This window comes from Humulus lupulus, chromosome 5, assembly GCF_963169125.1.
Source record: "Humulus lupulus chromosome 5, drHumLupu1.1, whole genome shotgun sequence".
Classification (NCBI taxonomy): domain Eukaryota; kingdom Viridiplantae; phylum Streptophyta; class Magnoliopsida; order Rosales; family Cannabaceae; genus Humulus; species Humulus lupulus.
The window spans coordinates 198,812,422-198,883,949 of NC_084797.1; the positions used below are offsets into that span (position 1 = coordinate 198,812,422).

At 35.0% G+C, this 71,528-nt stretch overlaps 6 protein-coding genes across 14 annotated transcripts; 2 read left to right on the forward strand and 4 right to left on the reverse strand.

Moving 5' to 3' along the window:
- The first annotated feature begins 9,586 nt into the window (after positions 1–9,586).
- Positions 9,587–12,371, forward strand: LOC133778026 (beta-amylase 3, chloroplastic-like). Its single transcript, XM_062217827.1, has 4 exons — positions 9,587–10,156; positions 10,473–10,683; positions 11,074–11,184; positions 11,292–12,371. Exons 1-4 carry the CDS (start codon positions 9,630–9,632, stop codon positions 12,084–12,086), a joined length of 1,644 nt encoding a protein of 547 aa, XP_062073811.1. The 5' UTR covers positions 9,587–9,629; the 3' UTR covers positions 12,087–12,371.
- Positions 12,372–12,464: 93 nt separating this feature from the next.
- Positions 12,465–14,503, forward strand: LOC133778027 (uncharacterized). Of its 4 annotated transcripts, none has more exons than XM_062217830.1 (3): positions 12,465–13,295; positions 13,424–13,600; positions 13,935–14,503. In XM_062217830.1, the coding sequence occupies exons 2-3, from the start codon at positions 13,450–13,452 to the stop codon at positions 14,138–14,140; spliced, it is 357 nt and encodes a 118-aa protein (XP_062073814.1). In that variant the 5' UTR covers positions 12,465–13,295; positions 13,424–13,449; the 3' UTR covers positions 14,141–14,503. The 4 variants fall into 4 exon arrangements, with proteins under 4 accessions (XP_062073814.1, XP_062073815.1, XP_062073813.1 ...); XM_062217831.1 differs by having other exon boundaries at positions 13,430–13,600; XM_062217829.1 differs by having other exon boundaries at positions 13,419–13,600; positions 13,935–14,502.
- Positions 14,504–14,676: 173 nt separating this feature from the next.
- Positions 14,677–18,378, reverse strand: LOC133778028 (uncharacterized). 3 transcript variants are annotated; one of them, XM_062217833.1, is made up of 4 exons: positions 18,148–18,378; positions 17,843–18,013; positions 15,148–17,229; positions 14,677–15,061 (listed from the first exon to the last, which is right to left on the reverse strand). In XM_062217833.1, the coding sequence occupies exons 3-4, from the start codon at positions 16,588–16,590 to the stop codon at positions 14,945–14,947; spliced, it is 1,560 nt and encodes a 519-aa protein (XP_062073817.1). In that variant the 5' UTR covers positions 16,591–17,229; positions 17,843–18,013; positions 18,148–18,378; the 3' UTR covers positions 14,677–14,944. The 3 variants fall into 3 exon arrangements, with proteins under 3 accessions (XP_062073817.1, XP_062073816.1, XP_062073818.1); XM_062217832.1 differs by having other exon boundaries at positions 17,843–18,019; XM_062217834.1 differs by having other exon boundaries at positions 15,148–15,336; positions 15,574–17,229; positions 17,843–18,378.
- Positions 18,379–18,530: 152 nt separating this feature from the next.
- On the reverse strand, positions 18,531–20,444 carry LOC133778030 (uncharacterized). Of its 4 annotated transcripts, none has more exons than XM_062217837.1 (3): positions 20,275–20,444; positions 20,086–20,201; positions 18,531–18,927 (listed from the first exon to the last, which is right to left on the reverse strand). In XM_062217837.1, the coding sequence occupies exons 1-2, from the start codon at positions 20,340–20,342 to the stop codon at positions 20,093–20,095; spliced, it is 177 nt and encodes a 58-aa protein (XP_062073821.1). In that variant the 5' UTR covers positions 20,343–20,444; the 3' UTR covers positions 18,531–18,927; positions 20,086–20,092. The 4 variants fall into 4 exon arrangements, with proteins under 4 accessions (XP_062073821.1, XP_062073820.1, XP_062073819.1 ...); XM_062217836.1 differs by having other exon boundaries at positions 18,531–18,859; positions 20,275–20,443; XM_062217835.1 differs by having other exon boundaries at positions 18,531–18,843; positions 20,275–20,429.
- A 1,609-nt stretch (positions 20,445–22,053) lies between these two features.
- Positions 22,054–30,593, reverse strand: LOC133779841 (uncharacterized). The gene is made up of 3 exons (XM_062219744.1): positions 29,635–30,593; positions 29,051–29,556; positions 22,054–22,069 (listed from the first exon to the last, which is right to left on the reverse strand). The coding sequence occupies exons 1-3, from the start codon at positions 30,085–30,087 to the stop codon at positions 22,054–22,056; spliced, it is 975 nt and encodes a 324-aa protein (XP_062075728.1). The 5' UTR covers positions 30,088–30,593.
- A 10,667-nt stretch (positions 30,594–41,260) lies between these two features.
- LOC133778031 (phosphoribosylaminoimidazole-succinocarboxamide synthase, chloroplastic) lies at positions 41,261–45,519 on the reverse strand. Its single transcript, XM_062217840.1, has 12 exons — positions 45,140–45,519; positions 44,812–44,913; positions 44,404–44,533; positions 44,084–44,176; positions 43,923–44,011; positions 43,493–43,573; positions 42,693–42,782; positions 42,502–42,591; positions 42,266–42,316; positions 42,134–42,180; positions 41,682–41,739; positions 41,261–41,609 (listed from the first exon to the last, which is right to left on the reverse strand). Exons 1-12 carry the CDS (start codon positions 45,458–45,460, stop codon positions 41,550–41,552), a joined length of 1,212 nt encoding a protein of 403 aa, XP_062073824.1. The 5' UTR covers positions 45,461–45,519; the 3' UTR covers positions 41,261–41,549.
- Between the last annotated feature and the right edge of the window lie 26,009 nt (positions 45,520–71,528).

Consider the following 71,528-nt stretch of genomic DNA (forward strand, 5'->3'; position numbering starts at 1 on the left):
AAACCACACTCCCGGGACCAATCCCTCACTCTCGGGACTCTCAAACTACTCAAAAGGGGCAAAGGAACCAACCCCCGAGCCTTAGAAACCATCTCGAGCCCTAAAAATAACTTTCCCTGAAACTGACCTAGCACCTAGGCGCTGCCCACCAGCGCTGGGGCGCTGCCCCAGAAACAGAGAGGGCTGCTCTCTGCCCTACATAGCGCTGGGGCACTAGGACTGGCGCTGGGGCGCCAGCTTCAGACCAGCAGCTACACTAATTTTCCCTCCTTGCGATTCCTCTTGAAACCAACCTTCCAAACCAATCCCAAACCTTACCAAAACATCCAATTCAACCCCTAAACCTCATCTACATCACCCCCTCACCAAAACCCAATCAAACATACACAAAAACTCCCCTTGATTCTAACTTTCCACATCAAAATCCATAGGCTGAAAACTAAAAGAAAAACAGAGTAACACCTGAAATTCATGGACAATTCCTTACCTCCAACTGGTTTTGAATCCTCCTTAGTAGATGAACTAAGTCTACAACCTCCAAGCTTTGATTTCCTAGCTTGCTACTTCAATTTGGGACCAAAAACTTCAAAGGAAGATAGGGAGAAGATGATGTACAGGAAGGAGAAGCTTGCTCTGTTTTTGTTCTATATCCTTCTACAGCCAACTTAAAACATATATAACCCAAGCCAAATGACCTTAATGCCCCTAGGTCATTTAAAGCTTCTAAAGTCTCCCCAAGGGTAAAATCGTCATCCTTCACCTATTTCGTTAATCATAATTAATGCTCTCCAACTCCTGCTATTCTCAAAATTCTCAAACACCAATAATTCATATCCCATTACCCTTATACTCCCGGCAATGTTCTAATCATTTAATCATCCTGAGATTCACCCCGAGCCTCGAACTTAATCCTGTTATGACTAAACTGCTACTTAATATTCAAAGATCGTCTCATGCCGAATAGCTCGAACAAATCCACATTATAATGTGGCCTCAACAATATATCATCGACATGAATACAAGTATACAATTACGCTCTCAACGGGCCAAATTACCAACATACCCTTTTCATTAAATGTGGACCCACATGCATGCATTTAACATCATATCATAATATAATTCAGATAAACATGCATATATTCGATTAATGGAATAATTAAACAAGTATGGCCCTCCCGGCCTACTAATCCCGCCATTAAACCATATCGGAGAGTTCGGGGCATTACAGTGAGCCTCTTGTTGAGATCATCCACCTTCTCATACATACCTCCTTAGATGCCCTTTTCGGATAAGGAACTCGATCTCGTCCTTGAGCTGGTTACATTCATTGGTGTCATGGCCATAGTAGTTGTGGAAACGACAAAACTTGGGCGTGTCCCTTTTGGATATATCTTTTCTAATCGGTGCTGGCCATCGAAAGGAAACACTGGTATGACTGGCTTGATATACTTCAGCTTAGCTATCAATCAGAGCAGTGTAATTGGTGAACCTTGGCTCGCATCTATTTTGCTTGGGGCGTTTGTTATCAGATGTTGCCGACTCGTTGTTCACCCTTTTCCCCCCATTTTTTCCATTATTTTTGTCATTTTCGTTGGGTTTAATAGACCCATTTTCGCCTTTGGTGGGGTCTTCCTTCTTGCCCTAGTCGTCCACAGGAGATTTCCCTTCATTAGCAATAGCCTCTTCAAGCTTGATATACTTGTCTGCTCGATCCAGGAATTCTTGAGTGCTATTGACTCCATTCTTTTGTAAGCTACTCCAGAGGGGAGAATGGCACCGAAATCCAGCCGTAAGCGCCACTATCTTTCCCTCAACTCCAACAGATTTGGCCCGAGCAGCGGCTCGCATGAATCGTTGTATATACCCCTTTAGAGTTTCTCCTTCCTTCTGTCGAATCTCGACCAGCTGATTGGCCTCTGTTGGGTATATTTGACCAGCATAGAACTGCTCGTAAAACTCCTTTACGAACATTTCCCAGGAAATTATGCTGGTTGGAGTGAACTTGAAATACCACTCCTGAGCAGATTCGAATAACGTGGCAGGAAAAATCCTACATCGAGCATCATCTGACACCTTTTGGATGTCCATCTGTATCTCAAAGTTGTTAACATAAGATACATGATCTTCTCCTCTTGTAAAGTTGGGTAAAATTGGCATCTTAAATTTGCTCGAAGTTTCTGCCATAGCAATTCTATGAATGAATGGGGTGCCCTTCCTCCGATCAAATTCTATATAGGATGCCCTGTTCCCAACTAGTTGCTGCACAACCTAATTCAAGGCATATATTTGGGCCTGAACAGCATTTGGTATTGCTGGTGTGACCGGGGCTGAGGGGAAGTACTCATCATGTCTTTCCCTTCAGTTATTGAGTACATCCCTCAGGTCTCCATCCCTTCTCCTTTGCTCGCTTGCACCTAGTCGATCAAAGACATTGGTCTGTTTAGGCTACCCCCCAGCGTTTTGGCTTACAGGTCTGTTCTCCATTGGCAGAGGATTTTGTCGTTCGCCTCTTTTTTCCTGCTATCGACCAGCATTCCTCCTGCCAGAATCCGCCTCATTATAATCGTGCCCATCTCTAAATTGTGACCTATGAGGCTGCGACCTGCTGTTCGCATTGTTTCCCTCTTTCCTTGCTGGCACGTCCCGATAGACAGGGGGAGGCCTACGTTGGTCGGTAGGTCCTCTGACGTTACTATGTCATGGGGGACCTCTAATCGCATAGCCTGAATCCGCTTGTCTCCTACTTCCTGAGGGATGTTGTCCCCTGCTAGGAGGGTTTTGCTCCTCAACTGCCTGACGTCTAGGGCTTCTGGGATGCTGCTCGGCCCTATTCTGCCTTTTCTGCTGGAATTTATCTCGACCAGCGCGAGAGGGTGGTCGTTGCTCAGGATCTTGGACTGGCCTCCCTTGTTGAGCAGTAGGAGGTTGCTCTGGTCTTTGGGGATTCCTTGGTTGTGGTGGATTATGATGATACTAGGGATGCTCTGAATGTAGATTTTTCTGAGGGTGAGTGTTGGGTGGTTGATTCGGTTGGGAGGCAGGTGCAGGTTGTCCTCGTGCCAATTGAATGGCTACCTCTAAGGCTGTAGTGGCATCCTTCTATCGACGGTCCATGTTAGCTTACCGCTCATTCAGTTCTTGGCGCTGCTGGTCAATCTCCCTTTGCCGCAACACCATTGTCTCAGCTACATTCTCTTGATTAGCTCTCAGATTGGCTAATTCTTCTTACAATACAATCAAAGTTGACCGCAATGTTTCAGCATCCATCTCCTCCTCTTCCAACTCCACCTGTGGCTCATCCTTTTCTACATCTTATGGAGGAGGTTGATTTGGCATATTCCCAGAAGTTTGCCCCGCTTTCCTGGTTGTCTTTTCCATTTGATCTTCTTGAAGATCTTGAGTTCAGCTCTCAATGAAAACACCAAAATATTGACCCTCGATTTGGTCAACGACACGGAGTCAATAAAAATGATAGAAATAAGATCAATTGAACTCAGAAGATAAACGACACCAAAGTTTATAGTGGTTCGGCCCCAGATATTGGTAATAACCTACTTCCATTTAATGTTATTATTGATATCTAATGGAACCTGCGATCAACAAACAAGGGTTTACTGAGTTTCACAAGCTCCGAAAAGGTAACACAGGTCCTCTTTCAAAGAGTCCCTTGAGTCCTATTTATAGGCTCAAGAATCTACTTGTGGGCCGACGGGGCCCAATACACCTTGATTTATACATATTTAAAATATAACAGAAAACATAATCTTTACATAAAAATAGGATAAAATATCTTAGAAATATATTATAACTGTATTTGAAATATGACTTTGTTACCACGACCAGACCTGGTCGTACATGCTAGCACAGCCTCTACCGTATGGTTGAGCATTCTTCTTAAATCCATCGAGCAACTTCTCTCCTGGTCGTTGGTCGACCTGATTGTAGTCACTGAGTAGACACATATATCCCACGTGTACACGAATCTTGCCACATTAGCAATAACTATTTTTTTAGGGTAAACAGTTTCTAATTTTATTAAACCAATATTTGGTTACAAAGTTTCTAAACAATATAAAAGAATTTGGTTCTTTTATTCAAAAATATTGTGTTTAGAAAAAGCTATGAAACATCCATGTCATGCTTTCATTTGTTTTTCTTTTTCTTTAGGACTGGTTCATTTTTGCAAGTTTGTCGGCTGTGTCCTTTTTGTTTGCACCTTCCACATTTATTTTGTGGTTTTGTTTTTTATTCTAGTGCATATTTTTATCTTTGTGTCTTTGGGTGCCCTGCTGGTCTCTTTTGTTTTGGTGGTAGAACAATGATTTCCTTCATCTCATAGGTATATCCCAGGAATTTGCATCACTTAATGGTAGTATGGTATCTTCATATGTTGCTATAAAAGTTTCTTTTGTGTAGTAGTATGAGCAGTAGTCATAGGAAGACAAATGCATTTTGGTTAATGCAGCCATCGCATGGGAGCAAGGGATTTCATCATATTGAAATTTTTGGCATGTGCATATTCGTTTCTCCAAGTCTACTATGTAAGAATTTGTCATATCATGTACTGTGAATATAAGTAGGTTAGTTGTTTCAACTTGTATTAATTGGTACATAAATAGGTTTTAGGGCATTACTATAAAAAAGAAACCATAATTTATAATATTCAAAGTAACTAAAAGGTTTACTACGGCGCGTCAGAGTGTATATTTTGGTGTCATTGTACCAAACCAAATTAAGGTTACCTTATACTTTAAGCTCAGTTTTCTTTGTGTCCATAACATTTCTTTTGGAATGGTTGCTAAATTTTGTGAATGTGTCTAATGCTCTATTCTTGTTGTCCCAATACCATTTTTGCACCAAAGAGTGATGACATTCTAGTAAGGTAGTGATTGGTAATTCTCTTATCTCTTTGAGTGTTGCATTCACAGATTCCGCGATGTTAGATGTCATTGTCAAGTATCGCTTGTTTTTGTTGTACAACCTTGTCCATTTTCTACACCAACTTCATTGAACAAGGTCTTATATTTTTCATCAATGTTGTCCAAGTCCGTCGTGTATTTGTCAAAATCAGTGGTATTATAAGCCATTGAAGCACCATTAAATGCATTTTTGATGGCTTCTTCTTTCTTGTTGAATTTTATTTTAATATTTTTCAACAAGTGGTAGCAACATACCCCATGCATTAGGTCTGAAGTAATGCATTGACCTTATCTTTCACCATAGGATTCTTTTATTTTGTGGAAGAATCAATGCCACGATTCATCATTTTCAAAGTTTACAACAACAAATGCAAGAGGGAATATATGTCTATTGGCATTTTGGGCACTAGCAATTAGTAATGTTCCTCTATGTGAGTTTTTTAAGAAAGTTCCACAGTGACAAGTATTGGAGTACAACGTTGCCAACCTTTGATTGAAGCCCCTGCAGCGAAGAAAAGATACTTGAACCTTTTGTCTTCATCTGTGACAAGGTCCGCTACTGTTCCTGTTATAAAAATAAGCAAAGAGTGTAATATTATGTAGTTATTTAGCTAAAAATTGCTGTAAGAAATTTATAGTAGTTTTAAGTAAGTAATATCTGGGTTGCATTTTTTCATCATGTATAAAATTGCTGGTATTTCATTGTATGAATCTTGTGGGCAGCGTCTAACATTCTCTCTAGCTCTCCAAGTTTTTTTATAAGAAATTGAGACACTGTATTCATCTACCATGTCATCAACAATTTCATTGGGTGTATAGTTTCTTTTTGGGTTTATAAATTTTGTTTTTATGACATTCCCAACTAGGTTGCTTGTAGCTTGAGGATGATCTCCAAAAGTAATGTCTAATGAGCATGTATGTGTATTCTTTATTTTTCTAATCCTGAACATTTCTGTTTTGTCATGTTTTGATGCCAAAAAGCTTCATTTGCAATTGTCATCCTTACAAGCTAGTTTGTAATCAAGTGATGATGATCTTTTTACCTTGAAAGGTTGATTTTTTTTTTTTACTGAGTAAAGGCTAACGACAGTTTTTAGTGTTTCTTTGTTGCTGAAAACTTGTCCAACAGCTATCACATCAACTTTAGGATTAGAAATGACTTTTGTTTTATTTTCCCAGCTTGTAGCAACTGCTTCTTCAGTTTGTTCAAGTATGAAATCTGCTATGGATTGTACATATTCTATCCAGATAGGAAACTTTTCAGTCATTTCCATGTCTGAATCAATGCATCCATCATGGGAAGAGTTGTTGCCAATGCAATGCAATGTAATGGGTGTGTGTCTTCAATTGTAGCTGCTTCATTTTCTACAAAATTTACCATTAGAGGGTAAGTAGTCTCATCATCATGTTTCTTTCTGATTTGTCGTAGAATTTGCATCCATTATCGTATTTGATCTTCATATGTTGGATTCCTTCTTTAATTTTAAATTGGACATCAATGTCGAAATTGCTCCTATTCAAATCCAAATCAACACAAATTGTTTACACAAGATCTTCATAGGAACAAATTCTTGGTATTAATATTTCGACCACTTCATAATCTGTGTAGTAGCTCTTGTCTATCCATTTTCCATTGTAAAAAAATTATTACTGTTCGTGGATCCATATCCTGTTACAAATAGGAAACCATATCAGAAGTTTTTTTTTAGTTAGTGTTGTTCATATTGTACCAATCAGTTGCCTAACTAAGCTGAGTGTATATTTTAGATTTATAATGCATCAAAAGATACTAGTTGGTTTCCTGTATGTTTTTAATTATCTGTGTAGTTTGTTGTCTAACTAATTTGTTGTTGGTTTTTAATTGTATTAAAGGAACCAAATAAGTACAACTTGTTTTCAAAACTTTACTATATTCTATCAATTTTATGAATTCATTATATGGCTATGTAATTTAAAGTAATCAAATAATAAAGTAACCAAACAGTAAATTTTAAATTTGGATATATAATTTAGAATTGTTTTGAAACTTTTTTTTTCGTAAAGGTTGAAAAATCAAGATTCATTAACAACAGCAATCAACTCAATTTTTTATATTCGAATTGGTTTCCTATATTTGTAGCGTAATGGTTTAATTGTATTAAAGGAACCAAAATAATACAACTTGTCTTAAAAAAATTACTAAATTGTAAAATTTAAAGTAACTAAATAGTAAAGCAACCTAACAGTTAAGTTTAAATTTGGATATAAACTTTAGAATTGTTTTGAAACTTATTTTACATAAAGGTTGAAAATTCAAGATTATTTTTTATAAACCATTTAGTTTCTTATATAAGTAGATTTTTATTTTAAGTATGCTAATGCAACCGAACGGTACAGTTTGTATTCTAAAATTTACTAAATTGTCTCCTTTTATGATTTGGTTAAACTAAGGAAACAATAAACAACTAAAACATTAATTTTTGAATTTGGATTTAAACTTCATGATTCGTTGATAAGGTTTGTCAGTAGTTTATTGAAATTAGATTGTATTGTCAAATACTTTGATCAGAAATGAGTTTATACACCATATTTATGATTTGCTAGAGAGATTTAATTTTAAAAATACATGGTTTGTAGTTGATTGGATTGATGTTGCTACGATCTGAATTTTTGTAGTTTCAGATTTCTTGCCGGAATAAATGGTTGTGATCGCCTGAATATATAGTATTCAAATATCTGGAAATGTTTTTTGCAATTATAATCTGGAGCTCGCGTGAATTAATGGAATGATATCTTGATTAGATCGAAAACATTTTTTTGATGGAGAATGTGGAGGTTGTTATGTGGTTTAGATCGAGAATGTTTTGTGTTTCAATGAAATTTCTTTGTTGATTGCCTGTATATTTGGGGACGATTTTGGTAGCTTTCCAATTTCAGAAGATAAGTTGGAATCACGCGCCAAATTGTGTCCCTGCTTTACTGAGATTAGATAGCAGTTTCTATTTCCAGTTTTCGGTATAAAAGTTTGGAATCCAGTATAGATATACTGATGTATCACGGCATTATTGTAATATTAATATCTAACTGTATATATGTAATTAATTATAATATTACGTATATTGTTAAAAAAAATCCCTTTATTTTATGGTCACATAGCTTGTGTGGTAAAAGCCGAGTAGATAAATAGTGTTGAAATAAAATAACAGCTTCGGAGGCCAATGAGAAGGATATATATGAATGACACAAGAGTGTAGACACTCATAAACCTATAGATTAAGTAAAACTACTTTAAAAGCTTCAATTGTTTTGTAAGCAGCAAGATGAGTTGTTTTAGATGATCTTTTGCTAATGAAATTACTATAATCATCATTTTTAGCCCGTGCTTTTAAGTGTACAGATTTATCACTTTATATATAAACAAATTTTATTAGTAAAATTGGAAAATAAATATCTAGTCTAGTCTACGTGGCTGCCATGTGTGTATTGTTTTTTAATTCACGTGACTAACCATTCTACTTCACGTGGCATGTGTACGACTAGTCTAGATCACTGCTATTCAGTTTTGTCAACCAAAACCAATAATATATATATTAAAAAAAAATTGAATGATTTTACCATCCACATAAATAAATGAATGAATAAAAATAAAAGAGCATGACGTCTCAAGGAGAACCAAGCTGCTTCTGTGGGGTTTGGTATTCATATGGAATGGTGGCAAAACAAAATCCACCCACTAATTATCACACCCCAAAATATTCAATATATATTTCTATATTGAGATATAGAAAGATTACACTACTTGGAAAAAGGGTTTATAAATTTTCATAAATTATTATTAGGCCCCCATAACATGGCAAGACAATCCAAAATATCAGAACGTATAAGAACATACATCAAAACGTGTACATATCGCAAAGATATTTCTTACATATACCAATCAAAAGTATATAAACTTTTAAATCAAAGATATTATTTTATATACCAAACCAATAAACATTTAAATATATATAATATATATTTTTATGACAAGGACAGGAATACCGACTTAAGAAATTGAAAAATATATTTCAAATTTTTTTAATAAAGCTTCCATGCCAAAAAAAATAATAAATAAATAAATTAAGAAGATCTAAAAAGATCAATAAAATTTAGCTGTTTATTTTTCCTTCAAAAGAATAGAGGTGAATAATAAGTTTTCGAAAATTCTCCTCATTAATATTACTTTTATTAGACTCTGCTGCTCATCGTTGTAACAATATAGTAACAACTTTTATCTATGTTGAATGTTCCTTATGATTCAGATTTAACTATGACTATGAGATGTTAGTTTCTTTTAGAGCAAACTGTATTTTTATAAAAATAATAATAATAAATTTGAAAGAAAGAATATGGACATGCTGTATATTAACAGTGTATTAAAACTTATTCGTAAATAAACATAATACAATAACGTATAAAACAAACATATTGAATAGAATTAAATAAACCATGCATTTAAATTTGAAGTTTAAAATAAGAAGAAAGAAGGGTAAAAAGGCCAAAACGCGTGGAGACAGTGACACATTGAAAATGAAAATGTGAGCTGACCAGTTTTGATTGTTTGCACTTTTTCTCGTTTTTTTTAAACTAGAGCCCACACAACTATTTTTTTTCTATAAATAAAACCACACAAACACCTTACAATCCAATCCCACTTCTCTTTTCTTCTCTCCAAACTTGAAAAAAAAAAGTATGGCTTTAACACTACGTTCATCAACTTCTTTTCTTAATCTTAAGGAGACCATAGGCTTGAGAACACCGGAAGAGTTGTTTTCAGGCTCGGTTTGCTTTGCTCAAATCAAGCCGATGTGTCGTGTTAGAGCAAAGAATTCAATCCAAGCGGCTCATCAAATCTCTCATGAAACTGTCTTCACAAGTGAGAAAAGAGTAGAGAAGCTCCATGCATTTTCTGCTCCTCATGCTACCCAAAACGACACAAGAGTGCCTGTTTTTGTTATGCTTCCATTGGATACAGTGGGTCATGGTGGGCACATGAACAAGGCAAGAGCCATGAATGCTAGTCTCAAGGCCATGAAGAGTGCAGGAGTTGAAGGAATCATGGTTGATGCTTGGTGGGGCTTGGTGGAGAAAGATGGACCTCTTCAGTACAACTGGGAAGGCTATGCTGAGATTGTTCAGATGGCTCAAAAGCATGGCTTGAAGCTTCAAGTTGTTATGTCGTTCCATCAGTGCGGAGGAAATGTTGGAGACTCATGCAGGTAATAATCATTTACCCCAATCACTCTTGGGTCCTCAAACTTTACCTATTTTGTAAACCTTGTATTTAAAATGAGTAGTTGTCAATATGACATTTTCAGTCCATTCATTTTAAAGGGTCTTCAAAAAATTTTGATCAATATTGATTAGACAACAGCCAATTAGATTAAACAAGCAAAAGAGTCAAATGGATACTTTTTGTGTGAATGAACCAGAAAGAGTTAGTCTAGTGTTAATAGAATATATAGTTGATTTGATTAAGCATGTAGTCCTAGATATGGATTTTGTGTTGAACCATTTTGGTGTTGTAATTTTCAGTATTCCTCTACCTCCATGGGTGCTTGAAGAGATCAGCAAGAACCCGGATATTGTTTACACAGACAGGTCAGGAAGGAGAAACCCAGAGTACATATCCTTAGGCTGTGATGCAATGCCTATTCTCAGAGGAAGAACCCCAATCCAGGTCTACTCAGATTTCATGAGGAGTTTCCGTGACAGATTCAGTGATTATTTGGGCGAAGTTATTGTGGTAAGAACCTTCTCAAGCCATGCCAACAACTGTTTGACTCCATTTATAGAGATATTTTCAACAAAATAGTAACCCAAAAAAAAAAAAGCATTATCAAGCATTAGATTTCTTTTGGTGGAGTAAAGTGTAAACACTTTGAGGATCACAATCAAACATTGCTAGGAGACAAAACAAAAGAAAATATAGGATATGAGGAAAAGCTTTCCAAATAAATTACTAATTAACTTGTTCTTTCACACTCAATTACCAAATTTTGTTATGATTTGGGTCACACCCAGGACAAGTCATAGGAGTAATATTGGTCAATTCATTTTTAAACCCCACAACAAACAAAGAAATTGTTTCTCTCAAGCTTCATAAAGCTAATCTTGGAATTTTATTTATTTACAGGAAGTTCAAGTAGGAATGGGTCCTTGTGGGGAGCTCAGATATCCATCTTATCCAGAAAGCAATGGTACTTGGAGGTTTCCTGGAATAGGAGAATTCCAATGCTATGACAAGGTATTTTTCATTAAACTAATAGTTATTTCCTTTAATCATAATGTCATAACCTCATAGTATGTGATGCATTTATTCTCAATTCTAAACACGCTTTTCATGTCATTCAGTATATGAGAGCTTCCTTGCAAGCATCAGCATCGGCTATTGGGAAGATGGACTGGGGAAAAAGTGGACCACATGATTCTGCCAAGTACAGCCAGTTCCCTGAAGAATCTGAGTTTTTCAGGAGAGATGGAACTTGGAACACCGGTTACGGCCAGTTCTTTCTTGAATGGTACTCCAAAAAACTGTTGGTTCATGGTGATGATATCCTGGCCGCCGCGCAAGGAGTATTCCGAGGAACTGGAGCAAAACTATCTGGGAAAATAGCAGGGATCCACTGGCATTACAATACAAGATCTCACGCAGCTGAATTGACTGCAGGATACTACAACACCAGACATCAGGATGGTTACCTTCCAATAGCACAGATGTTTGGTAGACACGATGCTGTGTTTAACTTCACCTGCATGGAAATGAAAGATGGAGAACAACCTGGACATGCAAATTGCTCACCAGAAGGCTTAGTACGACAAGTAAAAAGGGCTACTAAATTAGCAAGAGTTGAACTTGCAGGTGAGAATGCATTGGAAAGGTATGATCCCAGTGCATTTGGACAAGTTGTGGACACAAGCAGGTCAGATTCAGGTAATGCCTTATGCGCATTTACATATCTTAGAATGAACAAGAGATTATTTGAACCAGAGAACTGGAGGAACTTGGTGAACTTTGTAAGGAACATGTCTGAAGGTGGTCGGAACAAAAGAATTTGTGAGGAGTTTGACTTTACTGGAAGTGAGCTTTATGTCGGGTATGTCAAAGCCAACAGTGTCAACAAAGCAAAAGAGGCTGCTCTTGTGTAGATTATGTACATGTGTTGGCTCATATTCATGTATAATAGAGTGCATCGGTTAGTGTATTATATATAATAGAGAAGCAAAAAGCATGAGGTACAGGGCAGAAATAGTTGGGTATGAGATACAGAGCAGAAATTCGAAATTGTATCTACATTTATTTTTACAATAATGGACAGCTTGTGTTCATTCGAAATTTCAAACCAGTAGCTCAGGAAATTTCTTGGGATTCCTAGAAGCAATGCTGTTGTAATAAATAACATTTTATCTTGTCAATATATATTTATTTTTTCATTTGATAGAACACTCTGACATACAACTATACAAGTCCATGCGCTATGTCAAGTTCAGACAAAAATAGGAGCTTGTTTTAACCATTATAAGTTCTTATTTTATTCTCTATTTTAAGGCCATTCCTCGTAATTAAGCCCAACATAACATCACATTTTGCATATTCCCCTCAGCTCAACACATATCTTGTCTCTCTCGTGATGATTTATAATGACATCCTTTGAAAATCAGTAAAACATATATTATCATATTCATGTTGCATGTTTGAGCAATTAGTGACCAGAATAAAAGATGGAATGTTTCTCATGTCAAAAGGTTAGTATTAAAATAGAAAAATTCCCTCCCATATGAACATGCTCATCTAATAGATGATTTTCTAGAAAGGGAACAAAAGAATTATACATCAAATCATCTATGTTGAGCATATTAGCAGAAAGTGGTACATAATCGATGAGCAAACAAAGACCAAGATCAATTCATAAAAGCGGAACCAAATAAAGCTTCAAGAAAAGTCTACTTATGTGTAAATTTTAGGGTAAATTGCGGCTAAACTACCTAATTTTTTGGGTTTGTTATAATTAAATACCCATTCTATTTTTTTAATGGCTAAACTACCCAAATATAATGGAACAATATTCCGTCAATACCCAGCTGTTAAACCCGTTAACTTGACTATGGGGTTATCTAATATGCATACACGTGGGTAGGATGTCAAAACTTATTCTAATATTTTTTTTAAATAAAGTTAATTAAACAGAAAAAGAAATAAAATAGATAATAGAGAGAGAAGTGGAGAAGTCGACAAATGCTAAAACTTTACCCAGATTTAGACTTCTCCCAAAATTAAATCCACATTTTGACTTCTCAAGCAAGTTTTTGAATCAACTAATATAGATCCAATTACAAGTGGTGAGGCTTCTGAGTATGGTAAGTATACTATTCCTTATTCTTCTTATTTTGCTTGTTTGGAAGTATGTGTTTTTTTTTACTGAAAGAAATGTGTTTCTTGATAAAGATGAGAGTGAGTTGATTGGGTTTGATGCTTACTAGGTCAGTTTTAGGTGGAAGCAATGAAGGTAGAATGGGTTTTGGAGCTGCTGGTACTTCACAAGATCATCATGATGATGGTGGTGGCCAGAGCCGAAGGATTGATTGTGAAAATGGTCTCATTTTGGGGGCCCAGAGAAATGATTATGGGTCTGTTGTTGGCTTTAACTTGATCCCTCCATCTGGTACGGCTGTGTGTTTGCTTGTTTGTTCATTTTATTTGTGGTTACATATCTTGAACTTTGTATAATACATTCTAAATTCAAGAAAGGAAAAGACTTTCTGTTTATTGGAAGCATTTAATATATATATATAGTGTACTTTGTCTAATCAATGGCGCTTTGCTTGTTATGTAATAAAATATTGTAAAAAAATGTGGAATAGACTAGGCTTTTGACATAATATAAATAGTTTTACCAAAGATAATATTTATTCAATCAACTTGTACTTACCAATACTTTGATTTGTTGAACTAGTTTTACTTTTCTCACTATGTATATCATTTATTGTTGCAAGCAGACCCAGTGAATATTGGTGAGCGTGAAAGTGATCTTGAATATATGTATGACCAAGTGAATATTGACCACATACACCAGGACAAGAATTTGCACATGGAAAGAGGATTGCATTTGGAAACTGAAGATGAAGTTACTCATTATTGGATAATGAGAAATAGGAAAACTATGAATTTATTATTGATGTTGTTGCAGTGTTTATTTGGCTGAAAATCAAATTGTTAGGAAGGAATTTTTTTGTAGACTTGAGAGAATTGGTTGAAAACTTGTAGACTTCTTGTCTTTTTTTGTTTTTGTTTTTGTAATCTTGGTGACAATTATGGTGTTTAATCTTGTTTTTGTAAACTTGTAGAAATGGTTAATGAATTTAAAAATTCTCTATGTTTTACAAATCAACTTAAGCAGAGCCTGTTTCAATATTTAATTGAATGGTCAATATTTTGCTTCAACAATAATACTTATAATGTCATGTTAAGTATGTTTTTTGTTTGTTTGTTAATGAATGATTAAGGTGTGTGGGTCAAATAGAGTCCAATACTTTATATATAAATATATATATATATGGACACCACCAGACACAAAGCATCACCCATCCTCCCCACCAAAAACATTGAATGACTCTCTCAATTAGATGTTGGAAGCAGTCATAAGAATCAATTCCTAAAATCTATACTAGTGAATGGTTCAATCGATTGGTGGACTTCTTATGCATTATAGCGAACTTGAATTTAAAAATGACTTCAATATAAACTTAAAATTGTAGATTTGTAGATTCATCATTCAACATAAAAGACAAAATATGTTATGGCCTATACAAAAGAGATGTATGTTATGGCCTATACAAAAGAGATAGATTTATCTGGCCTATACAAAAGATTTATCTAGCCTCTACAAAAGAGATAGATTTATGTTATGGCAAAAGATAGATTTTTTTGCCCTGTACAAAAGATATAGATATTTTGGCCTATACAAAATAGATGTTTCTTGCCATTCTTCAAAAGACATAATTTTGGCCTATAAATACTGGCCATTAGCTCTTGCTTTCTGCCTATTTTCCCTTTCCCTTCTTTTAACTGACTCTGGCTTGGGATTCTTCTTCTTCGGACGCCCCGGTTTCTTGTATGTCAAGTGCTAAAATTATAGAAAATTCAGCAATCATAACAATGCAACAAATTAAATCAACTTCTCAACAGAAACTCAATTAAAAAAAATGTTACCTCAGTAGCAACTTTTGCATTTTTACAAGTTGGCATTGTATGCCCAGGCTGCTTGCAATTGCTACATGTGTTCGCCTTTCCAAATCTCCTTGCTTTAGTGGCACCGGGGGGTGGTTCATCCACCTCTCTTCTCCTAGATTTTTTGGGTCTTCCTGGCATTGAAGTTTCTGGGGGTGGTAATATAGGATTCTGAGTAGTCATAGACCATTTATCAGGACTTGACATTGGTTGAATTGCTCCTGAATAGGTTGCTTCAAATGCAACCTTCTTGTAGAAATCATCTATGAAATTCATGACATCTAGGTTGCTAAACCAAATACATGCTAGTGCATGACCACAAGGTATGCCATTCAATTGGAAACTCCTACATGCGCAAGTTCGCTTGTACAAATCTACAACAAAGACTTCAATGTTCATGAAATTTACCTCAAATGTAGTTAAGGTGGACATGGTTGGGAGACAATGCCTTGCCACTTTTTTGTTCTTCTCAATAATGTCCAAGATCCTCTTGCCAACCGGATGCACCCACTTTTTAACACTTTCCCTCTTGGTACAAAATCTGCGCATGAGCCAATACCTTATTTTCTCCAACAAGATTATAATAGTCTTGTCCCTAGCGCCTATTATTGCTGCATTGAAGCTCTCACAGAGATTATTGCAAAGCATATCACACTTCACATGCTCCTTGAAGTGGGACTTAGTCCACTCTGTAGGTGCCTTATTGGACAACCAAGTGTATGCAGGCTCGCTGATTTGTTTGAAGTCATACATTCTCCTTCGCCATTCTTCTTTGGTGGTGGCCCTTGCTGCTGCCCACAACATTTGCTTAAGTAGCAAACCAGGGTAATCTTTCTTGAAGTTGGCATGTAAATGCCTAACACAAAATCTAATTTCAGCACCTTCAAATAACTTCTCCAAAGCTTTTTCAAGGCCTTTTTGCCTGTCACTTAGCATACAAAAGCTTTGTGGATTCTGGATCTGTAAATCCTCTTTCACTAATTCAAGGAACCAAGTCCAACTTGATTTGTTCTCCTTCTCCACTACAGCATAAGCAATTGGGAACATTGCATTGACTGCATCAATTCCAATTGCTGCTAACAACATGCCCTTGCAATAGCCTTTAAGAAAGCAACCATCTACACCAATCAATGGCCTACATCCTCTGTTGAATCCTTCTTTGCATGCCTGTAGACAAATATAAACTCTTTCAAAGTATCGCTTGTCCCCTTCTATCCTAGTTTTCAGTATAGCAGTAGAACCAGGGTTAGTTGCTCGAATCTGGTTACAGTAATCTTCTAGAATTGCATATTGCTCCTTCACAGACCCTTCAAGAATTTCTGTAGCAACTTTCTTTGCTCTGTAGAATGCATCACTGGTTGTATTTGCATATTTACCCTTCGAAGTCATCTCTTTAAAACATTTGAAACTCATGCTGGAATTCATACGAAATTGCTCTAAAAAAATGATTCCCTAACCATGTGGAATCCACAAGCCTGTTGTTGAAAACAATGCCACATTCATGTCGATCAACTAGAGTGTTAACTCTAAAACTCTTGTTGTCCACACCTTTTTGTTGTCTTGCATATAACACCCATGGACAACCTTTGCCTCTATACTTTGCTCGAACTCTTAACTGATCATTCATGACATACACAAACTCCCTATCATTGCTAATAAAGTACTCTTTTAGAGCATGTCTGAGTTGCTCAACAGTGGCAAATTCCATCCCCAAACAGAATTTGAATGTGATGAATTCTACAGTCCTTGGATTGTACTCTTTCTTGCTCCTCTTTCGGTCACACTCATCCTCATCACTACATAAACTATTGACATCACTATCAGATATGTAAGCATCTTCATTCTCGTCAACCCCTTGGATGCATAACGAAGTGACATATGCCCACCATCTACTTGGATCTTGTGGCATATCCATTTGTCTCTCTTCTTGTACATATGGTGCATACTCATCTTCTTCAAAAATGAACCCATCTTCTATATTAGCCAAGAGTAAAATCTCTTGAAAAGCATGGGACTCTTCTTCAACTTCGACTCGAGCAGAAGGGTCATGGACTTCATTGACCACTACAGAAAAAGTCAAAACAAAAGTTCTTAAAATAAAGCAAAACCTTTAACAAAAATTACTCATAACCTCCATGTGTACCCACTGACCAAAAAAGAATTCCCAATCACGTGAACCACATTCCACCAATAAATCATACCAAATATCATAACTTTATTACCTACCACACAAGTCCTAAATAATATAATATATACAAGAAAAGACAACATTTAATAAGAAGATGTGACCAAAACAAGGTTATAGCAAGAAGCAATAATGACCAACTCTTGATAAACTCATTCTTGTCTTTATGTATTGTATTTTATTATCTACTTTGTACAAAAGATATAGATATACTCTCTCTAGTATCTAGATTTGCAATTTAACAATCTGGGTCTGCTTGCAACAATAAATGATATACATAGTGAGAAAAGTAAAACTAGTTCAACAAATCAAAGTATTGGTAAGTACAAGTTGATTGAATAAATATTATCTTTGGTAAAATTATTTATATTCTGTCAAATGCTTCCAATAAACATAAAGTCTTTTCCTTTCTTGAATTTAGAATGTATTATACAAAGTTCAAGATATGTAACCACAAATGAAATGAACAAACAAGCAAACACACAGCCGTACCAGATGGAGGGATCAAGTTAAAGCCAACAACAGACCCAAAATCATTTCTCTGGGCCCCCAAAATGAGACCATTTTCACAATCAATCCTTCGGCTCTGGCCACCACCATCATCGTGATGATCTTGTGAAGTACCAGCAACTCCAAAACCCATTCTACCTTCATTGCTTCCACCTAAAACTGACCCAGTAAGCATCAAACCCAATCAACTCACTCTCATCTTTATCAAGAAACACATTTCTTTCAGTAAAAAAAAACACATACTTCCAAACAAGCAAAATAAGAAGAATAAGGAATAGTATACTTACCATACTCAGAAGCCTCACGACTTGCAATTGGATCTATATTAGTTGATTCAAAAACTTGCAGTTCTATTGAGAAGTCAAAATGTGTATTTAATTTTGGGAGAAGTCTAAATCTGGGTAAAGTTTTAGCATTTGTCGACTTCTCCACTTCTCTCTCTATTATCTATTTTATTTCTTTTTCTGTTTAATTAACTTTATTTTAAAAAAATATTAGAATAAGTTTTGACATCCTACCCACGTGTATGCATTTTAGATAACCCCATAGTCAAGTTAACGGGCTTAACAACTGGGTATTGACGGAATATTGTTCCACTATATTTGGGTAGTTTAGCCATTAAAAAAATAGAATGGGTATTTAACTGTAACAAACCCAAAAGAATGAGGAGTTTAGCCGCAATTTACCCTAAATTTTATAGATATATTGAGGATGCACATATCGTGTTTGTAACATTTCTTGCTCAAATTATGTCATACAAACAAATCTCTTGATAAAAGATGTTTATCTCAAATTGGGGTAAGCACTGCAAGAACATAAAAAGTACAGAAGCACATCCACCAGCAAGCACGCTGTTAGAAGACAGGGGCTGTTCTCAACAAAAATCTGAAGCTACTTTCCACTTGATTGAATCTCATAATTCATGAATGAAAGATGTTTGAAGTTGAATCCCATATGATGCCCGCAGCCTCAAATCCAAGCGCCTGAGTATGCCATAATCTTTAGTGGAGGAAAATCCATATTTGAGGCAAACATGAAGATTTAGGAGGAGAACTAACAAGAATAATCTTCAGCAACAATTGTGTAGATTTAAACAATATATCAGGTACATAAACAGCCCATAACATGATATAGTACAAAAACAAAAAGAACCCATCAAGATCCATTTTCATTGCAAAATGGGAATACATGACTAGCTGTGTTCTATAACAAAAACTGAGGAGCTAAAAGAAAATTAAGCATGGAGCAGTATTCAGGTACGAAAATGTACAGCATTCCCTCTTTGGTGGCAAGAAAATTTTAACTGTAGGAGTGTTGAGAAACAACAAACAATAGAACTAGATAAAACAGTAGAACAAAATGCACAAGAATTTACTTGGTTCAGCTCAATTAAGAGCCTACATCCAAGGGTCCGAACAGCCACAATAATGGCTTACTTTATTGATCAATAGAGTATTACAATACAGAGATCTTTACACCAATGAGACTTGTCTCAATTTACTCTTCTAAATCTCTCTGTTACAAAACTCTCTCACAAAGTGTTTAAGTGTCTAAAACTCTCTCAGTACCCAAGCCCCTTTACAAAGGCAATATATATATAGGCATAAGACTCCAACTAACTTAACTAAAGATGACAGGTAAGATGCCACATAAGTCAGTCCTCTTAAGTGGCTGAATCATAGTCAACAGGGAGCAACTGAAATATTCATACAGATAAAATTATGGAATCAACCCAAAAAAATGACCAAATAAGACATGTTTGAGCATGTGAGTACATGGAAATCTATGTTCCATAACTATAAATGAGTAGAAAATTACTCATGAAAGAGTTGTTGACAGATACAAACATATGTATCATTCCCATTAAGTGGCAAAAAAAAACTTCAAAAGCCAATACACTAAGAACTTAGAGAAGCAACTAGATTATCCATAATGTAGCTGTTAAATTTGGTCTGTGGGCATAACCCAGAAGGGTTATTTTTCAGATGCAACTAGTAGCTTTCAGAATTTTTAAAAACTCAAGACCCAAAATGAAACATATAGTCAAAAATAACTAAGCTCCATAACCTCTCTCTCCCTCACACTTTGAACTAATTCAAAATCCCTAAAATACAAATTTCAGAAACTAGAACTCAATTGGGTCAAAACATTTAGTGAACAGCGAAAGCTAGTACAATTCTGAATCAATAAAAGGGAAGCGATCAAGCGAGAGAGTTTGTTCTTACGTTGGAATCAAGAATGTGGCGGAGGAGGATTTTGGTCTTGGTCTCCACGGCGAAGATTTTCAATCACATCGCCGAGCTCTTTTCGAGCAGATTCTCTTCCGAACATGAATCCATACCTGAGAAAGCTCGAGGTTATACTGTGACCCTAATACCTAAGTGGTGAAAAAAAGCTAGAGAGAAGATAAGTACCAGAGGGAAACGGCAGAGAAAACTCCGGCAGTGAGGACCGTCTGAACTAGAGTGAAGCTCTTCTCCATTTTCTCAGTTTGTCAATTCTAAACACACAAGTGAAGGTTATTAGTCTTTCCCAGTTAGTCGTTTCATTAAAAAAAACATAATAATTTGCTAGATAGATAGAACAAATGTCTAAAAATTTTATTGAGATAAGATAAAAAAAGAATGAAAGAGTTACTTGAAGTGTGAAAATGAAGCTAAAAATAACAAATTACAGTGCATAAGAAAGCTCCCACATCTAAAACTTCTTAATCAAAATTAAGAAGTTCATCTATAACAAATTAAGCAAAAAAAAAAATATGAGGTTAGATTAATCTACATCTCAAAACTCTATTATGAGATTAGAAAGTGGTAGAGTAAAGTCGCACCACATCTCACAAATTCAGCAAACTTGCTAGTGTTTTGTTTATTTTACTGCAAATAACCAGAATATTTATGAGCAAATCGAAATCAAATCAACAATGAACAGAAACACAATAAATAATAAAGGGGAATTTGAGAAATGATGCATTAAATGGTTCTTATAACAAAATTATTATAACAAAATTATTATAGCCAGTCTATTCATGTTATATTGGTCCTATTGTTTCTTTTAGTTCTCAAAATATCCCTGTCATTTATTTCCTACAATCTCTTTGTTCTCTCGGTCTCTCTCTATTCTCTCTCTCACTTTCTTAGTCCCAAAGGAAAAAAACCCTCAAACCCAATTTAATTTGTCAGAACCCAAGCAAATTGGAGAAGTATTGTCTTCCACAACCACGACCAAGCATCTGTGGCTCGGATATTGTCGGAGTTGACAATCGGAGAAGGCAAAGGAGAAGAACATCGAGCAAACAGGAGGAAACAATCCCAAAGAAAGTGAAGGTGAGAGATTTCCTTTTTTAATTTGCAATACGTGCATGTGCCTGGGTTTTTTTGTTAATTTTTGTTCATAGGATAGATTGGGGCTGGGGAATGAAGAAATCTGGGTTTTTTTTCTCGAGATTTTTATGCACCTTGATAGAAATCGATAGAACTCGATAATATACGTTAGATTATGGATTTGATTGTGCCTCGATAGGCCTCGATGGGACTCGATGATATTTTAGGCATATAGCTGATTTTAACATCTACCTCGATAGGACTCGATAGAACTCGATGATATTAGACTTATAACTGATTTTAGCATCTGCCTCGATAGGAATCGATAGGACTCGATAGAACTCGATGATATTAGACTTATGGCTGATTTTAGCATCTACTTCGATAGGACTCGATAGAACTCGATGATATTAGACTTATGGTTGATTTTAGCATCTACCTCGATAGAACTCAATAAAATTCGATGATATTAGACTTATGGCTGATTTTAGCATCTACCTCAATAGAACTCGATGATATTAGACTTATAGCTGATTTTAGCATCTACCTCGATAGGACTCGATGATATTAGGCATATGACTGATTTTAGCACCTGTCTCGATAGGACTCGATAGTTACCAGATTGTTTAACATTTTTTTTTACATTTTTTAACTTTTTTTTTTTGTTTTTTTTTCAAATGCAATATCATCGAGTCATATCGAGTCCTATCGAGGCAGATGCCAAATCAGTCATATGTCAAATATCATCGAGTCCTATTGAGACAGATGTCAAAATTCAGCCATAAGTCTAATATCATCAAGTCCTATCGAGGCAGATGCTAAAATCAACCATAAGTCTAATATCATCGAGTCCTATCGAGGTAGATGCTAAAATCAGCTCTGATCTATCCTATGAACAAAAATCAACAAAAAATCAGGCACATACACATATTGCAAATTAAAAAGGAAATCTCTCACCTTCACTTTCTTTGGGGTTCTCCTTTGCCTTCTCCGATCGTCAACTCCGACAATGTCCGAGCCACAGATGCTTGGTCGTGGTCGTGGAAGACAATGCTTCTCCAATTTGCTTGGGTTCTGACGGATTAAATTGGGTTTGGGGTTTTTTTTCTTTCGGGACTAAGAAAGTGAGAGAGAGAATAGAGAGAGATCGAGAGAACAGAGAGACTGTGGGAAACAGATGTCAGGGGTATTTTGGGAACTAAGGGAAACAATAGGACCAATATGACATGAATAGAGTGGCTAGAATAATTTTGTTATAGGACCCCATTTAATGCATCATTTATCAAATTTCCCATAATAAAAAAAGATAACAATTTTATCAAAGATAATCTGTCACAACATATTATAAAAAATAATAATAATTTAAATTAAAAATAAAAATAGTTTTTGTTTTGCCTAAAGAAAACTAATAGATAATTACCATGATTAACTTAAGACAATAAAATTATTTTATAGATTAATAAATAACGATTAAAATACACAATGTTTTCAAATTACCGCTTACTTTTAAATTTAGATATAAAAGTATAACATTTTGAAAATATTTATTATATTTACCACAAAAAAAATTATATATAAAAGTACAACATTTTTAAAATATTAAGTTACTCCAGTTTATACATATATAACAAATTTTATTACGCCCACTTTATTGTTAATTTAATATAGTTTATTTAATTTAAAAGTTTGTAACTTTTATTTTTAAACGTAAATGGAAGTGGTTATTAAAATTACATGTCTTGAGTAAATTAAAAAAAAAATGCTTTTCATTCTGTTTTTTACTCATTTATATTAAGACTTATTCTATTTCTTTCCTATTTTCTATTTTCTTCAAAGTACTCATTTATGCAAAGTACTCATTTACTATTTTCTTCTCTTCACTAGCAAATCCAATGATACTAGAAAACAGGAAAATGGTGTACTTTGCACACAAAAATCAACCCAATGCAATGACGTATTCCTCCTCGTGGGACACTATACCAATGACATATATTTTCTTTTTCTTTCTAATTTTTAAATTAATATTGGGAAATTTGAATTTTAATGTAATAAGTGACACTACATTTAAAAAATATATTATCACTATATAACTCTCGTTTTTGTGCTACTAATGACGTTACTACCCAAAATACCCCTGGCATAATTTTCCCTCTCTTTTTTTCATAGTTTTCACTATTTATCTCTTATATTTTCCCTCTCTATCTCTCAAACTCTCGTACACATAAAAAAAGCTAGCCACCATTAATTTGCATTTCGGATCTAGGGGCAAGTTGTGAGTCCTTTCAAGTCAAGAAACTTCATTTTGGATTTCGGATTTAGGGAAAAAATTGTATGGGTAAGTATATATTTGTTATATGTAGTGAGGAAACTTGTCTGGTTACATTACTTGTCTTATTTCAAACAGATTTGTGTATGCCTTCATGTTTTATTGCAATTTTTCACTGTCGGAATGAATTTTGGATACTTCGTGCGTTTTTTTTCTGGATTTTTTTCCTGCCTCGATGAGTTTCGATGAAACTCGATAGGTCTCGATGTGTTGCATGCATGCTGGCTCGATGGTCCTCGATGGACCTCGACGTGCCTCGATAGTGTTAGGATGTTAATACATCGATGGTCCTCGATTGTACTCAATAAAACTCGATAGGTGTATAAGAGTTTAATTGGATTTAATAACTCGATTGTACTCGATAAAACTCGATAGGTGTATAAGAGTTTAATTGGATTGTTTGTCTCGATAGTCCTCGATTGTACTCGATAAAACTCGATAGGTGTATAAGAATTTTATTGGATTGTTTGCCTCGATAGTCCTCGACTGTACTCGATAAAACTCGATATGTGTGACCTCGATAGGACTCGACATATATCGATAGAAATCGATATTTTCTGTTTTATGTTGTAGTTTAACTTTTTGACCTTTTTTTTTTGTTTTTTTGTTGCAGATTCAACTGTTTCCATATTTGTTGCATTCAATGATGTTTGGGAACTCGAAAATAGGGATTGGATTTTCAGAGATGCTGAAAATCAAGTTCTGCCCGTGGAGAAGGGTGTGACATATGAGCAACTACTTGACATTCTGTACGATGAGCTTGAAGTGGATAAATGTGTGCATGACTTGAAAATTGAGGTCCCGTACACATGCCTATCACAATCCGTCAAACCTACCGTTATAAAAAATGATAGGCATGTGCGTGCATTCATTGGGTTAGCATTGAAATCTGTAGAGAAGTGTAATGACCCACTAATCTAGACTCTTGGACCATTATCGCACTATACATACAAATTCTTACTAAAACATACATTTGCGAAAATACCATAATTTATTATAAACTTGTAGAAACAAAGGTTACTTTCATAAAATTAAGTAGGATATGGGTACCCATTGTCTTTAAAACAAAAATAACTTAAAGTGAAAAGAGTTACATAGAAAATGCGGAAAATACATCTAAAACAAAAAAAAAAAGTAAAATTAGACTACATCCTCGAATCGAATAATGCTCGGCCCCTTGACTCCATTCACCATCGATACACATCCTCTAAGCATCACGAATCTTACCGCCTCTTAAACTATTTTCCTGCACATAAGAAAAAAAGGAATGAGCCTAATGCCCAGCAAGGAAAATCTAACACATAGTCATAAACATAAATTTCATAATAAACGTAAAGACATATCATAACACTTAATACATACACTTATTATAATGGCCATTATTACTTGGGGTCCCATAGACTAAACAAGCTTATGCCCATGAGATTAATGGGGTCCTACTAGCTAAGTAGGCATATACCCATAATCTTTTTGGGGTCTCGTTAGTCAAATAGGGCATAAGCCCAAGCCTACAAACATACACATTCATAACATATTCATAACATATCATATAACATAACATAACACATAAGATAACATGAGCAATGAACATATAGATTCTATCATATTTTCCTTACCAAAGTTACCGGGATATGTGGACTGAGTTGGGACTTTTTGGAACACTCCTAATAACCATTAAAAAGAGTGAGTCTAAAGAAGAAAAGAGATGAAATGAAAGGGATGGAAAGACTAAACCATTGAAAGTTATACTTACCAAAACTTATGTGCTCAAGAGCTTAGATTTCCTAACCAAAATAAAATGGGGTTAGGAGACTGAGTAGAAGATTATGAGAAAGAAAATAACATAATACAGAAATGAACTAGAGTTTTGGTTACCTCAAAGACTTGAAAGACCAATCTACACCTCAACCGAAATACTATAGAACCTCACTTCCCAAAGTGTTTGATAAGCTTATGATGTTTAAGCTTATGATTTTCCCAAACTAGGTGTTTACACTCTCACACTCACTTAACACTAGCAGCTTCTAAACTTAGAGCAAAAGGTGAATAATGGCTAGGTACTAGGTCTTATTTATAGAGTTTGGGAATGAAAGTATCTTGATTTTACTTGAATAAAAATAATGGCTTTTTAGGTGAAAATCATTTGAATAATCGTTCAGCAGAGGCTGAAGACTCGTTCAAAAGATGCTGGACTTATGGAGGAGTTTGAATGGCTGAAAGGAAAAGAATTCAAAAGTGTTTGAATTTATGCTGGAGGAGGTGATATATCGCCCCCTGTAGGCGATATATCGCCTGGGCCAGTATGCCCGAGGCGACCGTGCATCGTCTCGTGTTTTCCGTATCTACGTGCTGCGATATATCGCCCCCTATAGCTGCGATATATCGGCACACGCTGAATATTTAAACACGAAATTACACATTTTTAGCTAAGTTTGAATGGAGTAAACAGCCTTGACTAAGCCTTCAACGTATTCAAAGCTGCTGACTGACCCTATATCATTCAAACTTTACCCTTATTTAATTTAATCCTCAAAAATACTTAATCCTTAATTACCATTCATAACATGTGCTTAAAATCCTATTGGTTGATATCTAAACCTTATAGTATAATAAACATAATCCTTAATATCAGTCACTTTAATCAAACCTTAGGTTATACTTAATATTCTTAAACTATAGGTTAAACTTAGAAATTCTATAAGTACTACTATGAGTGTCCAAATAATTCCCGGTCTGAACCAAAAATCCACAGTAACAAAGATAATACTATACATACTATAATACTACTAAATAATTAGCTAAGTAAAGTTCTTGGACTCTACAAGAAGCTCATTCCTCTATGTGTGACATTGATTAAGAATGGAGGTGTAAGAAATGCATCGGCTTCTGTCAGCGTTAATAAAGAAGTTCGGTTTGAAGAGAACGTTTCTCCTCCATGTCATGGTTTCAAAGGAACTCAAGGTGACGTTGGAACATGTGTTCCCGAGACAAATCTAGATGTCATAGCCCATGATGATATCCCGGTTAGAGATCCGTCATATGTGCATGACACGGCGAAGTACGATCCCTATGGCTACGAACCTTATGTCAACGACGATCCTGTTGCTAATGCAACAGATCTTGGTGGGCCAGATGTTAGGGCAGATTTTCCAACACAGAGTTCAGATGTTATGGTAGATGAGGAGCGCAGAATAGAAGACCGGCAAACACCTGGGACCAGCAGTAGTCGTCCAGGTCCAAGTAGAACCGATGATAGTTTTAGATGGAGTTCTCCATTGGACTTAGGTGAAGATCGTAGAACATGGAGTGCTCCCATGTTCACCAAAGAGGATATAGAGGCCTCACATCAACATCATTCCTCAACCAGCAAAGCTTCAGGAGAATTGCATCTTGGGAAGTTCTTTCAGAACAAGCTTGAATTGAAAACCAAAGCATCCATATTTGTGATGAAGAATAATTTTGAGTTTATGGTGAAGAAATCTGGGACTGATGTGTGGTACATTACCTGCAAGGATCCTGATTGTGGTTGGAGACTGAGGGGTAAGAAAAAAATGCGATCTGCAATGTTCGAGATTACTGTATACAACGAAGTACACACTTGTTCACAAGAAATAAGAGATAAGGACCACCGTCAAGCATCATCGTGGGTTGTTGGGCACCTAATCAAGAGGAAATTTGCTACCGATGGTACTCGGTACATGGCAAACAACATAAGGAAGGACATGAAGCACCATTTTGGGGTCGAAATGAGCTATGAGAAGGCGTGGAGATGCAGAGAAAAGGCTCTTATGTATGTCACAGGGACACCTAAGGAATCATACTCCAAGTTACCTGGATACCTGTGTTAGTTGGAGCATAAGAACCCAGGTACAATTACTGATTTTGTAGCAGAAGATGGTCGTTTCTTGTATTGCTTCTTTTCCCTCGGTGTTTCTAGGTGTGGTTTCCAGTACTGTCGTCCTGTAATTTGTGTGGATGGCACATTCTTGAAGAATAAGTATGGTGGCCACATGCTCTGTGCTGTTGCGTTGGATGCAAACAACCAGTTGTTTCCAATTGCGTTTGCATTGGTGGACAGTGAGAACCATAACTCTTGGACTTATTTCATGAGAAAATTGAAGGAAGCCATAGGGGATGTTGAGAACCTTGCTTTTGTATCGGACAGGCATAAAAGCATTAATCATGCTTTGGAGCTTGTGTTCCCAGATGTGTATCACGGTGCATGTTACCATCATATATGTATGAATGTTGTGGCAAAATTCAAAATTGACCATGTGCAAGACATCATGGGGTGTGCAGCGTACGCATTTCGAAGAACGGAATTTCACAAGTTCTTTGACAAGATTAAGGTAATTGATCCGCCCATTGCTCAATATCTAGAGGGAATTGGCTTTGAAAGGTGGAGTAGTGCTTATTTTCCTGGTAACCGATACAATATCATGACGAGTAACTACGCATAAAGCTTTAACAATAAGACCAAGGAGGCAAGGAGCTTTTCAGTCGCCACTTTTCTTGAATTCATAAGATTCACTCTTCAGTCTTGGTTTGCAGATAGACGTGAAAGAGCTGCAAAAGCAACAACTGTGTTATCACCTGAGATGGAAAAGGATTTGAAGCAAATAGGTGATAAAACAATTTTTTTAGATGTCCAAGTCCTTGGTCATCATGAATTTCTTGTGGTCGATGGTAATGGTGATGGTGAGGTGAACTTGGCCACAAAATCATGCTCTTGTGGCATGTTCCAAACCATTGGGATACCCTATGTACATGCTTTTGCTGCAGTCAGAAAAAGAAGCATAAACATTTACTCATTGTGTTCCCCTTACTATAGAATCAAGGCATTGAAGGACACTTATTAATATACTATTTACCCTGTTGGGAATGAGGATGAATGGGTAATCCCTGATCACATTAGAGATACGGTTGTTGGCGTCCCCGTTGAGAGAACCCCTGTAGGAAGGCCCAGAAAACAGAAAGTGGGTAGGCGAAAGACAAATCGCTATGCTTCACGCGGGGAAAAGATTGTCAAGCCACGTAAGTGTAGCAAATGTGGTGGTAGTGGGCACAATAGGAAGTCATGTAAGGCTAGGATTTAAAATATTGTGTTATGTAATTATTTAATTGATTTTGCTGCATTTATTATATGGAATACTTCTTCTAATACTTTGTTGGTTTGGATGTCGAGGCAGACACATTATGTGAATTTAGTACTTTTTTATTTAATAACTTTTTCAAAAAATATTGTTTGATAAAAAATAATATACAAAACTAACTATATGCTATACTATAGAAGATGTGTAAGACAAAAATGAGCATCACGGGGCCAAATTCTGATAGAACAGGTCCACACACCACTTGGTCCTGAAATGCTGGATGTTCTCATCGATAACAGTATCGAGTGATAGCCTGGCAACCAGATGCTCGATATGTTTGATGGCAAACATACCACAATCCACACTGCATATAATCGATTTTGTGTCAATAGAAGATAAAAATAACTTTAATTTTCAGATTTCAAAATACACTAATTAAATAGGGGAATACCTTGTCTTAGTCTGCGGACACTCCTCTGGAGGAATACGACAATAAGAAAATGGCTTTGCATTCTGCTCAGGATATACCTGGAGGTCCTCATGGTCGTCAAACATGCCAGAACACCATAACAACAAAGGCAACAATAAGCACCAAGGCTTGATCGCTTCCTCCATCAGAGTGGGACTGAGCACGCTATGGTTGGAATCATAAATGTTGATGCACCACGTTGGAATGGAGACTTCAATGGCGATCCAATGTGCGGTTTTCTCGACGTGCAAGGCAAAATATACTTCACTCACATTTTGCCATGATATAAGGAATTGATTATCATCGCCCTTCAACATTCTCAGCACATCGTCGTCCCATGTATACTTAGTGTCAGTCTCTCTGAAATGATTCCAACGACCTAGGCACACCTGGGGGAAGGTGGTGTTCATGATCGCAGCATCCTGCCGAAATGCAGCATGGTAAAAGTGGCATCGGCGGCGTAGCATGTGCAAAGCGACATCAATATGCTAAAAAAACATAAAAATTAGTTAGTACCATCAATATATTTTAAGATTGAATTGGAAGCATGAATGTAATTTACATACCGAATCCCAAAGCCAAGTTTGGACTGTGTGCAACTGTAAGAACCATGCCACACTGTGCGTCCCAGTATACACGTTCCGGTCTCTCTTATTGTCGATCTTCCCGATGATCCACTTATGGAAGCTCTTCTCCTGCTGTGGGTCACACTTCCTCAGTGGTTCAGCAACTAGCCCCTGTTTATCTAGTTTGATCTTCTTTGTTGGGTCGGTGAAGTCATCAAAACACTTGGGCCTGCATTTCTTCCTGACAACTTCAAGGCCAGCTGCCTCCTCGGGCTGCAGTACTCGCACACTGGGACTATCAGCATCACTGGCGGCTACAGATGTCTGGGCTTGTGGAGTGGAGGGTTGATCACCGCGCTCGTAGTCTGCAGGCAAGATATCAGACTCTGTATCTGATTTTACGTCGGTGGATCGACCTGAGACCAGTGAAAGCAGCTGCGCCAACTTAGCCATGATCGTGTTCTGATTCTGTAGTAAGGTTGCCTAGCCCTCCTCAACCCTCTTGAGCCTCTACATCAATTGCTCATAATCAGGCTGGGCAACCTGACTAGATGAAGCTGCACAGGCCTGTGAAGTGCCCTCCTCAACCCTCGGGACATCCTCATAAAAAATGGAGGCTTCCTTTGCAACTTTTTCTAGCTTCTCTGCCTCCTTCTCAAGTACCACTACTTCATCCACTACAGTCCCAGCCTCCCCCACAGTTGATTCCAACTCAGGGAATAACCTGGAATCAACTTCTGGGAGGCTATTGTAGTAGACTACCTCACCGGGACGTGGCTTCAGCATGAAAAATACCACTAACTGCATGGTTGAATAACATGTGTCAGAAAAACTTTAATAAAATAAATCATTAATCAATTAATTTGTGACATTTAACAAGATAAAATGGAACTTACTCGACGATTGGCGAATATAGGAACCAACAGAGCTGTCGAAATAGTGATATCAGTCTTCGTAGCCCAGCTAAGCACCTAGGAATCTGATTCCCATTGTTCTCACCGAACTTACTCCCGAGAGAAGGCATGGCCTCAAAAGCCCAGTAAAGAAGCACGGGTGCATAGCAATTGAAACTATACTTCGCCTCCTTTTGTTTTTTGCTTGACCCCTCTTTCTTCTTCTCCTCGTAGTGTTTCAATTGCTTCTTCATGTCCTTTTGAACTCCTTTGCTAACCTTCTTAAATGACAACTTCCCCCAAGGATACTTGAAAAAGTAATCAATATCCTCAACCATCCTCAGGGAATCTCCCCATATCGTTGTTGTCTTCTCTGGGGCATTCAGTACCCCCTCTATCAAATAGCACAAACCCAACTTAAATGCATCTTCTGGGTTTGTGGAGGCCTTCAATGCATCTTCCAACTGACCAAAACTAACCTTCGAATCACCATTAAAATATTCCTGGATGATCCGATCACTTGAAAGATGCTCTTTCAATTCATTTGGGGACTGTGATTTCCCAAAATTTAGCCCGGTAACTAGGGCAAACTCTGCAATACCAAATCTACACAGACTGTTGCCCAGGTAGAACTAACCCTCTTCAGGCTTCTTACTTTCTACCTTATGCAACATTAGCTGATGCAGCAGAACCCCAGAAAAACTAAATGGCTTCGCCTTAAAGAACTGTCCCAACGGGCATGCCTGTGCCCTTTCAATAAGACCATGCCTCTTAAACTGCTCTATAAGGGTATCCAAGTAGGCACTACCCCTATAAGTGACACGGCCAGGAAAGTGTTTCTCCAATGGCACAATAAGGTCAGGCATCTGGAAAAAAAAACAAAAAAAATGTTAAAAATGTAAAACAATCTGGTAAGGCAGTTACTATCGAGGCCTATCGAGTCCCATCGAGGCAGAAACTATCGAGTTCTATCGAGTCTTATCAATGCCTATCAAGGTGGGTTCCAAAAATCACAAAGAATAATATCATCGGGTTACTATCAAGGCTTATCGAGGTAAGGCCAAAAAACCAAAGTCTAGTAATATCGATTCCTATCGAGGCCTATCGATTCCTATCGAGATATGTCCTAAAAAATCCCAGAGTCTTGTATCATCGAGTCCTATCGAGGCCTATCGAGGTGGGTCCCAAAAATCCCAAAGCCGTGTATCATCGAGTCCTATCGATTCCTATCGAGGTTGGTCCTAAAAATCCCAAAGCCGTGTATCATCGAGTCCTATCGATTCCTATCGAGGTAGGTTCTAAAAATTCCCAAAGCCTTGTATCATCGAGTCCTATCGATTCCTATCGAGGCCTATCGAGGCACAGTCTAATCCAGTCCCTATCCTATACTATCGAGTCCTATCGATTCCTATCGATTTCTATCGAGTTGCATGACACATATCGAAAAAAACTCAGATTTCTTCATTCCCAGCCCCGATCTATCCTATGAACAAAAATCAACAAAAAAAACTAGGCACATACACATATTGCAGATTAAAAACGAAATCCTTCACCTTCGCTTTCTTTGAGGTTGTTTCCTAAAGATTTGGTTGGCTTGCTCGACGTTTTCTCCTTCCCTTTCTCCGATCGTCAAGTTCGACCCTTTGGGAGCCCTTGTTCGTGGAAGACAATGAAGGTTGGGTTCTACGGATTCAATCGAGGCCTATCGATTTCAAAGTTTGCTTGGTTCATGTATTTTGGGAGAGAATACGGAGAGTTTGAGAAAATTATGCCAGGGGTATTTTGGGTAGTAACGTCATTAGTAGCACCAAAACGAGAGTCTTATAGGGATAGGGTATTTTTCAAATGTAGTGTCACTTATTGCATTAAAACTCAAATTTCCCTTAATATTTTTATAACTTTTTGTATATATTATTTGTGGTATAAATTTAGGGGGAATTCTCCTATAGGGGCTTCACTTTTAAGCCCTACCGGTAGGGCTTTCAGTGTTTACAATCCGTGAACAGTTTTCGGCACGATTTTTTTTATGAAAGTGTATATTGTAGCTATTTAGAGCATCCTGCAAATTTTCATAAAATTCTGAATGGTTTACAGTACCGAAAACTAGGTTCAAACATGTTGTTGCACGCATGACTAATTTTTTTTATGCGCGTGGAAAACAACATGTTTGAACATAGCTTTCGGTACTGTAAACTATTCGAAATTTTCTAAAAATTTGTAGGATGCTCTAAATAGCTACAATATACATGGTCATAAAAAAAATTCGCGCCGAAAACTATTCACGGGTCGAGAAACACTGAGAGCCCTACCGGTAGGGCTTAAAGTGAAGCCCCTATAGAAGAATTGTCCATAAATTTAGTTGGTAAAATAATAAAGAATATATATTTTTAGAGTTGCTATAACCTCTCACATGGCCAAAATGTTACTCTTATGATGATATACACACATAATACCAATTTAAATAGGGAAATTTTATCACAACTTAGTGAAATTTTCTAATATCACAGCATAAGTTACTATCCCAAATACATGACAATTTCAAATTTTTAGACAAAAATACTCTTAACATTTAAACAGTCATTTTCTCTCTCAGTCTGAACTATCTCTCTCTCTCTCTAAAGTCTCTCATTGCATCACTCTCTAACTCTCTCTCTCTCATTCTAATCTTGTAGATCTTGAAAAAATACCAAAACTAAAAAAAAAATCTTAAACGGACATTTGATTGAAAAAAATATGAACTTCTAAAATTTTCGTCAAATTTCAATGCAGAGCATCGAAAATGCATCAAAAAAGCATCGTTTTGCCCAAAAATCAAATTTTCTTGCATTGTAAAAGCATCGAAACACTCTCAATTTTGCATCGAAAAAACGTCAATTTTGCATAAAAAAAAGTATTGATTTTGCATAAAAAAAACATCAATTTTGCATCAAAAAATCATCGTTTTGGCAAAAAAAAACAAGTTTTCATGATTACATCGCAAAAGCATCAAAACACTATCGAAATTGCATTGAAAAAGTATCATTTTGGCCAAAAATCAAGTTTCATGATTGTATCGCAAGAGCATCGATTTTGCATCGAAAAAGCATCGTTTTGGCCAAAAAACAAGTTTTCAATTTTCATGATTGCGCATCGAAAAAACGTCAATTTTGCATCAAAAAAGCATTGATTTTGCATTAAAAAAACATCGATTTTACATCGAAAAATCATCGTTTTGGCAAAAAAAAAAAAAAGTTTTCATGATTGCATCGCAAAAACATCAAAACACCATCGAAATTGCATCGAAAAAGTATGGCCAAAAATCAAGTTTCATGATTGTATCGCAAAAGCATCGATTTTGCATCGAAAAAACATCGTTTTGCCCAAAAAAACAAGTTTTCATGATTGCAATGTAAGAGCATCGAAACATCATTGATTTTGCATCGAAAAAGCATTGTTTTGCCCAAAAAACAAGTGTTCATGGTTGCATCGCAAGAGCGTCGAAACACCATCGATTTTGCATCGAAAAAAGTATCCTTTTGGCCAAAATCAAGTTTCATGATTGCACTGCAAGAGCGTTGAAATTGCATCAAAAAGTCATCGTTTTGGCCAAAATTCAAGTTTTCATGATTGCATCACAAGAGCATCGAAACATCATCGATTTTGCATCGATGGTGTTTCGATGCTCTTGCGATGCAATCATGAAAACTTAGTTTTTTTTTTGCCAAAAAGATGCTTTTTCGATGTAAAATCGATGCTCTTGCGATGCAATCATAAAACTTGATTTTTAACCAAAACGATACTTTTTCGATGTAAAATCGATTCAATTTCGATTGCAAAATCGATGGTGTTTCGATGCTCTTGCGATGTAATCATAAAAACTTGTTTTTTTTTTTGCCGAAACAATATTTTTTCGATACAATCATGAAAACTTGATTTTTAGCCCAAACGACATTTTTTCGCTTATCTTTTTGGGGGTTTTTTTTTTCTAAAAAAATGTGGTGTGGAATAATGATCTTAGGATACTATTAAGTTTCTTTTATGAATTTTTACGTGTTATAACTGAAATGTTTCTTATACGAGTCCATGACTATACTATGCCAGTTCTAGTTGTCATTTTCTGATTTCATGATTTGCCCTCTTTTACTTGTATCATCTCCCACTAGTTCTCATATAATTGACTCTATTTAGCAGAAGAATAGCAATCTTCTTACATGGTTGATTAATCAAGGTACATATAATTTCTCTCTTTTTCAGAATGACGAAAATTCTTGAGTGGAAACATGAAGAAAGACGTGACAAGAAAAAATGAATGTTCAAGAACCTGCTGGCAAGTGACAACTTTGCACTATTAACTGTTGTTTTTAGAAAAAAATCTCATCTTATTTTTGAGAAATAAATGATAAAACCCCTACAATGACAACCTTGAACTTTGCCTTCAGTCAATTCATATAGTGCTAGCAATCCATACGCATGGACCACCCCTTTGATGATTAGAATTGTAGAATAATTACCACTTATGAAACTGACTCCAAATCATCAGTAGCTACAGATGTTAAAGTCAGCCATATGAACAAGCAAGAAGATCTAACAAGTCCACTTTATTGAGATATTCTTTCCTTTGATTGTAGTGAGAGTCAAAAGTGCCAACATTTAATAGCTATAGTAAACCATGTTAGACTTTTATTTGGGCTTACATTATTTATTTTGATGTTTTTGATCCCTTGTTTATGGGCGCATTTATAGTAATCTAGTTGAGACAGAAGTGTGTGCTTTCTAGTTAACTGAAGCATTTGATGAGGAGACTCATTCCAACTAGGTTAATATAAGCTAAGTCTCATCCCCAACTTTATATATATGAATAGTCTCATAGCTATTCTGTAATCTGATAATCTGCTTAAGAAATAGAGGTCCTAGAAAGGAAAGCGTAGTTGGTTAGTATTGCACTAACAATTCACGTTTTCATAGGTATGTTTACTATATTTTTTAATTGTTTATTGTGTTCTAAGTTGTATGCAAAATTATTGATAAGATATTGTATGAATATCTAACATGTAGTATCAGATTGCCAATTGTATACGATTTAGAACCTATATTTTTTGTTTAACCTAAATTGAGATTAATCATTGATAAATCCTAAATAATATTCGTTATTATTTTATGTCGAAATTTTTATAGTTAGATCCTAAAATATTAGGGCTTTGTTTATCTCAAAATTATCTTTTTGTTCATATATTATATAATTAATTTCGTTACATATTGATGAAGAATTTTGTATTTGAAATTTTAGGATTTTTTCATAAATTCTCAATTTAATGGTTATTTTTCCAAATTCAATTATTGTATGTATTTATTATTGTTTGTAGAAAAAATACCATGCTTTAATTTTGTAAAGATTCGACCATTTACACATTATTTTACCCGAATATTTGATACATTTTTTTCACATATAATCTCTTAGATTTACACTTAATTTCTTGTTTTTGCTCGAAATAAACCCCATAAATCTATTGCTCATGATCCGTGGATGAAAACCCCTCATTAAATGCTAAAAAAACATTTTTCTGGCCAGAATGTCGTCGGACCCGACCAAGTCACAAACCGGGTCGCACAACTCATTTCACAGAAGCTGGAGGTTGAAGACAACCTTTTCCGACGACGCCCACTTGCGGCAGGCAGCGTGTGGGGTGCGTGCGGCATCTCCCGATGTCGTTTTTTGACGTTTCTTTTTTCCAATATTAATAGAATTTAGTTTATGAATTTTTTGTGATTTTTCTTTAATTTTTTAAAATGTTAAAATAATTATTATAGAATTAATCTCATTTACGTTGTCATAAAACATTAATAAATGATTTAAAATATTTTTTCCACAATTTTGAATCTCAAAAAATAATTTTAGTATTTGTTCGATCATTTGAACATACTCACTATTTGGAACAACATTTGTTTTTCATATACTCTCCACTCAAACAAAATATTTTAATTTTCATAAAAAAAATCCTACATTCTTTGTTGTTCTAAAGTGTCAAACTTGATTATTTGATGACTAAATAATGTGTTATAGTGGGACACATTGTTTTGATCATTCATAAATTTAATGAGCGATATTTTTTTATTTTTTTGGGAATTTGGTTGAAAATATTATAATTATTATCATCAAAGTAATTTAATTATATTTTTCAATGATTGTTTTATTGCCAAATTTCATCAGTTTAAAGAAAATATTTTCCTTGGATAATTGATATGTACAATTACTTACCCAAAGGAGATAATTATATATATTAATTAATGTTTCATGAAGTGTATTGATTATAATGCATGTTTAAAATTATTTGCCCAAAGGTAATATTTTTTATGTGTATTTTGTTTGGTTTGAATTAATATATATGCTTTGAGAATTTATTTGCCCAAAGGATAAATTTTTAATTTATATATATTTTTTCTATTTAACTTCATGGAAATAGATCATGTGTGTTATATTCTCACCCCAAAGGAGAGTTTGTGATGACCATCTTGACTCTATTTATAAATTTTCTTAATATGCTCATAGTTTAATCAAGTTTTGTCATTTTTCTTTTATATTGTAGTTTCTTTTTATGTGAACAACAATGTTTCATTTCAAATTCTGACCGAGTCCAACTACAAGAAGTGGAAACAAGATGTAGATTTTAGTTTTGAAATCATGGACTTGAACCTATGCATGCGTGAAGATCAACCGGTTGCTGTTACTGATGCGAGCACTACTTCCTAGAGAACTCTCCATGCATAATGGGAAAAGTCAAATCGTCTGAGTCTAATAACTATGAAAAGATCAATTCCTGAACATCTTTTGAGTGGTCTACATGAGACAACTAATGTCAAAGAGTTTTTAACTAATGTGGGAAAATTGTATGACACTAGTGAGAATGCTGAAACTGGATCTCTTATGGATGATATTCAAACCATCAAGTATGATGAAACTAAAGTAAGAGACTTCATTCTGAAAATTGTCAATGTTCAGTCAAAGCTAAAAGATCATAAGATTCCACTACCTGATTCCTATATTATTCATCATGCTCTCAATGCTTTTCCTGCATCTTTCAGTCTCATTAAGACAGCCTACAACACTTATAATTAAACATGGAGCATAAATGACATAATTTTGAAATGTGTTGCTGAGGAAAACAAGCTGAACATTAGAAGAATGAGTCAGCTCATTATGTTTCTCACCTCAAGCCAAATAAAGGAAAATGGAGATTCAAAAATCAAAGGAAAAACACTTCTAAGAACACTGATAATAAAAATGAGCATAACAATGGACAGAAAAGGAGAATGCTCGATCGCTAATGTTAAGTGTTTCTTCTGTGATAAAATGGGTCATAGAAGAACTGATTGTCACAAATTTAAGATTTGGCTAGAAAAGAAGAAATAACAATCTGGTACTCGTTTAGCTTGTGTTTGTTTTGAATCTAATCTAATTGATGTTCCTATTGATTCTTGGTGGTTGGATAGTGGTGCCACAATTCATGTTACTACTACCTTGCAGGAGCTAAGGGATCTCAGGAAACCAAATAAGAGGGAGTCAAAACTTAAAGTAAGAAACGATGTTGGAGTTGAAGTTTGTTACGTTGGCACCTTTATTCTTGAATTATAGACCAGTTTTAAGCTTGTTTTGAACAATACTTTTTATGTTCCTACTTTTAAGAGAAATTTAGTTTCAATTCCGCTTTTGGATAAACAAAGATATTCGTTTCTTTTTGCAAAATATAAAGTTGACATTATGTTTGACTCCAAAGTTATTGGAAATTGTTTTTATTCTGATGGTCTCTACAAATTATCTTTGGCTCCTTTGGTTTCTTCTTTTAATATTGAGAATACTATGGCTAAGAGAACTCGTATCAAGGAACATTCTTTACTCTTGTGACACAAACGGTTATTTCATATTTCCAAAGAACGAGTTGATAGATTGATTAAAGGCCTCTTGATGTTTCTGATTTGGACAATTGTGTTGATTGTGCTCGAGGGAAGTTAATCAAAACTCGTAAGAAAAGTGCCACTCGTAGTCAGAATCTATTAGATATTATACACGCCGATATCAGTGGGCCTTATTCTATACTCTTTGTAGGAAGAAATATTTTATCATTTTTATTAATGACTTTTCTCGATGTGGTTTTACTTATTTAATTAAAGAAAAATCAGATGCTCTTGATAAATTCAAAGTATTTCGGACTGAGGTTGAGAAACAATTTGGAAAAGTTATCAAGATTGTGTGTTCGAATCATGGAGGTGAGTATTATGGCAAGTACACTGAGACTGGACAAAATATGGGGTCTTTTGCTAAGTACTTACAGGATGGTGGTATAATTGCATAATACACTATGCCTGGTACTCCTGAACAAAATGAAGTTGCTGAAAGACGACATCGTACTCTTATGGATATGACCGAAAGTATGATGAGTAGATCTAATATGCCAGAGTTCTTATGGGGTGAAGCTATTTTGATAGCTACTTATATCCTGAATCGAGTTCCAAGTAGATCTATACCCAAAACTCCTTTTGAGTTATGGACTGGTAGAAAGTCTAGTTTGAACCATTTTCGTGTATGGGGTTGTCCAGCTGAAGTGAAGATTTATGATCCTACTTGAAAAAGTTAGACCCCAGAACAGTTCGCTATTTTGTTCATTAGTTATCCAGATCATTCAAAAGGTTATAGATTTTACTGTCCTACTCGCGGCACTAGAATTGTTGAATCTCAGACTGCCAAATTTCTGAAATTTAATATTGTTGAGAAAGTTTCTACTCCATCTCTTGAAATAGGGGAGTCATCTGGTGAAATTTTCATTCCTTTATCTTTTTCAAGAGATGATATAATACAAATAGATGATGCTCATAATGATCCTATTCCTACTCTTGTTGTTGATGCTCCCATTATGGAGGAGGCTCCTATCTTTGAAGAAGTTCCAGCTGCTGAAGACGTCATTCAAGATGGCGTTCAACAACAAACAGCAATTCCAGAAATAATTCCTCGAAAAAGATCTCCGAGGGCAAAGGGGTCAGCAATTTCTAATGATTTTTAAGTTTATCTTGGAGAAGGAGGATATTATATTGGTCATGTTGTTGATCCTGTGACTTATAGCAAAGCTCTTAAAGTGAGCAATCTTCTAAATGGATGGAAGCCATGAAAGATGAAATTGAATCCATGGAGAATAATGATGTATGGGAATTGGTTGAGTTACTTGTTGGTTTTAAATCAATAGAATGTAAATGGATTTTCAAAACCAAAAAGGATAATAAGGGTAAAATTGAAAAATACAAAGCACGTCTAGTGGCAAAGGGCTTTACTCAAAGAGAAGGTATTGATTACACTAAAACCTTCTCACCTGTTTCTACAAAAGATTCGTTCAAGATTATTATAGTCTTAGTTGCACATTTTGATTTAGAGTTGCATCAAATGGATGTAAAGACTGATTTTCTGAATGCAGAGTTGGATGAGCAAGTCTACATGTCTCAACCTGAAGGTTTCAAGGAAAGTGGAAGGGAGAACTTGGTCTGCAAATTGAAAAGGTCTATTTACGGTCTCTAACAAGCATATCGTCAATGGTACTTGAAGTTTGATAAAGTTGTGACATCATTTGGTTTCATAGAGAACACGTTTAATCAATGCATTTATATGAAGATCAGTGGGAGTCGTTATATTTTTCTTGTTCTTTATATGGATGACATTTTACTAGCGAGTAGTGACTTGGGACTACTAAATGAGACCAAACTTTTCCTATCTACAAATTTTGATATGAAAGATCTTGGAGAATCATCTTTTGTTTTGGGGATTGAGATTCATCGTGCCAGGAAATGAAAAGTTCTTGGTTTATCTCAAGAAGCTTATATCCATCGGGTGCTGAAAAATGTTTAACATGAATCTATGTAAACTCGATCTGTCTCTATTCTGAAAGGGGACAAATTTAGTAATCAACAATGTCCTAAGAACAACTTAGAGAGAGAAGAAATGTCAAACGTCCCTTATGCAAGTGTGGTAGGGAGTTTGATGTATGCTTAAGTTTGCACTAGACCTGATATTGCTTTTGTGGTAAATGTTCTTGGACGATATTTGTCTGATCCCGGACGTGATCTTTGGGTTCCTGCAAAGAAAGTTTTGAGATATTTATAGTGAACCAAGAATTTCATGCTTGTTTATAAGCAAGTTGAGAATCTCCAAGTTATTGGTTATTCATATTCTGATTTTAGTGGTACTGTGGATGATTTAAAGTCAACTTCTGGATACATTTTCACTTTGGCTGGCGCAGCTATTTCTTGGAAAAGTGTAAAACAGACTTTGATTACTTCATCTACTATGTATGTTGAGTTTGTAGCTTGCTATGGGGCTTCCTTGCAAGCTGTGTGGCTAAAGAATCTGATTACAGAGATACGAGCAATTGACTCTATTTCCTTACCTATGCTGATCTATTGTGATAATAGTGTTGTTGTTTTCTTTGCCAAGAATAATAAGATCAGTGGTGCTTCAAAGCATATGAAGATTATGTATCTTACTCTCAGGACCTAGTTAAGAAATGAGATATTATTATATAGAATTGCAAGACAGAATTGATGTGAGCTTTCTAATTAACTGAAGCATTTGATGAGGAGGTACAGGCTAACTAAGTTAATATAAGCTAAGTCCCCTCCCTAACTCTATATATATAAATAGTCTCATCGCTATTCTGTAATCTGATAATCTGCTTAAGAAATAGATGTCCTAGGGAGGAAGGCTTAGTTGGTTAGTATTGCACCAACAATTCATGTTTTCTCCATAGCTGAATCAGATATGTTTACTATATTCTTTAATTATTTATTGTGTTCTAAATTGTATGTAAAATTATTGATAAGATGTATAAATATCTAACAAACCACAGTACCACTTGGCTTGGTTTCTGCATCTCAACGACACTAGCATGGCCTTGAAGAAAATAAAATGTTGTTCCCCAGGAAAACCTACAAAAAGATGAAGATCCAATGCATCACTGGTCAAATGCCCATTTCTTGTCAGGCAAACTAGCGCTTCATGAGCTTAAGTTACTTGAGAGATGACAATGCCAGTGCAACTTTTCGAGATATTCGATCATGTATGGGCTCCTGAATGAAGAAACCAGATTATGTTACAGTTTGTCATGATAATGATAAAAAATCAGTCAATAAGACCTTTACCTCTGTTGATGGCATTTTAAATTCTGACTTTGTTATCGTCTCGTATAAGAAAATATATCTGAAGTCCAAAGATTACATTAGTGCTACATCAAATTGTTACAAATAAGAAGCTGCATGTTTTGATGTGCAAAGGTCAAAATGGTCGGATCATGAAAAGTAAAAGGATAATGGCATGGAAAAGCCTATAATGGCATGGAAAGGCAGATATATCCAGCAGCAGGTTCATGTCAACTATGATGGCATGGAAAAGCCTGATCTCTTTAGGGAAATAAATTATAAATTTTAAGTTTTTTCTCCTACTATATAAAATTTATATGCAAGTACTGATAGGAAATACCTAGTGGACATCCTTTGACAATCAACTCTGAAACTATTATGGAGAAAAATAAAGCCTCCAATATACATGAGCTATACCAGACATGCTTTAACAAGACCAAAATAAGTAGACATACCGCCAAGCTAGTTCACAAACAAGCTCTTCAGGAGCATCAGGGAGGACCTACACATTGGATAACCTCAGTGAGATTTGAAATTTTCTCATGAACAGAAAGAACCAAAAATAAAAATTTACTTAATGTAATTACCTTATCTTTGTATGGATCACAGTGATCTTTGAACCATAGCCTCAAGAACTCCTGAGATAAATAGAAATTATGAAGTGATCACTAGAAAGTTACTGGTAATTGGTAAATATCTATCGGTGAAGATTAAGCGCATGGAACTTGTGAATGAAATGCCTCAACAAGTGTCTGCTAGAAGATATACATGCAGAAGCTAGAGTACTACAGATTTAAAAACCAGGACATGACAAGAAATACACCTTATCAACATTTTCAGGTTCTAGACCATTCCGAAAGCATTCTTCATAAGAATGTGCAATCCAATATCTGCTTGAATCGGGTGTATGAACCTATAATTGCAGTTTAAGAATACAATACATCATCAAATCATCATTACTTGATTGAATATACAAGGACAGATAGCAATTAATATATTTAAGAAGACACAAACCTCATCGATCAAAAGAGTGGAACCATCACGTCCCTTTCCAAATTCATATTTGGTGTCAACTAATATCAAGCCATGCTCCTGAGCCACACGCTGCAACATAAAACATATTATAAAGCCATCTGCCTCAAAGGGCGCTATCTTTCTTTCTTTTCATCTTCTCTTTTTTTTCAGGGTTGAGGATAGGGATTGGGAAAAGTTGGTCTTTATTAAAAGGACAAATAACAATTTTTCTCCTAAACTATAACTTTTGTAGAGTTTTGCCCCTGAACTATTTTTTGTGGCAAAAATTCCCTTGAACTATAAAAATCATTGCAAACATGCCCTTTTTGTTACATTCTGTTTATTTATTTTTAAACAGTTTGCTATGTAACCACATATCACATGCATAGATACAATACGAGAGTCTATTTAACTAACTAAAATTAGTCAAAATTGAGTTTATTGACGCTAAACATACAAAAATTGGTTTTTAAAATGCACATACATATTTTCAAAAATTGTCATTATACCACTATGTATGTATGTATTTGTCTGTTAGGAATGTCGAATCCTGCTACATTAACGCAACATCAATGCTATATGAGCAAAGTGTTTAAAAAATGAACGAAATGCAATATAAGCGACACATTTTCAATAATTGCTATAGTTCATGAGAGATTTTTGTCATAAAAAAAAGTTAAAGGGGCAAAACTATATAGAGGCCATAGTTTAGGAGAAAATTTACTATTTACCCTAATTAAAATAATGTTTCTGAAAAAATAATAATAATAAGAGGAAAGTCATCTTGGATCAATATATACTTGTCCATATTCAAACAAGCTCAATGCTTTCCTACTTGCTTCCTCATAATCATCTTGACTCATCAGTCCACTTTTAATAATCTGCAAGGCAAATGCATCACATTAGCCAACTAAGCTAGCATTGTAGATTTCAACAACCAAAAGGAAAAGAGCTAGCACTGGAGAGACTTTGAGAGTACAAGCCACGAATCCAATGGATATCATTTCCCAGAAATAATAATAATAATATTTATATGTTGTCAATCAATGTGTACATATAAAAATATATAAATAAAAATCAACTATATATACAGTTCCGACTTCTTTCTTTTCTTCCTTCCCTCCTAGCGACCAATAGATGTGGACATAGTCTCAAGTCTCAACCCAAAGAACAAAGAAGACATACATCGTAAAAAGAAAGGGAAAATTAGAAAATAAACAGATATTAAACCTCATCTGGAGTCACAGGAACATCATGATCTGCAGCCTTTGTTGTAGGTGTGAGGATATTTTGAGGAAGCTTTTGATTTTTTACCAATCCTGCAATAAAAAGACCATCAGACAGAAAAAAATTTGAACTGAAAATAAGAAAGCACCGCATGATAATCTTACCTTCAGAAAGTGCATTGCCACAGTAATTGCGAACACCTTTCTTATAGACCGTCCATAGTGATGTCTCAGTGCTTCCAGTTACAAAACCTCTAACTATACATTAGCAGACAGAAAATGTCAATTAAATAGTTCGTTACTAATTCGATGTCAGCACAACAAAGAAGTCAATAAACTTAATTGATATAAAGAAAATTTGCAAGATGAATTATTAGTAAACTACTATTTTTCATAAATTCATCCAACCATTAGAAGGAAAAACTAAAAGATCATAACATTTTCAATCAAAGTGGAAATGAAAAAGGTAATCCAAAAGAACATACCCACAAACTCAACCGGAAAAACAGAACATTTTTTTGCAATTGTTACATTTTCATCTGGGGATGACACAATGGCATTGGGAGTAATGTGTCGAGTGTTGTCAAACCACCACAAACTTGTTTCGTTAAGAACCTGAAAATCACAAAACCAACTACATAAACAAAAATATAGAACCTGCAAATCGAACATCCAATATGTAGGTCCGAATTGGAAAAAGGGACAATACAAAAGGCAAAGAACAACACATCAATGGAGAAGCATAAAGGCTCAGTTTCAATAGAGGCAAAGGCCAAAGGGTAATACCATTCATTCAGTATGCTTTTCTAACCCGAATTTGAACTTCTCTAACAATGAATTCAACGAAATATAATAATCAAAATTCCCTTATAGAAGGGAAAAAAGGGGTCCACCTGGCCTTTGAATGGTATGGAAGCAAGAATTCTGTCAAAAGCACTCTGCCGATCCGTAGTGACTAAAACAAGGTAATCACCATTGTCATAAATATCTCTAACCTGGAAAAATAAAAGGGTGAGGAAAAAAATTTCATTAATAATTAAACTCAACTTCTTGCAAATTCAAAGGAAAACAAGTAATTTGCCTTAAATAGAGAAACCTAAATTCACCAATTTCATCAACCAACTTGTCTCAAAACCAAACAAAGCAATTGAATAAAGGAACTTGATTCTGGAGTTGGGACCAAAAAGCACGATTGATAGCATCAGTATAACTAGGGTTTACCTTTCCTCTGGTTTTGGATTTGAGGCCAGGAACCGTGAGTTGCAAATTGGTTTCGGATAAACAGTTCGGCAAGGAGGTTCTGATGGCGCCGGAAAGCTCTTCTCTGCGAGAACTGTTAACCAGCGTATCAAGGGACAAGGGTTGCTGCTGGTCTTGGTGTTGATTTCGGACCGCCATAACCGAGAGAGAGGTGGTTGGGAACTTCCTGGAAATGGGTTTGGCCGGAGTGAAGAAAGGGTTTGAAGGAACACGATGGTTATGGAGTTGGAGATTGGGTTTCAGGGTTTTGGGAGGGTTTAAGCCTCTCATAGACTGAGCCATTGCTGCTGCAATAGTGCTAGTGGTCACTCTCAGCCGAATGCTACACTCTTTCCTTGTAAATTTGTAAAATTGTAATGAATTTTTTTAGTTGACTTTTGACTTTGTGATGATATAATTTCTTCACTATACGACAAAATAGTTCCCTTTTTTAGAATAAACAGATTCTTTTCCCGAACTAGTGTGATTCATGCCCCTAAATTTTGTATGTTATTAAAAATTCTCCTTAAATTATATACATTTGTCTAATTATGAGACTATGATTAATTTCTGATTTACGTGGCTAACAAAATGTTGTTTTGTTAGTTTAGGCACTGACGTGGTATCAATTGTATAATTCAATCAAAAAATTAATATAAATAAATATTTTAAAAAATAATATATGTTTTTACTTCTTTTTTCCTTTTTTTATTTAAATACTCTTTGCTTCTTTTTATTTAACTATTAAAGAAATTAAAAAATCTTATACAATAGTAACTTTAATACCATTTTATTTGAACTATTTTGTTTTAGCTTTATTTGCATGTAAAATAAATTTCTTGTGTTGATTGATTATGCTTCAATTTTTTTCCTCAAAGATGAATTTTAAAAATTAAAAGGATTCCCGAACTCCCCGAGCCCTGATCCTAAAATCAGCAAAACTATATTTCGGGGCACCTGGGTGCAATCGCACCTACATAAAGTTTGAGCTTTCTGGGGCACTAGCGTGGTCGCGCCACAAACTCCGAAGCCCAAAATTGAAACAAATTCTTAAGGTTATGAGACCCTAGCATGGTCGCGCCACAACCTAGCGTGGTCGCGCTAGGTAGCCAGAAACCTAAAAATACCCAGAAATTATAGTGTTCTTCCCCAATCCTCAACTCTGCGATTCCCCGGCATATCAGACCCAGAAAATCGCCCAACCAGACTCTCCAGCAAGTTTATAACCACAAAATGCCCTATACAGCCCTAGCAACCTAATACCAATATTAATATACCACAAAAACTCACTCAAACTTATCAAAACAACAAAGCACCAAAAATTGGACAAGCTTGAGCCAAAGGTTTAGAAACTTACCCAAATCCGAGAATCCTAGCCAAATTTTTGAGTTCAAACTCATTCCCAAGGTTAGAACAACTACCAATCACGTTTACACCACCACCAACAACAACAACAACAACAACACCAAAAATTCCCTAGAAGCATCAAACTTTCATATTTTACCTCAACCTCAAATTGACCAAGAATACCTCAAAAAGAAATGAAAAACATAGCAAATAATCCATACCTCCTATGAATTTCAAAATCTATGGCGTGGATATGCTTTGGGCAGCTTCTAACCCTCTCAAATACCTCAATTCTTCTAGGAACTCCCCTCAAACTCCAAGCTTAGACTTGGTTCCTGTGTTTAGTGTCCTTGAATGAGTTCTTGAAAGTGACCAAGGAGAAGAGTGAGAATATTGAAAGTGAGAGGAAGGTTGCTGCCTATTTTGGCCTAATCCCTTGGTCAAATAACCATTATACCCTCCCTCTAAAATCCCATTCAAGGCATCCCCCAAGGGCAAATTGATCATTCCGCCACTAATCCCATTAAACCTCAAATAACACCCTACATTCTCTATTAAGTTACTAACCCTCCAAATATAAATATTTCTTCCAATAACGCTCCACTAATTCCCAACATACATAAAATCACCCAAAATACCCCTTGGGACGTTACAAAGACTGCCAGTAAGCATGTGGCCGACTTGGAGGAATGTTTCACTATGCTAAGGAAATACGTGTAACGCTCCAAAATCCTAACCCTGAGACCTCATTAGTGTACTAGTCATTTCAAATCGTTTTAAAGCTTAAAAACCAAACGATAGACTAATTAGGGCATAAGACTTTGTTAAAAACATGCATCATTCGGGTATCCGTAATTTAAAATAAAACATTTATCTTAAATGCAAGTGATCAAACAAAACTATTTTCGGTTTCCATTCATAATAAAACACCTTTAAATCTACATGAATCAAACTTTGGCGTTTACGTCCCTTTGATCTTAACAAGGTTGAGCGACTCTCATGATATACATTTCCTTTCTGGATTGGACTTCACCCATTGCCACGAAACAAAACTAACATATGACACCTGCTGTAATGCCCCAAAATCCCTAATGTGGTTTAATGGCTGGATTAGTAGGCCGGGAGAGCCATAATTGTTTTATTATGCCATTAAATGATTATATGCATGTTTATGTGATTTATGTTATAATCTGATGTTAAATGCATGCATGGGGGTCCACATTCGATTATAAGGGCATTTTGGTAATTTGGCCCGTTGAGGGCATAATTTGTATATTTTGGTGGATGCTTGTGAATAATTGTTGAGGCCACATTATAATGTGGATTTGTTCGAGCTATTCGGCATGAGACGATCTTTGATTATAAACTATCGATTTGGTCATAACAGGCTTAAGCTCGGGGCTCGGGGTGAGTCTTGGGGTGTTTTGGTGATTAGAGCGTTACCGGGAATTAAATGGTAACGAGTTATGAATTATTGGTATTTGAGAATATCGGGAATTGGAGGGTGTTAGTTATTATTAATGAAATAGGTGGGAAAGGACGGTTTTACCCTTGGGAGTCCTTAGAAACCTTTAAATGACCTAGGGGCAAAATAGTCATTTTACCCCTAAGTTATATATCAGCTTTGTAGATTGTAGAAGCTTACCAAAACAGAGCAAGTTCTCCCCTTCTCTCGTACATCCCTTCTCTTTCATTTTCCTTTGGAATTCTTGACCTTAATTTGAAGAACAAGCTAGGAAATCAAGGATTGGAGTTTATAAACTTAGTTCATCCATTGAAGTGGACACAAACCCAACTTGAAGTAACAATTCACCCATGAATTTAAGCTATACTCTGTTTTTCTTATGGTTTTTAGTCAAGGATTTTGATGTGGTTAGTTGGGAATTCATGGAGGTTTTTGAGAAAATTTGCTTGGGTTTTGCTGTTGGTATGTTGATTGTGTTGTGGTAATACTTGGTTTTGGATTTGGAGATGTTTGAGTAAGTTTTTGGAAGGATTGAAAGAGGGGGAAATGAGGTTTTAATGGGAGAAAACAGGGGTTTTTGGCTGCTGGGAGGCAATGCCATGGCACTTGGGAGGCAATGTCGTGGCATTGGGTGCAGAAGATTGAGGCTGACGCCTCTGTTTGAGAGGTGAGCCGCGGCATGGTGGAAGTAGGGTCGCGGCCCTTAAGAGCTTTTTAGGCCAAAAATGTGTTTTTGTCATGGGAACTCAAACCTTAGGCCTCAGGATCGTTCCTACTACTTGGTTTAGTAGGATTCGACGTCCTAGAGGTTAGATCTTGGTTCGAGAACTTTTCATTATTCATTTTATTGATGGAATCCCATATTTGGTTATGACTAGGTGACCGCTAAGGGACTAAAAGACTGATCGTTCTCAAGGGTCGTTCTTTTATTAATTCTCGCTCGAACCAGAGGTAAGAAAACTGCACCCCGTATATGACATGCGTGGTTATTATTGAGGCATGTTGAGTGTTTAAATGTGGACATTGATTGCATATTAAATGCTTGGAAAATCTTGCTTACTTGTGCATGGCACTGACTATTCAGAATTGGCATTGGCCGCGTGTTACTGACCTAAGAGTTAGGAACGACATAAGCGTCATGAACGTAGAGCCGGTAAAAGATTTGATCTAATCGACATCAGCATTGAATGACTCATATGGGGCATTAATGCTGGATCGACCCTAAGGTCGAAGAAAACTAAAGCGCTTGACTAGTTACTCAGAGTCAGGGCCAAAGGCCTAGGTGACTGTTTGTCACATGGTTAAGGGAACGGAATCCCACCGTTGTGACTCTATGGTCACTCGATAGGGTTATGTTGGTGACTATTTCATCAGATACCTATCTTGTTTAAGCTAGTGAAATGATCACTTATCTGAAAAGGGAACGGAACCCACCTTAGTGACTTAACAACTGTCACTCCTCTATTTTGGACTAAAATTCCTGGATGATTATTATGATCATCGGTTGATGTTATATTCTTGCAGTATTGAGTTTTCTTGCTGGGCTTTGGCTCATGGGTGCTATGTGGTGCAGGTAAAGGGAAAGAAAAGCTCACCCAGCCTTGAGTTGAGAGCTTAGGTGGTGCTGTGTACATATGCGGCCGCTTGACCACCACGACCAAGGAGTTCTCAGGGGAACTAGGGGGTTTACCCTATTTTTTCCGCTTAGATCGGCGAGTTGTAAATTTTATAATGTAGTGACCATTTTGCATTGTAAACAACTTGTACACATTTTTATGGGCCCATGAACAGTTTTATGTTTTAAATAAAATATATAATTTCCTTTTGATTGGTTTTCCACCTTAACCTGTTAATAACACCTAGAAGCACGTTTTTAACCAAAGAACTCAGGTAGCGAGTTAAATTCACGGTTCAAAGTTCACTGTGACCGTCTTGAGGTAACCAGGACGTTACACCTGCAACACAGAGTACCTGTGAGCTAACACCCAGAAAGAAGAGCTATGTAGGTCACAACCCTAAAGCACAATCATAAAACATATATTACTTCAACTATCACATCTTAAGTCATAACATATCATAACAGAGTCATAGCATATGATAATGTAACATAATAAAATCACAATGTTGTTTACCAATGTCATTCCGACCATTTATCAATATCATTTTGGCCATTATAACCACAAACATACCGCTCTTGTAACGACATACCCTTTACGATAGTCCACTACCCTTGCGACAATCCCTTGGTTCTTACCACATACCAAGTTAACAGAATGCATATTCCATTTCCACATATGTTATATTCATCATAACATACTCAAATCATGATATAACCAAATCTCATAAAGTCGATGTGAACATGCATCAATACACATAAGCATGCAATAATCGTAACCCTCATAACATATATGACAAAACATAGTCATACACATAACACGAACAATCATAACCATTAGATCACACCTACAGAACATTTGTGCACTCAAATGCACACCTTGTGTTTCAGTGACCACTCTTTCTACCTCAGGTCCAGCAGCAACGCATTCACCTCCCTTCAATTGCATTGCCGAGTCTTAAATCCAAAACATACAACATATATCATTTAGAGACTCATAACTTACCAAAGTTCATGAAGAAAATATTACACTTCCTAAGACCAATCAACCTTAAATTGTATTTAGGAAAGTCCTAAAAATTTCCCCAAGAAGTCAGGGAGGAAGTCCCTAACGAACCCCACTTGAAACAGCCTCAAAATGGCCTTAAAAAGCCAAAAAAATATGCCCTTGTGTGCTTCCAAGCGCTGTGACACTAATATTCAAGTTTTGGGTGCTATTTAAACCCAGATTTCTACGGAGTCGGACACTCCAACGCTCCTAAATGGCGATGGGGCGCTAATTCAAAACTTGCTCACCAACTCAACTTCGAACAGCCATAACTTTCTCAATTTAAATTTGTTTTGGATGATTCTTATTGGGTTTTTCTCATCTTGAATCCCTCTATATAATCATAAAATTCTTAGAGATCATTATGATACCAAAAATTCATGCAGCAACCCCTAACTCCATAACTCTAACAATCTCTTACAACAAAACTTCTTCTTCCTCGAGCTATCTTTCCAATCTTCAAAACCAACAATTATAACTTCCCTACCATGTTTCCAACCATTATAGATTGATATCTTAGTCTCTAACATGCATATAAACCAAGCATCCCAACCTATCATGCTTTCTAATCAAAACAACTATTAACATAACCCAAACCTTCAAGAACAATCAAAGAAACTTAAAATGTGTGAAAAGTTCTTACCAATATCATGTAAAGTATCCTGAGCCACAAAAATCTCCTCACAAAGCTTCCTAATTGAGCCCTCACACGAGTTCCTAGTGATTCATACACAAATAAAGAGATCATTCTTCTCCTTCTTCCTTAAATCTTGAACCCTAGCCTAGAGAGAGAGAGAGAGAGAGTTCTCTCCCTTGATCATGTGTAGAGTAGCCACCAAATTCAAATTGTGAGTCTAAACCTAACCCTAATATCTCACTTTCTTTTTATAATGATTCACTATTGCCAAATTACCATCTTACCCTTGATCTAAGCCATTCTAACAATTTCACTAAACCCTTTTTAGTAATTCCCCACTAAACTATTAGTTTCCATAATCCATAATTAAGTTATTCCCCATAAGTTATCTTTGTTCTATTAAGACTCTTATTTCAACAATTCTTGACAATAAAGGCCCTAACACTTGAAGAAAACTGTGATTCGTCACTTTAACACATATCTGGAGCATTTTCGGTATTTTCCAACATAAAATATATTTCTCAAATATTAATATCACATAAACATATTCATATAATCACATAACACGTAGTTTCCTTGGTGATTTTTTTAAAATTGTTTGTGTTATGAATTATGAAAAAAAATTGATATTGTTTGGTGCGCACACACACAAAACTCTTGATTACAACTTTGATAGTTTTAAATAGCATTTTCTAAGTTCTCACTAAACATTTTTTTAAGTAGTTTTGCATGATTTCATTCATTATTTCAACTCAGTAATAACTTTGAGGTTGTGATTAAGGGTCAAAAATGCATTTATTGATTTTAATTGTCAAAATAAATTAAGTTTAATGAATATTTTCATGGAATTAATGTGATATATTTTATAATTGAAAATATTTATTTAGGATTTAATTTGTTTTCATTTTGTAGGAAAATGATACAATTTTGTTTGAATAAAATAAAGCAAAAGAAAAGGAAGTAAGAATGGAAGAAAATGAAGAAAGTTGACATTTTGAAGAAGTCAAGCTCAAATTGAAAAAGTCCAATCCAATTCGTGAAAATGTCATGTCACCAATCCATGCAATTTCTTCTCCACCAATAAGAGATGTCAATTACAACTCATTTCAACAAATATTGGCAACCCATGTGTTTCATTTTCAACTAATAGAAGTGTCTTCTTTTCAATAAAAATTAGCAACCCATGTGCTTCCCTCTCAACCAATGGTAGCTTGCCACATGTCATTTCCACTGTAGTTTATTTGTATTCTACACCTATAAATAGGATGTAGTTTTCATTTGTAAAACACACATTTTCTACACACTTCTCTCCCACCATATTTTCTCTCTATTTCTTCTTCCCCATTTTATCTCTGAGCCTAGTCTTCTCACATTTTCAATGGAAAATGTGAGAATGACTTTTAAGTTAGGCTAGAGTTTTCTTTTGGTGAGGATAGGGGTGAAGCCTTTTATTTTATAATCTTTATATTTTGAATTGATAAAAGTGTTTAAATGTTCAAATATTTGAGTTTTATTATTTCTATCATTATTTATGCAATTAATATTTATTATTAATTTTATATAGAGTTAGTCAAGCTTTTCTATGTAATTTTACCAAAAGTAATTTATATTAATTTTATTATTTTATGAAAAGTCATTTACAGCATTATCGCCAAAATTGTATAATGTCGATTTAGGATTTCTCATAACAATAGTATTGGCATGAGATCTTAGTTTGTTATTTTATGAGTGGTCTTTTACTGCATATTGCCAACGATATTATGTCGATTCTAAGTTTCTCATAAAAATAACATGTGCATGTACTTCAAGTGTGAAATTTTATTACTCAAATACATTTGCAAATTATCAAAGTAAATAGGTGACCAAAATATATTGTGGTACCCCAATGCCTCATCAAACCTTTTTATTATTCACTTTCTTTTTATTTTGATCCTTCAAACAAACAAATCCACACAAATATTGTTTCTTTTAACTGTTCTTGTATTACTTACTTTATAACCCTTTTATTTGTCTCTTTGTTTCTTTACCTCCTTATGGAATCGATCGTCCATCTATAATATAACTACAACTTAATGGAAGTCACGTTTGGACGTTAATCAAATTTTGGCGTCATTGCTGGGGAGGTAATAGTAAGTAAAAAATTTCATTTAAAAAGGTAAGTAATTCTATCTTTATTTTTTTCATATATTTTAGGATTTGTTAGATTTTTTTTTCTTTTCCAAAAAAAAACAATAAATTTTTTTTAGTAATGGGAACAATGGTGTAATACTACCACTGATAAAAAAACAAAGATTATTCTGTCTAGAAAAATTGGCTTTAAGATATGTGGTAGAGTACCCTCTACAATCTCTTATGAAGCTCGGGGAGTTCTAAAGAAGTGTAGGGCGAAGCGGTACCTTGGCAACCTTCCCAATTGGCCTGGAAATAATTCTTGTGTACACCCTTGTATTATTAAATTTTTGAACTATTTACAACATATATATATATATATATAATATCTCTTGATACTCAAAGTATGCTCTGAGGTTGCAGTTTTATCTGATCTTCATCATCAGAAAAGATTTCTTGAGATTATCATTAATTTTTTTAGTCACTTATTTTATTTTAGTTTAGTTTATTTCAGTATTGTTTTTTAATTTATGCTATATTATTGATTTGTTTTCATCTAAATTTTTTTAAAAAAAAAATGAATGAAGAAGAAAAGAAACGTTTTGAGCTTTATTTTCCAATGTATTATTTTTTACTCGGAAACAATCATAATTCTAAAGCTACTGAGGGTACTATCCGTTTTAGGGGTTCATACAAACTTAGTGTAAGAGAGTACCGCGAACTTAAGGTCTTAGAAACTAAGTTTGATAGAGAAAGTTATGAGACTCCTGAGGAAGATTATGATGAACATTATTGTGACCCTGAAAGATTCGATCATAGGAATCATAATCCTAGATGGAACAACCCCGTAGATTTTAGTTGGAAGTCTGAGTACAACTACCATGAACCACCTCACATGAATTTTGAGCAAAATTTTCCTAACTTCCCCCATGAACCTTCATATATTGTTTGGATAGATAAGAATTCCTTAGAAGACACTTTACACACATTTATAGAGGCGCAAAGAGAGTTCAATAGACAATTTGTGGAAGATTTTAGGGAAATTAGTACTCAACTTTTAGAATTGACCAACACTATTATTGCACATAATCTAAGTCAATTATTGTCCCCACCTGAGACCATAACACCATCCCCTACTCCCAGTTCCAAACCCGATGAGGATGATGTCATTACCATTTGGACTGAAACTCTTTCCCATACTATAATTCTTCCAACCATTCCAAAGGAAAATAAGAACTATCATACTGATGTGATAGACAAAGTCATGGAGGAAATTATAAAAAATTTCTCAAATTCACCCAAATTCTTCCACGATTTTCTTTTTCCTGAAAATGTGGTTAACGCTTCTATTTTTTAGATGCAAGATAAAAGAAAATTCATTTTTGATACTGGATAGGACGCCAATATGCAGTTGGTAGACTTGCCTGAGAGCGATGCTTCTATCTACCAAAGACTAATAAAGTTTTATCGTTCACTTCTGTTTTGTGTGTTTACTTTTTGTTTTTGCTTGGGTGGATGCCATTTTACGATTTTACCCTTGACATGCGCATAACGTTAGACATTGAGGACAATGTCTCATTTAAGTTGGGGGTAGTGAGTATATTCATGTGTTGAAACTAATTTGATTACCATTTTTGAAATTTTGAGTTAAATCTTTGCAAAATTCATGACAAAAAAAAATTTGTGAGATAGTTTTTGCTATTTTTACTATTAGGAAGTAATTTTCAGAGTAATTCTATGCACAACCAAACATTGAAAAAAATTTGTTAACACATTCATTTGAGAAAAATCCTAAGTTTTAAAGATTTTTATTTTTTGTGAGTTGTGAGAATGAGAGAACAATTTTTTGAACTTTTATTGATCAATTGAGTTGGTAAAAATTAATTTTTGGAATTCAAAATATGACATTTACTAGAGGGATAATTTTTTGTTTAAAATAACCTTTGTTGTGATTTTCTCTTAATCTATTGTATTTTTCTTTATTTTTATGTTGTCTTTTGTCAAAAAAAATTATATATATATATATAAAAATGAAATATACCAAAAAATGAAAAAAAAAGAACAAGTGCAACATTTCTCATTTTCCATCTTTTGTAGTTTTGTTGAAATAAAAAAAAATCAATATTACTACATTTGTTTTCAATTTGTGTTATCAAAAAAAGAAAAAAAAAAGTCGTGTATTAAATTTTGTATTATTTTTTTCATTTTGGCTTTTAGTGTTATTTTGCAAATCCCAAAAGTTTCTACGTCATTTGAGTTACATGTAATTGATTAACCTATATTTTGATCAATACTTGTTTAAATTGATTGTCCTAAAATGATAATATCCATTTTGAGCGTTCATTGATATATTTCCGACTCCAAGAGTGTCAACTTTTTCCTAAAAATATTTTCAATACTTTTGTGGAGTTGAGATTTTATTCCTTGGTGATTTTTTAAAACTGTTTGTGTTATGAATTATGGAAAAAAATTGATATTGTTTAGTGCACACACACACAAAACTCTGGATTACAACTTTAATAGTTTTAAGTAGCATTTTCTGTGTTCTCACTAAACATTTTGTTAAGTAGTTTTGCATGATTTCATTCATTATTTCAACTCGGTAATAATTTTTATCCACTTGGATTGCTATGGACTAGCAATAAGCTAGTTGGGGGTTCTGATTAAGGGTCAAAAATGCACATTTATTGATTTTAATTGTCAAAATAAATTAAGTTTTAATAAATATTTTCATGGAATTAATGTAATATATTTTATAAATGAAAATATTTATTTTGGATTTAATTTGTTTTCATTTTGTAGGAAAATGATACAATTTTGTTTGAATAAAATAAAAGAAAAGAAAAGGAAGTAAAAGTGGAAGAAAATGAAGAAAGTTGAAATTTTGAAGAAGTCAAGCCCAAATTGAAAAAGTCAAATCTAATTCGTGAAGATGCTATGTCACCAATCCATGCAATTTTTTCTCCACCAATAAGAGATGTCAATTACAACTCATTCCAACAAACATTGGCAATCCATGTGCATCATTTTCAACCAATAGAAGTGTCTTTTTTTTTTTTTTCAATAAAATTTAGCAATCCATGTGCTTCCCTCTCAATCAATGGTAGCTTGCCACATATCATTTCCACCATAGTTTATTTGTATTCTACACCTATAAATAGGATGTAGTTTTCATTTGTAAAACATACATTTTCTATACACTTCTCTCCATACCATCTTTTCTCTCTATTTCTTCTTCTCCATTTTATCTCTGATCCTAGTCTTCTCACATTTTCAATGGAAAATGTGAGAGTGACTTTTAACTTAGGCTAGAGTTTTCTTTTGGTAAGGATAGGGGTGAAGCTTTGTATTTTATAATCTTTTTATTTTGAATTTATAAAAGTGTTTAAATGTTCAAATATTTGAGTTTTATTAATTTTATCATTATTTATGCAATTAACATTTATCATTAATTTTATATAGAGTTAGTCAAGTTTTTTCTATGTAATTTTACTAAAAGTAATTTATATTAATTTTATTATTTTATGAAAAGTCATTTAGTGCATTATCTCCAAAATGGTATGGTGTCGATTTATGATTTCTCATAACAATAGTATTAGCATGATATCTTAGTTTGTTATTTTATGAGTGGTCTTTTACTGTGTATTGCCAACAATATTATGTCGATTCTAGGTTTCTTATAACAATAACATGTACATGTACTTCAAGTGTGAAATTTTATTACTCATATACATTTGCAAATTATCAAAGTAAATAGGTGACCAAAATATATTGTGGAACCCCGATGCCTCACCAAGCCTTTTAATTTTTTATTTTCTTTTTATTCTAATCCTTCAAATAAAGAAATCCACAAAAATATTGTTTCTTTTAAGTTCTTATATTACTTACTTTCTAACCATTTTATTTGTCTCTTTGTTTCTTTACCTCATTGTGGAATCGACATCTCATCTATACTACGATTACCGCTTAGTGGAAGTCATGTTTGGGCGTTAATCACTGCTCTGAATTGCTTCGTCTCAAAGTCTACTGATAACTGTCTCCCCTTTCATAACTTATTAAGGGGGAACAAGAAGTTCGAATGGAATGAAGAGTGTGAGCAAGCCTTCCAGGATCTGAAGAAACATCTAGCTAAACCCCCCATTTTATCAAAGCCTGTTAACAGAGAGGCTTTGTACCTTTATCTGGTGGTGACAAAAGATGTAGTGTAGTGCAATTCTAGTTAGAGAAGAGGACCGATCTCAAAAGTCGGTCTATTATACCAACAAGAGGCTTTTGGGAGCTAAAACTCGATATCCTTTAATGGAGAGACTCACATTTTGCCTGGTAGCCTCGAGGAAGTTACCACCTTATTTTCAGTTCCACACAATACACGTCTTAACCAATCATCCTTTAAGGCAGGTTTTGCAAAAACGTGAAACATTAGGATAGTTGTTAAAGTGGGGTATCGAGCTTAGTCAGTTCAAGATTCTTTATAAACCACAATCAACCATCAAGGGATGAGCCTTAGCTGATTTCGTGGTCTAATGTACAAGTTTTCGGGAGGAGCTTATTAGAGAACATGTGCAAGATTTGTGGAAGTTATTCGTGGATGAATCATCTAATGAGCACAGATCAGGAGCTGGGATAATTCTAATTACTCCAGAAGCACATCGCTCCACACAACACTGAGGTTTGGATTTAGGCTTCTAACAACGAAGCTGAATATAAGGCCCTACTAGCTAGAATCTGAATCGCCAAAGAGCTAAAGATGAAGGCCATCAGTACTACAATGGTTTGCAGCTCGTGGTGAATCAAGTGTTGGGAGAACACCAAGCTTGTGGAATGAAGATGGTTGGATATTTAGCCAAGGTAATGGGCGAATTATTAGAGTTTGAGTTTTACTCCATCGAGCAAGTACCCTGTGGGAAAACCACCAATGCAGATGTGTTAGCTCGGCTTGCCACAGTCAAGGAAGCAGACACGTTGAACGTACTTTTGATTAAATTCCTTGGAAATCCGAGCATAGAAGGAGAATCTGAAAAAAAAAAAAAAGTTGAGCTAATTTACATAAGATCGACCTAGATGACTCCAATCGTTGACTATCTCACCTCTAAAAGACTACCCGAGGATCATAAGGATGTTTGTAGATTGTTATACCAAATCCCGAGGTATGTCCTGGTCGAGGAGAAGGCGAGGTCATTCTTTGCCTTTACTTAGGCGCGTTTCACCCGAGGAAGCCTAAACTATTCTGAAGGAAGTCCATGGGGGATTTTGTGGAGATCACGTTGGGGGAAAAATCTAGCCATGAAGATACTAAAGGTGGGGATATGTCTGGCCTACCATGAATAAAGACACAACCTCGTATGTTAGAAAGTGCAATAAATGTTAGTGTTTCTCAACGATATCTTGGGTTGCGCCTATCGAGTTGACATGATCTCATTGCCTTGGCCATTCGTTGTCTAGGGGATAGTTTGATTGGATCACTATCTACGGGGAAAGAAGGAGTGTGTTATGATGTGGTTGTGGTGGACTATTTTATGAAGTGGACCGAAGTTGAATCATTGGAACCAATAACCTTGAAAATATTGCATGACTTCGTAGTGAAGAACATAATTTGTCACTATGGACTCCTTAGGAAAGTCTTATTTCTTAACTGCCGCTGTTTCTACTCCTGCTAATAGTTTAGCACACTCTTTGTTGTTACTTTGGGGTCCTGAAGCACAAGGAGATTTTACTCGTTGGTGTCAATTAGGCGGTCTGTGGACTTTTGTTGCTCTCCACTGATAATTGGACTCAGTTCGACTGCGACCTATTTACAAACTTTTGCAAAAAGTATGGGGTTATTAAAAGCTTCACCTCGGTGGCGTATCCACAAGCTAATGGACAAGTGAAGGCAGTAAATAAAACTCTGAATATGAGATTGAAGAATAGATTGGAGGACGCTAAAGGATTGTGGCCTGAATAGCTCCCACTAGTACTTTGGGCGTACAGAACTTCTCACCGCACATCCACTGGCCATACCATGTTCTCGTTGACATATGGAAGTGAGGCTATGCTCCCAATTGAAAGCCTAGTGACATCCCACAAATACAGGAATTTTGATCAAGAACAAAACCACAATCGATTGCAAGCATCTTTGGACCAGATTGAAGAACGCCGAGAAACATCACAAATCCAGCTCACATAATATGAACATAAAATAACTCGGTATTTCAATTCAAAAGTTAAAGAGAGAAAGTTTGAGTTAGGGGATTTGGTATTGAGAATGGTGTTCTTGGCGAACAAAGATCCTAAAGACGACGTACTAACACCAAACTGGGAGGGATCATATTAGATCGTGGAATTCTTGTGAGAAGGAACATTCAAATTAGCTTGATTGAACAAAGAATGAGTTCCACGAGCATGGAACACACTACATTTAGAAAAATATTATCAATAAGTAAGTGGTCTGAGTTTAGGTTTTCATTTATATCCAACTATAAGGCTTACTTGTAAAATCCATTTCTTTTAAGTATTTTTTGTAATAAAATGAATTTAATGGTTGATGTGTAATTTAAACGCAATACCAAAATTTTCTTTAAATTTTGTGTAATAATGACTGAGAATATTAATAAATTATGATCTCTTGAGGGGCAGATACCCCTAACTATAGTCTTTGAAAAAAAAATTTGTAACTTATAGTTTGAAAATGAATAATTTGGTAGCTTGAATAAGCCAAAATTTTCATAATAATTTCGAATACAAGTAAGTTAAGAAAAACCAAAGGGGGCGGATAACTTAACTCTAGCTCAAGTGTTCTCTTTGACAAAGTCAGAGGCTAAGGCTAGTCCCTCTGTAGTGACAAGTCAGCTTTCTAGTTCTGATTCTTTTTATATTACTGATTGGTTTTGGTGCCATGTACTTCTTTGCATCTAGCAGAGGCATAAATATACTGTATAGGTTAGGTGACTATTGTAACGTCCCAAATTTGCTAATAAGGCTTAGTGCCTTGATTAGCATGTCGGGAGGGCATAAATTGATATGTGAATTTAATTGAATATATGTGTGATTATGTGAAATATATGAGTTGTATGGTAATATGACTATTTATGCATGCTTATGCGCATTAAATGTGATTGTGGGCCCGTTTGGTGAAAAATTGCATTTTTCGTAATTTTTTACCTGTTGAGGGTATAAATGTAAATTATATGTGCTTTGTGAGTGAGACCACATTATTATGTGGATATTTTGAGATGTGTGGCACGAGACAATCCTAGTGAGGAATTTGACAGAAACGTCACATTGGGGATTAATACCCAGCTCGAGGTGAGCCTAGGGGTATTTTAATAATTTGGTGAGTTACCGGGGATGTTAGAGTATGGGTTAAAGTTGGGGGAAAATAATAGTGCTTGGAAGACTAGCGGGATTAATTAGGGATTTTAAATGGAATTTGAGATTTAGCAGGAAATGTGGCAAGAGACTAAATTGTGTTAGGAGTATGTCCTAAAAGCATGTAAAAGACATTTGTTATTTCTATGAATAAATAAATACAATGGTTTATTATTGTTATATTTGGATTATTAAATTATTGTTTGAATAATTTTGTAAATATCAGAAAATTTTCATATTCATTATTGAGGATGTGATCTTGTATTAGTACGAGAGAATTAAGATCACATGAATGAATAAAAATAGTCAACAACAACAAATTAAAGTTATGGAATTCTTTAATTGGGGTTGTAAGTACGGTTTGCTGAGTATCATGATGATACAAATAATTTAGATTCAGATTATTGATGTGGCAAGACATCTCGGTAAATGTGCTTTATATAATATGATTATATATGACATAGACTGATATGAATAAAAGTCTTTATCCAAAAACCATTTAACTATAAAGACTTGTAATTCATGTCAAAACTGATGATCATTTATAGATCAACCTAAATTCTGAGTGTTCATGAACTCCTGTTTATGTTTATTAAATCTTTTGATTCATTCGTTAAGGTCTCTTCATAGAATGAGGCTAATGATTTTTGTTTTGGAGATTTAATATCATGGATGGCTGGGAACATGTATCAACAATACGAAATCTAATTTTTCCTAACAGATCGTATATTAGTTCCCTTAAGGGTTAATTCTGGAACTTGATGATTTTGAGCTCAAATCTATAATTAGATTATAGATTAATTATTCACTAGTGAATTAATGGTACTTAAGAAATAAGAAGTAAATTAGAAAGGTAAAATGGTAATTGCTCCATTCTAATTTATGAACTAATTAATTAGAGGGTTGAACTATTGTAAGATGGTTATATCAATGGACAACTTAGAATAAGATTTCTGTAAAAAGTATACCTATAACATAAAGAGTGCAATTCTGAATTTATAGTGGAGAAATGTCAGAATTAATAAATTAACTATTATAATTAAAGAGTTTAATTATTTAGTTACAATTTATTGGAGCTTAATGTTATAGGTCCATGGTCCCCGATATGGCTCAAACAAACACTGACAAAGGTAAATACAAAAATGGGCAAAATGACTTATTTGATAAGTAAAATATTTTTCTATGCACTAAACATAATTATTGTATAATTATTTGTAATTAATTACTTACTTGATTCAACAAAAATATAATTAATTTTGAATTAATTTATTTTTTGGATTTTTGGTATTTAAATAATAAGAAAAAATTGGGAAAAATCACATGCCTTCCTTGGCATGTGGTACATGTGTAGCACAGTGCTCAGTCACTGTGTTACACGCATAAGAAGCTCTTTGTAGTTTCTTGGTTCCACAATTTTAGTTATTTAAGTATTAAATAAATAATGAGATATTGTAATATGATTAAAATATTATTATTTAATCAAAATCTAATAACTGATTAATTATTTTCAAATTGTTTAAAATAACTAATATTTTATTTTAATATATTGGATATATTAAATATAGGATATCAGTTTTTTCAGAACGATACTTTTTAGGGATAGAAAATATATCGTGAAATCTCTCTGAGAGAAAGAGAACAGTGATACAAGCATAGGTCACTGTTCTTCACAAACTTAGGTCCAAACTTTATCAGATCTCATGTATTGAGAACATCTGATAAATAGATTTTGCCTATTATTTTGTATAGCGAGCCCACACTCGTTCTTTGTGTGTTGAGAACATTTTGGAAGATCTTGGTGTGGGATCTCAAGGATTTTTCCATACAAAAAGATAGCAGCAATGAAGGACTTGAGGTAATTTTCTATTCATATCTTTGATTCAATATATTTATGTATGTGAAGAAGTAGATCTAGAAATCTTGTGGGATTAAATTAACAATTTTGATTGTTGTTCCGCTGCGTATAATCTCTCATTTGATCTATAAAAACCAACAAATTGCCCTTGAGGGCATTAGAGAGCAAGGAAATAGGTAGGGGCATTTTGGTCTTTTCATTCCAAAGAGTGACTTAGTCAATCGATTGCTTCATTAGAAGGAAACCCAAAACAATACACTCTCTCAGCTCAACTCTCATTCTCTCTCTCTCTCATGTTTTGTCTCCCTCCCTCTTAGCTGATTGGGTTCTTTGAATTTTTGGAGGAGTTTGGCATGGGAAATTGGAGGTGGTAGGGATTAGGAGCAGCTTAGGGTCGTGAATTCATAGTTGAGGTAAGCTTTAAACCCTGTTTTGATTGATTTATGATCGGGTTTTAGAGTATTCTTGAGTTTTGGAACTCAAGGCTTGAATTGTGTATTTGGTGGATAGTTAAGTTTAAGGCTAGATTTTGATGTTTATGGTGTATTTATGATGTTGTGGGACTCAATTATAGGTTTTCTTGTTGTTTGGGGCAAGCTTTGGGGGATTTGGCTAGGAGAAAATGTTGGAAATTCAGGGTTCACGAGGTTGTGCCATGGCCTGCATGAACCCAAAGGTTGGGCGGTTCTCTGAATCGCCTTGGCGCCGCAGCGTGTGTTGTTGCGTAAATTTAAGCAAATAAAATTGTGCAAGTGTACACAGTCGACAAACAAGTAATAAAGTGATAAGTGAGTATCGTCTCCGCAGGGATTGAATTAGTAATTAATCATGCAAAAATCAATACTGAACAACTTGAACCAAACCAAGTGATAAAGATTTGATTAAGCCTAAAAACTGTCCAAGAAAGTACAAAAATGAACAAATGAACGAGAGAGCAAGACAGTGATGATGAACTAGAATAACTAATTCCTCCTAAAGTGTAAATCTGATGCTAATGTTGCAATAATGCTGTGGCAAATCGGGAATAACTAATCTAGAATTCTAATTTAGTTCATAGGTTTCCGTCGAAGTCACTATGGTATAAATTATCTAATTAAACTAACATATGTCTATGCCAATCTAACTTCAAGAATATTTATCAAGCACCAATTCCATAAAGATTATGCAAGGCATTAATTTGTGTCTATACTAACACAAATTAAATTCAAATAACTTAATCTTGCACCATTCAAATTGTATGTCCATTAATTAAAACATTTTCAGAATTATTAATTAACTCAATTGCTCAATAATGGTGATCAAACAATACCTAACATTTCAACATTAAAATCACTTGAAAGAATAAACCTCAAATTGCATTAAACATCATCAACAAAGTAACAATTCACACATTAGGGCTCAATAATTATTCTAGTTATAAAAAGTTTAGCTCATAATCAATATCTCAAAAACACCCTTAATAAAATAAATTATAGTTTAGAAAATACATGAAAAAGAAAGTAAAATATTAAGAAGAAGGGTAAGAGAATCAAGCCAAAAAGATGTTCCCAAAATGGTCCTCCTCTTTCTTCTTCTTTTTCTTTATTCTCCACTTTCTTCAATGGTGGTTGCTGGTTTTCCCTTGCTTCTACTGTACGTGTATCTTAAAAAAAATGGGCAATTAATAATGTAGCTGATATATGTTTTAGGGATTCCCTTTTCTCTTTTTCCTTAAGCCCACATGGGCCTTTTTCTTTTTTCTTTCCATTCTTTTTTTATTTTGAGCAAAATAGACCCAAGTAATTTAAAAGCCCAAAAGTCATTTAATTATCTTTCAGCCCAACTCAAATAAGTCCAAGGAAATAAACTGGGTTGGATTTGATATTGATTTAGCCTCCCACGTGGGCTTTCCAAACAGTTGGCTGGTAGAATGCAATGCTGCTACATTGTTGCAGCATTCCCTCCTCCTGAATCCATTTCAAGCTTCAATTTCTTTCAAAATATTCAAAACTCTATCAACCACCTACCAAGATAAATTCCACAATTTAGGATATATTTTTCCCGCATTATACTAATATTTAATATTATCTTATTATATTTAATATTTGACAAAACTAAAATAAAGACACTACAAAACACCACTAACCACTATTTTCTTGATAAAAATATAAGTTTAAAAGCATAAAAATAACTCTAATTCATAGATTTTTCACACTGCCAAACTTATCTCATTGCTCGTCCCAAGTGGTGACTCTAAAGATAAAATAATATAAACAAAGAAATCCAACTCCAAACAAGACAAACACACAAAATGACTAAACACTACAAAAGACACACAAATGAGAGGAAATGCTTAACTCAATATTATGCTTAGCAAAGGAAATGCTCTCCGAAATTTATTAAAAATATGATGAATGATGATGATGATGATGCCTCTTGCAAATACTTTCAACCAAATTACTCAAATGTTAATGCTGTTATCAAACTAAGAATCAAGTGTTTCTCCCTAAAGTGTGTACATAGCTATTCCTAAACATTCTCAATTCTCACCCAAAGCAAACTAGACATTGATCCTAAATCCTAATAATTGCCTCCATAGGTTGACTTAATGATTCGATCTCCACTAATGTAGATAAACACTAAACCAAAGATCAAAAGGACTTTATCTAGATTGTAATGTAAGACTTAGGTGAGGGTGATTAAAATAAGTCATTTTGGCTCAAATCACCTAAAAAACACCTTAATTTTCCTAAGACCAAGTAAGAGCTCACAATCACTTCCCCAAAAGATTACCTCACAAAAATCAATATTACTCTTGCCATTATCCTTTATTAAAAACAAAGAAAGAAAGAAACACAATACCAAAACTATACTTTACTTTACTTTTGTTTTTGTTTTTTTTAGAATTTTAGATTTTTTTAGATAAGATGCTACACCCCCAGACATAATTGCAAATTTTATTTGTACAATTTTTTTATTCACTTTTTTCATTTCTAGGGGTGCACTCTTTTCTTTACAAATGCATTTTCTTTTCAATATATAAATGACCAGAGACACAAGACAAGGCACACTCTCCCCCAAACTTAAAATTCAACATTGTCCCCAATGTTAAAAACAAGAAAGAAAAATAATGTAGCACTCACAAAAATATCATTCACAAAGGCACACTCCTCTCACCCTCCCTCATGATGCAACACTCAACACATATCCAAGAAAAACCAAGGTTTCTCAAAGGGTATGGTGAATGAATATGTGTATAGCTAGGCTAGCATGTGGTAAAGAAAGAAAGGTAGTCTAGTAAGCTCAATGGGGTGACTAAGGATAAAAGAGTATATAATGGTTGGCTAGAAAGGCTCAAACAGTCCAAATATGACCTAAATCATGTCCTCGGTTTAGTGTTGTCTAGGATTTTGCCTCAACGGAACCACTAAGCAATTCTAGAAACCTAAGCTTTCCCAAAAATCTAGCTAACTTTAAGGGTTCAAGAAATTATTGGTCAAGCTATGCACACAAAATTGGGATCCACACTATGATCAAGAATTTTCAAACTCCATTAACACTTGAGTACTATTAGCCTAGAACACAAAACAAGAGGCGGGGTGATGGATATGTGACATGAATCCTTTTTTTTTTTTTTTTTTTAAAATTGGTTATCATCGAGACCCAAGTTAAGCACCACTAACAGAAAAACAAAATCTTCTCAACGACAACAAAAGCAACAAAAGAAATACAATATCAAATTACACAAAGCAACATCACAACACAAATTACAAACACAAAATGAAATGACTCAAATTAACCAATACAACCAAAATGACCAAAACAACACACCACCACTTTCAAGAGAAGATGCGGTTGTATTGCACCTATTCTATGACCAAAGACAAAATTAAAATTGTGAACAAAAATAACAACTCCAAAAAAAAAAAAAACATTAACAAAGTCACAAATTAAGAAATCCATCCAAAACTTCTAACAAAAACTAATCACAGACACATAAATTCACAAAACAAATCAAAATTAGAGAGTTGAGTTGAGAAATGCTCATTCAAGATGGTGGTAGGATTGAGGGAATGGATGCTTGTCTCCTATTAGCTCTTGTCTTTGTAGATGAGCCCAATGATGGTCATAATAACACTTGACAAAATAGGGAAGAATACCACAAGTAGACTCAGCAATGCTCAAACCAAAAAGTAGCCAAACAATCTCTGTATACTCAGAGTGAAGAAAGAGAGGAGGGTGCCATGGTGATGAAATAGGTGGTTAGGTCATATTTCCATGGGTGCGACGGGTTAGGAGCAGAGCAGAGGGGATTTAATTTCTAGACTTGGGTGGTGGTCAGTGAGGTGGTCATGGTGGTGATGGGTTGAAAGTTTAGGAAAGTGGGCGGCTAGGGCAAAGGTTCAAAGAGAAGATGAAGAGATGGAACTATCGAGTTCCTATTTTGATTTTGTTTTTTTTTAAATTCAGGCGACGCTGATCTCTCTGCCCAAAACCACCAGAATGCCCTGAACATGTGCTGCACTTAGCCCAAATTGTTGCAGCATTACAACCCAGAATTTCAAATTTTCTTTTCTTATCTCCCCACCTTTTTTTTCACCTACCACACCTCCAAAACATTCCAAGACTCAATTTGTTCACTCCAAATCAATATCTTTCTGAACCTAACTCCTGCACCATAAAATGAAACAACAAAGACCAAGTGAAAGAAGAAGGCCAAGAAAAATAAGGAAAATTAAAAACTATATATTTTTTTTCTTTCTTGAAATACAGTTAAAAAAAAATAAAAAAAAATTGAATAAAGGAAATGCAATGAACTTAACTAAATTACTAAATAAAAATTAAAAACAAAGTTTAGAAACTTGGCTTGCCTCCCAAGAAGTGCTTGATTTAAAGTCGTCGACTTGACTTTGTTAAAAAGTGCTCATCAAAGAGCGGCTTTTGCCCGTAGAGAGTGGCATATGCCCTTACACATGGGTCTTCATTGTGGATGCCCTCAAGCTTGGCGAGATGTGAATTTGAATGGCTCGTGAACTCAACTTGACTTGCTTTTGATGAATGTGCATGATGGATGCCAAGGAACCATGCCAATGGTGGTTGAGGTGGTGGTGGTAAAAAAGGATCTTCATATGCATACTCTTCTATGACCATCAACTCTTTAAATTGGCGACCAAAGACTTGATTGTCTTGGAAATGAATTTTCTTTCTCTTTTCTTCTCTACTTTGGATTGAAGTGGGCTCCTTTTGCCTTTCAAAATTTTCCCAAAGCATCTCCAAATCTTCACCATTTCTCAAAATGACCTCCCCACTTTGTTCTTTCCCCCTTGAATTTTTCATATCACTAAGCACATCATTGCGTGGTCTATTACATAACTCATTGGCCAATAGCTCAACTTGATTCTCCAAATTCCTCAAGGATGTAGCTTGGCTTTGAATGAAGGCATCATTTTTAGCCATAAACTCCATTGTCAACGCCTCCAACGAACTTGAGTGATCAACTTGTTGAGGTTCTTCTATGATGAAGTTTTGAAAATCCTCCAATGTCTCCCCCCATGGTTCTTGAGTGCTATCTTCAGATGTAGGCTCCACATAGCTAACATTGTTTTCCCAAACTTGGTTAGTTGTTGGAGAATTCCAACAACAATGATTGTATTCCACCATGTCTTTCAACATCCAATAGGCTTCATCGATTGATAGTTGGTAGAAATTGGTGGTACCATCTCCTTTTTCTACCCATTCTCTTGTTGTGGCATTCATCCCATTGAAAAAGACTTCAATTTGACACTCTCTAGACAAACCATGGTGAAGAAACCACATTAACAACTCCTTGTATCTCCACCATGCTCTATGTAAAGGCTCTGAGTCATGTTGAACAAAGTTAATGAGGACTTGTCGATGAGACATCTCAAATACCTCGCAAAAGGACCAAACAAACAAAAGCGTAAAATAGAACAAGAAAAAACAAAAATAAACAAATAAAAAATAAGAAAACAAATTGAAAAGCAATTGATTTTAACAAAAAAAATTCACTAAATCAATCCCCCGCAACGACGCCAAAAACTTGTTGCGAATATTTAAGCAAATAAAATTGTGCAAGTGTACACAGTCAGCAAACAAGTAATAAAGTAATAAGTGAGTATTGTCTCCATAGGGATTGAATTAGTAATTAATCATGAAAAAATCAATACTAAACAACTTGGACCAAAGCAAGTGATAAAGATTTGATTAAGCCTAAAAACTATCCAAGAAAGTACATAAAATGAACAAATGAACGAGAGAGCAAGAGAGTGATGATGAGCTAGAATAATTAATTCCTCCTAAAGTGTAAATCTGATGCTAATGTTGTAGTAATGCTGTTGCAAACTGGGAATAATTAATCTAGAATGCCAATTTAGTTCATAGGCTTTCGTCGAAGTCACTATGGTATTAATTCTCTAATTAAACTAACATATGTCTATGCCAATTTAACTTCAAGAATATTTATCAAGCACCAATTCCACAAAGATTATGAAAGGCATTAATATATGTCTATACTAACACAAATTAAATTCAAATAACTTAATCTTGCACCATTCAAATTGTATGTCCATTAATTAAAACCTTTTCAGAATTATTAATTAACTCAATTGCTCACTAAGGGTGATCAAACAATAGCAAACATTTCAACATTAAAATCACTTGAATGTGTAAACCTCAAATTGCATTAAACATCATCAACAAAGTACCAATTCACACATTAGGGCTCAATAATTATTCTAGCTATGAAAAGTGTAGCTCATAATCAATATCTCAAAAACACCCTTAACAAAAAAAATTATGGTTTAGAAAATACATGAAAAAGAAAATAAAATATTAAGGAGAAGGGTAAGAGAATCAAGAAAAAATGATGTTCCCAAAATGGTCCTCCTCTCTTGAATCCCTCTCTTTCTTCTTCCTTTTCTTTTTCTTCATTCTCCACTTTCTACAATGGTGGCTCCTCGTTTTCCCTTGCTTCTACTGTACGTGTATCTCCAAAAAATGGGCAATTGATTATGTAGCTAATATATGTTTGGGCTTCCCTTTCCTCTTTTTCCTTAAGCCCACGTGGGCCTTATTTAAAAGTCCTAAAGTCATTTAATTATCTTTCAGCCCAACTCAAATAAGTCCAAGGAAATAAACTGGGTTGGATTTGATATTGATTTAGCCTCCCACGTGGGCCTTCCAAACAACTGGCTGGTAGAACACAATGCTGCTGCATTGTTGCAGCATTCCCTCCTCCTAAATCCATTTCAAGATTCAATTTCTTTCAAAATCTTCAAAACTCTATCAACCACCTCTCAAGATAAAATTCCACAATTTATGATATATTTTTCCCACATTATACTAATATTTAATATTATCTTATTGTAAGGACCCAACTACTCTAGACTTTGGACCATTAATGACTACTATACATAGACACTAATCTTTAAGAAGACTCACATGTGAAATAATCATAACTTCATCAATACTTGTAAAACAAATGTTAGACTACATAAAATTTAAAGTAGGATATGGGATCCCATTGTTTTTAAAATGAAAACATAACATAACTTTAAATAAATGGATTACAAAATAAAGTGCGGAAAATACATATAAAGCAAAAAATTTAAAAGACTAAGAAGCGACTTCATCCTCGAATCGAACGCTCAATCCACCGATTCCATCCTGCCTCAATACACAACCCCCAAGCTGCCAAGAACCTTTCCGCCGCCATAGCTAATTTCCTGCACATATAAACATAAAGGAATGAGCCTAATGCCCTGCAAGGAAAATCTAACACATAAATCATATACATAAAATACATATCACAACATATACTAAAACATATCATAAACATATGTCACATATACTATAATGGCCATTATTACTTGGGGCTCGTAAACTAAACAAGTCATAGGCCCATTAAATTTGTGGGGCTTGCTAGCTAAGCAAGTCATATGCCCATAAATTTATTGGGGCTTGTTAGTTATACAAGTAACATGCCCAAGTCTACAAACATACATAGTATAACATATAACATAACACATAAATCATAAGATAACATATAACATAACATATAAAATCCTATCCTAATTTCCTTACCAAATATACCGGGATATGTGAACAGAATTGGGACTTTGGAACACTCCTAAAAATCATCATAGAAGGGTGAGTATACTAAAGAAAACGGGATGAAAAGAATGGACGAACTATACCATCAATAATATACTTACCAAAAATCTTACGTTCAAGATCTTAGATTTCCTAACTAAGAATAAAGAATATAGTTAGGATTTTGAGTAGAAAACTATAAGAATAACACAGAAATGAACTAGAATAATGAATACCTCGAATGCTTCTATAACCGAACTACACCTCGAACCGAAAAATACTATGAACCTTACTTCCAGAGTGTTTATTAAGCTTATAAAGTCAAAACTTATATTCCCAACCCAAGTGTTTAAGCACTCAAAAATGACCTAGCAGCTTGCAGCCTCTAAACTTAGCTTGATGAATGAATAAATGGCTGGGTACTAGGTCCTATTTATAGAGTTCAAGAATGAAAAGATCTTCATTTAACTTGAATAAAATAATGGCTTTTTAATTGAAAAATATTTGAATTATCGTTCAGTAAAGGCTGAAGACTCGGTCAGAAAGATGCTGGACTCATCATGAGGTTAAGGAATAAAATGAGACCGGTTTCAAAAACGTTCAAATATCTGGCACATGAGCTGATATATCGCCCCTAGTAGGCGATATATCGCCTGGGATAATATGCCTGAGGCTCGTCGAGGTGGTCGTGCGAAGTTACGTGTTTTTTGTATCCCCGTATGGTGATATATCGCCCCCTATAGCTGCGATATATCGGCATACGCTGAAATATTAAACACGTAATTACACTTTTTCAGCCTAATTTGAATTGAGTAAATAGCCTTGACTAAGTCCTCTAACAATTTCAAAGTTGCTGA

Excerpts from the sequence above, each read along its gene's own strand:
- LOC133778028 (XM_062217833.1), bottom strand. The coding sequence starts at position 16,590 with ATGAATTCCAGCATGAGTTTCAAATGTTTTAAAGAGATGACTTCGAAG. Across the intron at positions 15,062-15,147 it reads ATGCAAAAGTTGCTACTGAG|CACTTGACATACAAGAAACC; the intron begins GTAACATTTTTT and ends CTATAATTTTAG.
- LOC133778031 (XM_062217840.1), bottom strand. The coding sequence starts at position 45,460 with ATGGCTCAGTCTATGAGAGGCTTAAACCCTCCCAAAACCCTGAAACCC. Across the intron at positions 44,914-45,139 it reads AATCCAAAACCAGAGGAAAG|GTTAGAGATATTTATGACAA; the intron begins GTAAACCCTAGT and ends TTATTTTTCCAG. Across the intron at positions 44,012-44,083 it reads TGGCAATGCACTTTCTGAAG|GATTGGTAAAAAATCAAAAG; the intron begins GTAAGATTATCA and ends TTTTTATTGCAG.
- LOC133778027 (XM_062217828.1), top strand. The coding sequence starts at position 13,408 with ATGCTTACTAGGTCAGTTTTAGGTGGAAGCAATGAAGGTAGAATGGGT. Across the intron at positions 13,601-13,934 it reads TAACTTGATCCCTCCATCTG|ACCCAGTGAATATTGGTGAG; the intron begins GTACGGCTGTGT and ends TGTTGCAAGCAG.
- LOC133778026 (XM_062217827.1), top strand. The coding sequence starts at position 9,630 with ATGGCTTTAACACTACGTTCATCAACTTCTTTTCTTAATCTTAAGGAG. Across the intron at positions 10,157-10,472 it reads AATGTTGGAGACTCATGCAG|TATTCCTCTACCTCCATGGG; the intron begins GTAATAATCATT and ends TGTAATTTTCAG. Across the intron at positions 10,684-11,073 it reads ATTTGGGCGAAGTTATTGTG|GAAGTTCAAGTAGGAATGGG; the intron begins GTAAGAACCTTC and ends ATTTATTTACAG.
- LOC133778030 (XM_062217837.1), bottom strand. The coding sequence starts at position 20,342 with ATGGAGAAGAGCTTCACTCTAGTTCAGACGGTCCTCACTGCCGGAGTT. Across the intron at positions 20,202-20,274 it reads TTCTCTGCCGTTTCCCTCTG|GTATGGATTCATGTTCGGAA; the intron begins GTACTTATCTTC and ends GAGCTTTCTCAG.
- LOC133779841 (XM_062219744.1), bottom strand. The coding sequence starts at position 30,087 with ATGGCTAAGTTGGCGCAGCTGCTTTCACTGGTCTCAGGTCGATCCACC. Across the intron at positions 29,557-29,634 it reads AAACTTGGCTTTGGGATTCG|CATATTGATGTCGCTTTGCA; the intron begins GTATGTAAATTA and ends ATGTTTTTTTAG.